This window comes from Equus caballus, chromosome 17 (assembly GCF_041296265.1).
Source record: "Equus caballus isolate H_3958 breed thoroughbred chromosome 17, TB-T2T, whole genome shotgun sequence".
Lineage (NCBI taxonomy): Eukaryota > Metazoa > Chordata > Mammalia > Perissodactyla > Equidae > Equus > Equus caballus.
This window is the reverse complement of record NC_091700.1, coordinates 27,976,295-28,048,383: the sequence shown is the minus strand read 5'-3', so window position 1 is coordinate 28,048,383 and position 72,089 is coordinate 27,976,295. Positions and strand designations below refer to the sequence as shown.

Genomic DNA, 72,089 nt, shown 5'->3' with positions numbered 1-72,089 from the left:
ACAGAGGCAGCTTAATTGTGGATTTAAATTCTATATTTGATTGAACAGAAGTAATACTTGTTATTCTGCCTCTATTTCAGGGTTTTCATTTTCTGCTTGGAGAATTCAGTCATTTTGGTGTCCAAAAAAACTATTGCGGAAAATGCGACTGGTCCAAAGCGTGTTTAACTGTCTAGAACAGATTGGGTAAAGGGGTATCGAACTAGGCAGCTTTTTCCAGATGCTTTAGAAAAGTTTAATATGTATCGCCTTCTACTCAAAAAGCATAGCTATATATTATCTTATGTAGAAAAATATCTTACTTGGAGAAAAATGAAAATAAACATGTGGTTATGTATAAACTATACCAATCCTTAGATTTATCCCTTATGCTCATTTTTGAAAACTGCCTGCCTACATCAGATCTTTACCATTATATTTCAGTGACATCCTCCTGGTTAGTACCTGTCTCTAGAGACCATCTGTTCCAATAGATATCTGTTCCCAAACACATTTGCCAAAATCTCCTTAATTTAAGGAGGTTAAAACCTTAACAACAATTTGTCATGTCATTCTCCTATTTCAAGAAATTTGCTCCAAACCTATAGTTCTTAACCGACTACTCAACACCTTTAATCAAATAAATTCACAACCAAATTTCAGATTTGGGGAACACTCTATTTCCCAGCAGAGGCAAAATAAGGTGCCCTCCATCAGCAAGTTAATCTTGGTTATTTGTCTCCGTCCATACTGACCTGTGCCATTTAACTGTGAATTCAATTTCTTTCTTTATTTCTTCTTCAGTGAGTTTTGGTAGTTTGTGTCTTCAGAGGAATTATTGCATTTCATCTAAGTTGCTGCGTGTATGTGCACAGAGTTTTCATCATATCCCTTTATTGTACTTTTAGTGTATGTTGGTTGTGTATTGATACCACCTTTTTTATTCTTGATATTGTAATTTGTTTCTATTCTCATATGTTCTTGATCAATCTGTATAGAGGTTTATCAGTTTTACTGATCTTTTCAAAGAACCAATTTCTGCTTTTATTGATTTCTCTATTGTTTTTCTGTTTTCGATTTTATGGATTGCTGCTCTTACATTATTGTTTCATTCTTTCTGATAACTTTGGTCTATTTTGCTCTTCTTTTTCTAGTTCCCTAAGGTGGGATCTTAGTATTAAACTGAGGCCTCTCTTCTTTCCTAATATACGCATTTAATGGCATATTTCCTCCTAAGCACTGCCTTAGCTTTACCTCACAAGTTTTGATATGTTGTATTTTCATTTTAACTCGGTTCAAAATGTTTTCTCATTTCCTTTGAGTCTTGCTCTTTGGCCCATGGATTATTTAGAAGCATGTTATCTAATTTCCAGGAATTCGGGGGGTTTTCCAGATAGTTTTCTGTTATCAATTTCTAGATTAATTCCATTAAGATCAGAGGATACACTTGAGATGATTTCAATACTTTTAAACGTGCTAGTGTTGTTCTATTGCCCGGTATACTGTCTGTCTTGCTAAGTGCACTAGAAAAGAATGTGTGTTCTGCTGTTCTTTAGTGAAGAGGTGTTGTTCAGGTCTCCCACGGCCTTGTGGACTTTTTGTCCGCTGGCTCCACTGCTGAAAGAGGAGACTTAAAGCCTCCAACTGTAATTGCGCGTTTGTTTATTTCTCCCTGCACTTCTTCCAGTTGTATCTTAACACTTTTTTTGGTTTTGGTTTTACTGTGTGTGCATACATATTAAAGATTGTGTGTCTTCTCAGTGTACTGACCCTCTTATCATTAAAAAGTGATTCCTCTTTGTTCCTTGTAATTTTCCTTGTTCTAAAGTCCACTTTGTCTAACATTAACAGAGACAATGCAGCTTTCCTTTGATAAGTGTTTGCATGGTATATATTTTTCCATCTTTTTCCTTTTTTGGTGAGGAAGATTGGTCTTAAGCTGACATCTGTTGCCAACCTTCCCCATTTTTTTCTCCCCAAAGCCCCAGTACATAGTTGTATATGATAGTTGTAAGTCCTTCTAGTTCTTCTATGTGGGATGGCTCCACAGCATGGGAGATAAACAGTGTGTACGTCTGTGCCCAGGATCTGAACTGGCGAACCCCTGGCCACCAAAGTGGAGCATGTGAACTTAACCACTACGCCACCAGGGCAGCCCTTATCTTTTTAATTTTAACTTATCTATATCAGGATATGTCAAGTGGATTTCTTAACAGTATATATTTGAGTCTTAGGGGTTTTTTTGTCTGATTTAATGATGACTGTTTTTTATTTGGAGTGCTTAGACCATTTATATTTAATTATTGATAAGGTGGTCTTTTGGTTTATGACTATTTTATTTGTTTTCTTTTTCTCCCCTCTATTTTGCATTCTTCTTTTCTCCTTTTGTGCATTCTTTTGAAATATTTGAATATATGTTTGTACTCTGTTTTAATGTATCTATCGGCTTTTTGTCTTTCTCTCTTTGTGTAGTTTTTTAGTGGTTGTTCTAGGCATTACTATATACATATGTCACTTTTTACAGTCTATTAAAATTAATATTTTACCTCTTCAAGTGAAATGTAGAAATTTTATCCTCTTCCTTTTCTGCTGTATTGTAGTTTTCATATGTATTACATCCACATACGTTAAAAACTCTACCATACAATTTTATAATTTTGGCTTTCCATCATCATACATATTTCAAAGAACTTTAGAGGAGAAAACAATTTGTCATATTTACCTAGCTATTTACCGTTTATGTTGCTCTTCTGTCAAAATTCCCAGTTTCCCTATAGTATAATCTTCTTTCTTCCTGCATTACTTTCTCTAACATTTCTTTTAAAGGCCTGCTTTTGATTCATTCTCTTAGTTTTCTTTCATCTGAGACTATTGTTATTTCTTCATTCTTGAAAGATATTCTTACTGGATAGAGAATCCTGGGTTGACATTTTTCTTTTTTTTAAGATTGGCACCTGAGCTAACAACTGTTGCCAAATTTCTTTTTTTTTTTCTGCTTTTTCTCATGAAATCCCCCAGTTCACGGTTGTGTATTTTAGTTGTGAGTCCTTCTAGCTGTGGCCTGTGGGATGCCGCCTCAGCATGGCCTGACAAGTGGTGCCGTGTCCGTGCCCGGGATCCGAACCAGCAAAACCCTGGGCCGCCAAAGTGGGGTGCATGAACCACTTGGCCATGGGACTGGCCCCGACAGTTTTTTTCTTATCCTACTTTTAAATTGTTGTACCACTCCCTTCTGGGCTCCATTGTTTCTCATGAGAAATCCACAATCATTCAAATGTAATGTGTCATTTTTTTTCCTATGGCAGCTTTCAAGATTTTTTAAAATATTGGTTTTCAGCAGTTTGACTAAGAAGTATCTGATCACGGTTTCCTTTGAGTTTATCTAGCTAGGGGTTCTCTAAGTTTCTTGAATCTGTAAATTTATCTTTTACCAAATTTGGTAAGTTTTCAGCCATTATTTCTTCAAATATTTATTCTGTACCAATCGCATTCCCCTCTCCTAGGACTCAACTGGCATGAATGCTATACATTTTTATACTATTCTGAAGGTCCCTGAGACTCCGTTAACTTTTTTTCCCCATATACATTTTCTCTGTTTTTCACACTGGATAATTTGTATTACTCTATTCAAGTTCATACTTCTTTCCTCTGTCATCAATAGTTTCTTTACTCTTTAGTTCTAAATGTCCATTTTGTTCTTTTTTATAGCTTCTTTTTCTCAACTGAGAACTATTATCTTTCCATTTGTTTCAAGAGCATTCAACCGTACTCCATGGAACATAGTTATTACAGTTGCTTTAATGTTTCATTGGATTTAGATCACCAAGATTCAGATCACCTCAGGGTAGGCAGCCATTGAGTGTCATTTTCCTTATAAGTTCTTGAGATTTTCCCTGTTCCTTGTATATCAAGTAAGTTTAAATTGTATCCTAGACTTTTTGAATATAATATTATGGGTCCTGTTAAAATCCTCTGGGAAGCGGGACTTCCAGTTCCAGCCAAGTTGGAGTAACAGAGACATGTCTCAGTATTCCTTTGAAACAGTTTAAAAAGTGGACAAAATATATACAACAATGGTTTGCAAGACACTGGATATTTGGCAATGAGGGACAGTAATCCATGAGGGATAGGAAACAAATGAGGCAAGCCCTATTAATCTCCCCCTTTTAATTCCTTGAGAGAGTTATCAGGCCATGATGTAGAGAGTGGGAGCCAGACAAAGTCCAGTGGATTCCCTGAGTTGAGATTAAGCTGAGCATCCAGAGATACCAAAGTGCCTAGAATTTACACTACAAATAACAGAGGTGAGAGAACTGCCCAAAGAAGAGACTCTGGAGATCTTCAGAAGACCCCCTTTGAGTATTATGATGAATACTGATCAGTGCAAGGGTGTGAGGGAACTATCTGATGCTAGAAAATAACCACCCTACAGGATGAGAGGAAACATTCTTTGGAGTTTACACAGGAACAGGAATAGGGCCTGTTCCCACCAGCCAGAGCAGACAACATCATAACCCTTGAAGCATCTAGTAGAATACTCAGAATACCTTATTTCAATAGTGGGAAATAATTAGCCTTAGGTTATTGCTGCTCTGATCGTGCTTAAACACATCTTAGAAGCAAGACACAAAAAGATCAAACTGTTTCCAAATATTTTAATTGCATTCCAGAAAAAAATTAAGAATGTTTACAGGAAAACAAAAGATGTTCAGCACCTAACAAGGTAAAATTCACAATACCTGGAATCCGATTTAAAAATCACCAGCCATGAAAAGAAGCAGGAAAATATGACCCATAGTGAGAATAAAAATCAATTGATTGAAACAATCCAGAACTGACACAGATGTTAGAATTAGCAAACAAGGGCATTTAAAGTTAATATAATCAGGGCCAGCCAGTGGTGCAGTAATTAAGTTCTCATATTCCACTTTGGTGGCCCGGGGTTCGCCAGTTCGGATCCCAGGTGCAGACATGGCACCACTTGGCAAGCCATGTTGTGGCAGGTGTCCCACATACAAAGTAGAGGAAGATGGGCAGGGATGTTAGCTCAGGGCCAGTCTTCCTCAACAAAAAGAGGAGGATTGGCAGCAGATGTTAGCTCAGGGCTAATCTTCCTCAAAACAAAAAAAAGAAAAGAAAAAGTTAATATAATCATATTACGTACATTCAAAAACTTAAGTAGAGACACAAGGAGATATAAAAAAGATCCAGATCAAATTTCTAGAGATGAAAACTACAATGTCTGAGATAAAGAAAAAAATACATTGGATGGGATTAACAGATTAGACATCACAGAAATAAATATTAATGAACTTGGAGACAGAGCAATAGAAGGTATCCAAACTGAAACACAGAGGAAAAAAGAATCCAAAAAATAAAAGAGCATCAGTTAACTGTGGGCCAACCTCAATGAGCCTAATATTAGTGCAATTGCGATCCCTAAACTAGAGGAGGCAGGAGGAAAATTAAAATATTTGAAATGATAGAAAAAAAGTCTCCCATATTTGATGAATGCTATAAATCCCCACAACCAAGCTCAATGAACATCAACTTGCTCAAAAACAATGATAAAGAGAAAAATCTTAAAACCTGTCAGAGAAAAAGATTCATTATGAATGGAAAAACTAAACTAAGGATGACAGCAGATTTCTTGTTGGAAACAAGGCAAGCGAGAAGACGGTGGACAATATGCTAAAAGTACTAAAAAATTATCATATAGAAATGTATACACACCAAGAAATATATACCTAATGAAAATATTTTTTTAAATTATGGCAAAATGAGCCATTTTTCAGACAGACAAAAGCTGAAATAATTCATCACCAGCATATGATAGAAATGTTAAAGGAAGTCCTCCAGGCACAAGTTAACTGATTATCAGATGAAATATATGTATTGAAAAAAGGAATAGAGGGGCGAGTGGTTAAGTTCGCGCACTCCACTGCGGCGGCCGAGGGTTCGGGTCCTGGGCGCAGACATGGCACTGCTCATCAGGCCACGTTGAGGCGGCGTCCCACTTCCCACAACTAGAAGGACCTGCAACTAAGATATACAACTGTATACAGGGGGGGTTGGGGGAGATAAAGCAGAAAAAAAAACAAAAAGAAGATTGGCAACAGTTGTTAGCCCAGGTGCCAATCCTTAAAAAAAAAAAAAAAGGAATAGAGAACATCAGGTAGATAAGATTTCTTTTATTATTTAAATATCTTTAAAAGATAATTGTTTATACATATTGGATAAGAAAGCAGGATCCAAGTGTATGCTGCTGCCATTCAGGACTATGTATGTGTGTATGAGGCTTTTATTTATACCTATAAATACACACATAACAGAAAAAGTTCTACCATGCTAATATGAGTTATGAGAAATCTGTTGTGATCATAGTAATATCATAAAAAGTATATTTCACAGCAAAGAATATTACCAGCAATTAAAAAGTTTAATAATGATAAAGGGATGAACTTATAAAGAGGACACAAAAATCCTATTTATGTACCTAATAATAGAGCTTCAAAACATATGAAGCAAAAATTAATAGAGTTAAAAGGAGAAATAGACAAAACCAAAATTATATTCAGAGATATCTATACTCTTTTTTCAAAAATTGGTAGAACATGTAGACAAAAAGTCTAAATGAACCTTTAGTAAAGTGAATCCAACAATATGTTAAAAGGAAAATACAACAAGGCCATGTAGGATTTATTCTAGGAATAAAGAGTTGGTTTAACATTAGAAAAATCAATGTGATTCATTGTATTAACAAACTATACATTAAAAAAACCATGTAGTCATCTCAATAGATGGAGAAAAAGCATTTAACAAAATGCAACATCCATTCCTGATAAAAACTTTCAACAATGAGGAATAAAAGAAAGTCTCCTCCATCTGATAAAGGACATCTACTAAAACCTGTAGCAAACATCATACACAATGGTGAAAGACTACATACTTCTCCCAAAGGCCAGGAAAAAGATAGGGATGTCTGCTCTCACTACTTCTATTCAGTGCTGTACAAGAGGTTCCAGTCAGTGCAATCAGCCAAGAAAAAGGAATACAAATAATCCAGATTGGAAAAGAAGAAGCAAAATTGTCTTTATTTGCAGATGACAATGCCATACAAACAACACCATATAATAATATCCCAAAATATGATATACTTAGGGAAAAATCTGACAAAAAGTGTGCATGCTGCAAGCTATAAAATGGTAATGAGAGAAATTAAAGAAGACCTAAATAGAGAGGTATGCTATGCTCCTGGCTCTAAAGACTCAATGTTGTTAAGATGTTGGTGCTTTCCAAATTGACCTATATATTGTGGGGGACTGGTCTTGGCCACGCCAAGATATGCCTCTTTGGCATGAGGATTATTTGAGGCTGATTGCTTTTGATAAACTGGGACAGAGAAGGAGGCTCTGAGGAGTGGAACTTGCTTGCCCTTTGTTGAGAGACACTTACATTGTAAAGGAACTCTCCATCTGTAAAGATATCTCCCTCTCTGCCAGGAAGAAGGGGAGATGACCTTGTCTCTAGAAACTCTTAATCAATGGGGAAGGCAAGGACTTAAATCTGCATTTGTTTATTGTACTTGTCTGGTAACCTCCTGTAAGTGACTTCCCTCCCGCTCCCAACATTGGCATTTCTTTAAGGATTAAGCATCTTTCCTTAGGGTAGGAACTGATTGCTGCGCTCACCTGTGACCACCCAGTTCAAGACAATAGACTTGCCTCCTGCTATGCCCTATGAGACAGAAGACCCACTATCTGCTGTGTCCATCAAGCGCTGTGCCGACAAGGCAATCTTGTGACTATTGTGGGAGGGACATTTCAATCATATGTGAAACATCCTGTTTGGGGGGTATATAACCACGCTGTGTATCCCAATTCTTCGGTGCCCTTTCTTCCTTCGGGAAGAAAGGCCCCGGACCATGGTCCTCATAAAGCTTTGTTTAATTTTCTCCTGTTATTCTGTCGCATGTGAATTTAATTCGTTCTCTGGCCAGACGAACCCAGGTAATGCAGAGGAAAGGTATTCCTTCCCTACAATATCCAATGCAATCCCAACTAAAATCCTAGTAGAAATTGACAAACTAATTCTAAAATTTATATTGAAATGCAAAAGATCTAAATTAGCCAAGACAACTTTAAAAAGAAAAACAAAGTTGGAGAATTAACTCTTCCTGACTTCAAGGCTATTATAAATGCAAAAGTAATCAAGACTCTGGAAATGGCACAAAGATAGATAAATAGAGCAATAGAACAGACAAAGATTCCAAAAATTACGGACAGACCAACACATATGGACAAGTGGTTTTTGACAAAGGTGCAAAGACAGTTCAGAGGAAAAAGAATATTCTTTTCAACAAATGGTTGGAAAAATGGATATCCATATGCAAAAAGAAAGAACTTCAATGCATATCTCATGCCATATACAAAAAATAACTCAAAATGATTTATAGACTTAAAGACAAAATCTAAAACTATTAAACTTCTGGAAGGAAATATAAGAAAAGGAAAAGACAAGCTACAGACTGGGAGAAAATACTTTGCCCATTCTTAATATTGAGTTGATGATTTCTTTATTATTGGGTTTCAAGAGTATTATAGATAAAAGTCCTGTATCAGATGTATGTTTTGGAAATGTTTTTATTCAGTTTTTTGTTTGTATTTTTATTCTTTAAACAGAGTCTTTTATAGATCGGGCATTTTTAAGTTTGATAAAGTCCATTTTATCAATTAGTTCCTTGATGGATCATGCTTTTGGTATCATATTGAAGAAATCTTTGTCTAACCCATAGTCACAAATGTTTTCTCCTAGAAGTTTTATAGTTCCAGGTTTTACATTTAGGATTATAATCCATTTTGAGTTACTATATAGTCCAAGGTTTAAATTAAAGTCAAAAAGATTTTTTTAAGTTTGAAAATATTTATAAGTCAATGAAGGATTTGTATCTAGAATGTATAAAGAATAAACTCCCAAAATGAGAAAACACACAACCCAGTGAAATAAGCAAAGTCAATAAACAGATGCTTCATCAAAGAAGATATCCAGATGGCAAGTAAGCATATGAAAAGATGCTCAATGTTATTAGTTACTAAGAAAATGCAAATTAAAACCACAGTGAAATACTACTACTCAACTATTAGAATGGCTGAAATTAAAAAGACTGGTCAAACTTTGGTCAAACAAAGTATTGGCAAGGATGTGGAGGAAATAGAATTTTCATAGGCCGCAGGTCAGATTTGTACAATTACTTTGAAAAACAGTTTGGTAGTTTCTTGAAAAAGTTAAGCATACACCTACTATGTGATCCATTCTTTCACTCCTAGATATTTACCCAAGACAAATGAAAACATATGTCCGTACAAAGCTGCTATGAATGTTCACAGCAGCTTTTGGTAATAGCCAAAAACTGGAAACAACCCAAGTGCTCATTAATAGATGAAGGGACAGACACATTTTGTATATCCATATATATTAGTTTCCTAGGGCTGCCATAACAAAATTGTGGCTTTAACAACAGATATTTATTGTCTCACAGTTCTGGAGGCTAGAAATCCAAAATCAAAGTGTTACCAGGACTGGTTCCTTCTGTGGGCTGTGAGGGAGATACACTCCATGCCTCTCTCCCAGCTGCTGGCAGCCTCAGACATTCCTGGACTTGTATGTGATGGTCTCCCTGTGTCTTTACATCATCTACCCTCTGTGCATTTTTCTGTGTCCAAATTTCTGTGTTTTAGAAAGACACCAGTCATCTTGGACTAGGAACCACGCTAATGACCTCATTTTAACTTGATTACCTCTATAACGACCCTATTTCCAAACAATGTCACATTCTGAAGCACTGGGGGGTTAGGACTTCAACGTGTCTTTTTTGGGGGGACACAATTCAATCCATAACACCATACAATGGTTACTATTCTGTAATAAAAAGCAAGCACATGAATGAATCTGAAAATATTTATGAGTAAAAGAAGCCAGACCAAAAAAGAAATAGCACATACTATATAGTTCCATTTATATAAAATTACAGAAAATGTAAACTAATCTATAAACTCTACTTTCTTTACAGAAGGCAGATCAGTGATTGCCTGAGGACGGGGGTATGTGGAAACTTTCAGAGGTGGTGAATATGTTTGCTATTTTTATTGTGATGATTGTGATGTCATCATGCAGACAAAATGATTTAGAGACAAAACAATCAAATTCAAAGTCGGTAGAATGAAACCACACAGAGAAATAACCCCATTACTGGCAATGTTGGGTATCATTACCCAGGAGAAAGGCACCAGTCGTTCTCCCCTCTAGCTGCATCATCATGTCAGTTGCGCTCTTTCTGTTAATGTAGTGGACTCCAAGCCCTCTCGGCCCCTTACCTAGTGGGAACCCTTCCATGTTTCCTGTTCCCTCTAGTTGCTGTTAGTAAGGCAGAGAGTGTCAGCAGAAGGGAGCAGCTGTATCAAATGCTTTGATCCAACTATGTAGCCAGGCACTGACCCACATTGTCAGGGCAGAAATAATGGAACCCCAACTCGTTTCCCTGCCTTTTTTTGTTGTTTTGGTGATTCATTTTTTTCTTAAATATTGGGGAAGTGAGAGAATAGATTTGCACGTTCCTCCTAGGCAGTGTTCTATATAAATAGATTTGTGTATCAGTTTTGCCCATTATTGGATCCTTAGGCAAGATATTTTATTTTTCTGGGTCTTAGCTTCTTTAACTGAAAGATAGAGGCAATCATATCTATTGCAATTTAACCAGATTTGATAACATCTACAGTTATTTCATGTGAACACACTTTAAGAAGAATTTTTTTTGTTTATGTAATAAACTTGGGCATTGTACTATTGCCAGCCATTGTTCTAAGCAATGTACAAATATGAATTCATTTAATTTTAATAACAATCATATGATATAGGTATTGTTTTCCTCATTTTTGAAGGTTGGATAACTTAACCAATGTCACAAAGCCATAATATGACAGAACTGGGATTCGAACCAAAGAGCACAGTCTGCCTACAGAGTCTGTGTTCTTAAACACTAGGCATTGCTGCCTTATATTTGGGATTAAGTGTAAAGTAGTTCTAAGAGGAAAAAAATTCATGTAACTCACTAAAAATGATAGTCACTTGTGTTGAGGCAACAGTTTGCATTATACAACATTAAATAATACTTGTGCTTAATTATTTTTACTACCTACCAAAGTTTCCAGCACACACTAGGCACATACACATTGATTAGTTGACTCATCACACAGTCTAGTCTCAATTAGCCAAACTGACAAAACACGGAGATCAAGCAAGTGATAGCAAAGCATTTATGTTTTGCCTGTGAATATCTAATATGCCAGAGCAAGACGGAGAGGATATTTGTCTGCAATCCCCCTTCCTAAACATACTGTCCCTAGCATATTTACTAAATTGTCCCTCAGACATTCTGCAAGATGTCAGTAAATTTTCTCTTTCTCTCCTTAAAAATATTATTTTCTCCAGTTCTGAAATCATTTTACTCTTTCAGAATTTATGAGTCTGTAACTCATTTTTATTCAGTAAGCTCTTTGAAACCAAAGCAGGGTCTACTCCAGGTTCTATAGACCGTCAGCTCAGGGATTCATCTAGACTGAGTTTCATCTGGAGTGTCAACTCTGGACAATTGTGTCTCTCTTGGAGCAACGGATAGAAGAGTTCTGAGGCTGGCATCTGGCTTCATCATGTGGAGCGTCATCTCCAGGGGACTAGGGGAGTCATGGCCATAGGGTCACACTTACTTCCATCCCAGTGGCCCAGCTCCTTACTCACTACTATGCGTCCAACAATCAAAGTACAATAATAATTGTGAGAGATGCACACATCATTGTTAAGGGGATCCTCAAATGGTGAGAAAGACACCTTCACTTTATTAAACTGAAGTCCAGTAAACATAAGAGCCAGCAAAGTCGATTTCTGCTTGTCACTCTTAAAAGTCAGCCAGGATTCTACTCTATACTTTCTCAACTTTAAATGACTGCCCTCTCAAGTAAGAGATTCAGGAAGAAAGGTCATTAGAAATCCCTTTAACCTCAAAGTTGAGAGGCTAGAGATGATGCAGGTCGATTCAAGGGTGGGAATGGGACCCGAGAACCTAGTGCTTTGTCAATTTAACGTAAGGACCCTGGTCTTCTGTGAGCACTGGTTTACCTGTCTATGAAATGTCACCTATTTCTCAAGGTTGAGTCACTGGAAATACAATAATGTATTTACAGGATAAAGGTAGGGAATATTTGAAAACAAGTAGAGTTCTTTTTCCTAATATTAACTTAGACAAAATCAATGTTTAATGAAGTAAATGACAGCACTAAAAAAAATAATAATTTATTTGAAATGCTCCCTACAGGAGGAAATGACTCACTTTTCTTCCACCAAGCAGCCTGCTTCCTAGGAACCTAAGGAGAGAGTGTCTATAGGAAGAAAAGGAAAAATTCAAAAAACCTTGGTGGACGATTGAAGAAACAAAGATTAGGTTAGCGCCTGCTTTGTACGGAAAAGGCTTGAGATCAGAGGGGCAGCGACTATCTCAGAACACAATGCTGTTCCCGTGTTTACTTTTCCTCTTACCGCTTTCCCCTGCACAAAGGCACAGGAAAGCATGCTCATTCTCTCTGCCTCAGAGACCTCTGGCAACATAAAATACCCACTGGTGCTTGGATGTCTTCTCCATTCATTGTGGCGGATCTCTTCAGGGCAAAGATTTCACAGGCACATACATATGGTTGAGCAGCCTGAGGCATCCATGAAAGCCTATAGCAGAAAAGGAAATTACAAAGCATGTAAGAATATTTCTGCCATTTTAACTTTAGAATATTAGAAATAGACTTTTCAAATTGAAAGTAGTCCAATGAGTTTAAATATCTAGTTATTAGTTTTCCTAATAAACTGCAGAAATGAAACTGGACCTTTAATCCCTCCAAAACAAAACCGATGGATAGAACTGTGTCATTTCACAAGGTGACTTTTTTCCAAAGCCTTTGACTATCAACGTTAAAAAGGATGACATTCAGTAAGAGCTAAAAGCCTCACATTATTCACTCCTATTTGAGCTTCTCTTGAATGTGGTCTCTGATCACGGTGTTTCTGGATAGACTCCCTTTGTAGCAGCTGCCCAGTGATCCATTAAAGTGACAAGCAAAGGGCCACATGGTGGGCTGAGAGCACTTAGTGTAACACTGACAGGAGAGATGACAAAAAGGTTTCCTCCAGCAAGTTACAAAGATGCCTCTACAACCGGGAGCAGAGGGAGTACTTTCAAGGTAAAGCACAGAATAATCTTTGAAACTCCAAGGATTGGAAATGGAATTGTGAAGCTATGAGGCCAAATGAATCAAAGCAATTTTAAATTAGTATTAGAAACCTAAGAACGCAAAGCTTGTAAGAGAATTTGCTACAATAACGCTCCAATTATTACCTCTTGCCAATGGGTTAAAGTGTCACCTTTATGATGTTCTCTGGACATCACTAAGTAGACGACACCATCCATCGTTGTCACTTTAATAGCCTAGATTATTTATGCTAACACAGAGTTAAGATGGATGACAGAGAACTGTAGGTAACCTCCCTGGGATTTTTGTTTTAGCCAACAGACATTAATACCCATGATTCTTACTATCTCAGAGGTCAAATTCTGTAGAGCAAAGTCTGAGAAAGGTGTGAAAACTGCTTCATTGACAGAGGCCTTGTAAGGAATTCCATTTCTAGTTAAGGTGAGCAACAATGAGATGGACTGAAAAGTACATGCTACATGCTCTCTATCTGTCTGACAAAAAATTGTAAAATAAATAAAAGTAGTAAACAACAGGCTCATATGTTTCCTTTTTAACTTCTTATTATGAAATAATTGTAGACTTACAAGAAGGTGCACAAAAGAATAGACTGGAACCCATCTTTCCCTAATGGTGGCGCCTTTTATAACTGTAGTACAAAATCAAAACCAGTAAATTCACATTGGCACAATACTATTAATGAGGTTACAGACCTTATTTAATTTTCACTCATTGTGTGTGTATAACCTACTATGGTTTTATGGGCAAGTTCTACCAAACTTTTAAGAAACAGATTATTCCAATCATATAATAGAGTGTACCACATGAAATGTCAATATTAGGTCAGTTGTAAATTTGTAAACTACAAAGTTGTAAATTGGCTGTAAATATGATTCCATTTGTGCTACTCAGAATTTACAATGGTACTGTGCTCCTTAATTTTGCTTGGTTATTGAGTTGATTTTTTACTTTACTTTTCCACAGAAGTAAACAATAACATCTGTGAAAGAAATGGAAATCATTTTTTATATCAGTTTACATTGGAACATCATACACCTGAAGCAAACAGAAGCATCATCAGGCCAATAGAAAAGCTCTCTAGTAAAAGGATTACTGAATGATAGTTCAAAAATTTTGTTCTGGGAATCTGATTTTCAAAATTGAATCTCAAGAGAGATTCAAATGTGTTTTAAATAAAAATCAATTAATTAAAAGCTAACCCAGAAACAATAATTCAAAGATTTGTAGCAAACTTAAGGATAGTAAGTATCTCAGTAGTATATCAACACTTGGCTACAACAGAAAATGTGAAAAAATTGGAGAAGTGGGCACACTGATGGGTGTTCAAAAACTGAGACCCATTTTGGAAAGGACCAAAGTCTTTGACAAAGAAAATAGAAACTGTACAACAGTCAAAAGCAATCTGGACAGGAGCTGGATACTGTTAAAGTACACAAATATGCACAGAACATCACTGCAACTAGAGAAGATTCTGGTGACTCATGTGGTCTGTAAAATCCAGGTAAAACAACTAACAACATCATTATGTTGCCCTTAGCATACTCATTGGAACTTTCTCCAGTGGACTACTACCACTTTCCTTATCTGGAGCTCTAAAAAACAAAACCTTTCCCAATTAAGAAATAGTAAGTTGGAGGACTTTGGAACAGTTTATGCTACATAAAACCATCCAATTTAAAAAAGTTGAATATAGTACTTAATATGTCAATGTAATGGTACATATGTATTGGCTAAAACTTATTTTTTCCCAAAGCTCCACAACTTTCATTATTATCTACAAGAACAGTAATTTCTTGTGGTTTATGGTATAAAATTTTCCAGAGAGCAGAAAAGTAGAAGGACACTCTTCAATTCATTTCTGAAGCCAGTACCACTGTAACACCAAAATCAGACAAGGACCATAAAATTAAAACAAATTATAGAACAATATCACTCATTTATCTACATGAAAAAGAAATCCTAGACATGATAAAAGCATACTAAATCCAGTAACATGTAAAGAACAAAAACTACACTCTGACCACATTGGGCTTATTCTAGACATGCAGGAGTGGTTACCATTAGAAAAATCTCTAAATGTAATTCATCACATTAATATAGAAGGAAAATGTACAAACACCTCAATAAGAGCACAAAGAGCATTGATAAAATTCCACACCCATTTATAATTTTAAAAAACCTCATGGCAAAGGCACAGTAAAAAATAGAAGGGAACTCTCTTAATATGATTAAGGTTATCTATCCAAAACCTACACCAAAAAACATAAAGGTGAAATATTGGAAGCATGCCCTTAAAAATAAAGTGTGAAAGAATGTTACCCACTACCACTGTGTCCGTTCCACATTGTTCTGGTGGTCCTGGACAGAGCACTAAATCAAGAAAAAGAAATAAAGAATATAACGATTAGAAAGGGGGAAATAAAATTGTCATTATTCACACCAGATTGTCTACATAGTAAACCCCAAATAACCTACAAATTATAATAATCAATAATAGAAGCAACCAAGTTTGAGATGTAAAATTACTATTCAAAAGTCATTTCCACACACAATTTCTATAAAACATGTTAGAAATTGTAGTTTCAAGAGAGAAACCAATTTAATGGCAAAGAAAGGGTAACTTGGAATAAATTTTGCAAACTATGTGCAAGACCTTCTTAGAGAACATTTTAAAATGTTATTGAAAGACATTAAAGATGAATTAAATAAACAGAAAGATACACCATTGTTAATGGATAGAAAGACTCAATGTTGTAAAGACAACAGTATTATTGAAAAGATTCTAAATTTGTAAATATTATAAAGATATCAATTTGCATCAATTTACCTATACATTATTTACAATGCTTGTCAAAATCCAAACTGGCATTTTCTTAGAGGAATTCGACAATTTAGTTAAAAATCTATATTGAAAGGAAAAAAAACAAGAAAATGGGCAGAAGAAGATGATGAGGGGACTTGAACTATCAAATCTCAAAACTTATTATAAGCCTTTAGTAATTAAAACATTCTTCAAGGGGCCAGCCCCATGGCCAAGTGCTTTAGTTCACATGCTCCACTTCAGTGGCATGGGGCTTGCCAGTTGGGATTCTGGGTGCGGACCTACACACTGCTCATCAAGCCATGCTGTGGTGGCATCCCACATAGAAGAACCAGAATGACTTACAAATAGGATACACAACTGTGTACTGGGGCTTTGGGAAGAAAAAAAAAGAGGAAGATTGGCAACAGATGTTAGCTCAGGGCCAATCTTCCTCACAAAAAGAAAAAAAAAGCAGATTGTTCAGTGGAGCTAAGAAGAGCGCATAGAAAGACACACATCTATACAGAAACTTAAGTAATAGAGGTGGCATTACACATCTGTAGGAAAAGACAGGCCAAATTGGATCCCTACCTCACATGATACGTGAAATAGAGTCTAGGTATTTTTAAAATTTAACTATGTAAAATAAAACTTTAAAACTTTTAGAAGAAAACAAAAGAGGATTTTTACAACCTTGGAGTAGGGGGATGCATCTTAAACAAGACAGTAAAGCTCTAAGTATAAAAGATTCAAAATTCTGATGTTAAAATTAAGAACTCATGGAGTTGACATCAGCATCATGGTGGAGTGAACTTCCCCTCCAACATACAACAAAAAGGGACATCCATACTCCAACAGAAGACATTCTAACAACACAAAACCCTCAGAGAAACACGCAGCCACACAATGGAGGGCGGAGAGGCTGGAGCCCCCCTCGGAGGAGCTGGAATGGGGTAAGAGAGAACTTCTCTCCCTCCCCTAAAAACTGCAGTCGCTGCTGCAGGAGACTCCATGAGGGAAGGAGCAGGGCAGGGGTCACTTGGTTGTGGGATCACCCAGGACTCCCATGGGCCCTTGCAGCCTAGAGGGAAGCCCTCTAACGGGGTGAAAGCTTTCATGGAGGGTGACCTCATCAAGCCAACACCCCAGGAGACAAGATAGTGAGAGCTGATCAAGAAACCCTGGAGTGTACACAGGAGAAACTGCCCCTCCCCCCACCCACCCCGCGCCATCTCGGCTGAAGGCAGAGGGCTCAGAATACGTGGCTCTTGACCCCCACCCAGTGGTGATAGCTGGCAACTGCAACTGAATAATATCACAGTGGGAAAGCCCCGTCCTTCCAGCATCAGACACTACATCAAACCTCCAGACTAGAAAGAAAATTCAAGCACCCAGAACTCAGTCCTGAGGATACAGAAATACGTAAATTAAATGACAATGAATTCAAAATAGCTATCACCAAAAAACTCAATGAGGTAAAAGAGAATGTAGAGAAACAATTCAACGAGTTCAGGAGCTACTTCACAAAAGACACTGAAACTACAAAGAAGAATCAGTCAGAAATATTAGAGATGAAAGAAACAATGGAAGAGATAAAACAAAGTACAGATTCCCTGGATGCTCGAGTGGACATCAGAGAGGAGTGTATCAGCATAGTCAAAGATAGAGATGTTGAAATGCTCCAGACAGAGGAGGAGAGAGAACTAAGACTAAAAAGAAATGAAGAAAGTCTCCAAGAAATATGCAACATAAGAATTATAGGTATTCAAGAAGGTGAAGAGAAGCAGAATGGAGCAGAAAATAGGTTCAAAGAAATAATAGCAGAGAACTTCACAAATCTAGGGAAAGAGAGGGAAATATGTGTGGAAGAAGCTTCCAGATCTCCTAGATTTGTCAATGTAAAAAGACCTACTGCAAGGCACATAGTAGTAAAACTGGTAAAAATTAATGACAAAGAAAGAATACTCAGGGCAGCAAGGCAGAAGAAAATAACCTACAAAGGAACCCCAATCAGGCTTTCAGCGGATTTCTCTGCAGAAACCTTACAAGCTAGGAGAGAATGGAATGACATATTCAAAACTTTAAAAGATAAGAATCTTCAGCCAAGAATACTCTATCCAGCAAAAAATATCCTTCAGATATGAGGGAGAAATTAAGTCTTTCCCAGACAAACAAAAGCTAAGGGACTCGTAGCCCCGAGAACCCCCCTACAAGTACTACTCAAGAAGACCCTCATACCTGAAAGAAGAAAAAAAGGGAGAAAGGGGACACAAAACATAAAGTAAGGAGATAAATAGATAGACAGAATCAGAATAGGATAGCAAATATGCAACTATAGCATTAGGCTAAAGGGAAGGAAAACACGAAAAACAAAGACAATCTTGTCACTTTAACCACCAACTCACAACACAAGTTGGAATAAGATGTGAGAAAAACAACTTAGGAGGGGAGGAGGAAAGGGACTGAATTGGTTTAGACTAAGGAAATAAGAGGCCATCAGTAAATAGACTATCTTATACAGAAGATTCTGAATACAAACCTCAGGGTAACCACTAAACAAAAAAGCAGAACAGAGACACAAAAAATGAATAAGGAAAAAACAAAGAAACACACCATAAAAAACTACATAACTCAATTGGTAGACCAAAACACACAGGACAAGAAACAAAGGAAATGCAGGAAAATCGGAAAATGAGTGATACAAGGACAGCATTAAGCCCTCATACATCAATAATCACCCTAAATGTAAATGGATTGAATTCTACAATGAAAAGACACAGGGTGGAGAGATGGATTAAAGACAAGACCCAACAATTTGCTGCCTCCAGGAAACACATCTCAGCTCCAGTGACAAACACAGGTTCAGAGTGAAGGGGTGGAAGATGATACTCTAAGTTAATGGCAAACAAAAGAAAGCAGGTGTTGTAATACTTATATCAGACAAAGTAGACTTCAAGATAAGACAGGCAAATAGAGACAAAGAGGGGCAGTATAAAATGATCAAAGCGACACTCCATCAAGGAGAAAATAATGCTTATAAACAGCTATTCACCCAACACAGGAGCACCAAAGTTCATAAAGCAATTATAAACAAACCTAAAAGAAGGTATTAAAAATAACACAATAACAGTAGGGGACCTCAACACCCCACTCACATAAAGGATAGATCATCCAGACAGAAAATCAAGAAGGAAACAGTGAATTAAATGAAAAGCTAAACCAGTTAGACTTAATAGGCATATTTAGAACACTCCATCCAAAAACAGCAGAGTACACATTCTTCTCAAGTGCACATGGAACATTCTCAAGGATAGACCATATGTTGGGAAACAAGGCAAGCCTCAGTACATTTTTAAAAATTGAAATAATAACAAGTATCTTTCCCTATCATAATGCTATGGAGCTAGAAATTAATTACAAGAAAAAAGCGGAGAAAGGGACAAAGATGTGGAGACTAAACAACATGCTATTGAACAAGAAATGGATCATTGAAAAAATTAAAGGAGAAATCAAAAAATATCTGGAGACAAATGAAAATGATAACATACCACATCAACTCATATGGGATGCAGCAAAAGCTGTATTAAGAGGGAAATTCATCACAATATAGGCACACCTTAACAAACAAGAAAAATCCCAAATAAGCAATCTCAAATTACACCTAACCCAATTAGAAAAATAAGAACAAACAAAGCCCAAAGTCAGAAGGAGAGAAATAATAAAAATCAGAGCAGAAATAAATGCTATTGAAACAAAAAAGGCAGTAGAAGGGATCAATGAAACAAACAGCTGGTTCTTTGAGAAGATAAAAAAAATTGACAAACCCCTAGCCAGACTTGAAAAGAAAAAAAAAAAAGAGAAAGCTCAGATAAAGAAAATCAGAAATGAAAGAGGAGAAATAACAACAGACTCTGCAGAAATACAATGGATTATAAGAGAATACTACAGAAAACTATATGCCAACAAAATGGATAACCTAGAGGAAATGGATAAATTCTTAGACTCTTACAACCTCCCAAAGCTGAGTCAAGAAGAAACAGACAATTTGAATAGATTCAGTAATTAACAGTAATCAAAAGCATCCCAAAGAATAAAACCCCAGGACCAGACGGCTTTCCTGGGGAATTTTACCAAACTTTCAGAGAGGAATTAATACTCATCCTTCTCAAGCTATTGCAAAAAATTAGGGAGGATAGAACACTTCCTAATACATTCTATGAAGCCAACATCACTCTGATACCAAAGCCTGAAAAGGACAGTACAAAAAAGGAGAACTACAGGCCAACATCGCTGATGAACGTAGACACAAAAATCCTCAACAAAATTTTGGCAACCTGAATTCAGCAATACATCAAAAGGATCATACATCATGATCAAGTGGGATTCATACCAGAGACACAGGGATGGTTCAATATCTGCAAATCAATCAACGTGATACACCACATCAACAAATTGAGGAATAAAAACCACATGATCATCTCAATAGATGCAGAGAAGGCATTTGACAAGATCCAACAGCCATTTATGATAAAAACTCTTAACAAAATGGGGATAGAAGGAAATTGCCTCAACATAATAAACACCATATATAACAAACCCACAGCCAACATCATACTCAATGGGCAAAAACTGAACGCCATCCCCCTGAGAACAGGAACAAGACTGGGTGCCCACTATCACCACTCTTATACAACACAGTACTGGAGGTTTTGGCCAGAGAAATTAGGCAAGAGAAAGGAATAAAACGAATCCAAGTAGGGAGTGAAGAAGTGAAACTCTCGCTGTTTGCAGATGACATGATCTTACATATAGAAAACCATAAAAAATCCACCAGAAAACTAACAGAAATAATTAACAACTACAGTAAAGTTTCAGGGTACAGAATCAACTTAGAAAAATCAGCTGCTTTTCTATACTTCAATAACGAACTTAAAGAAAGAGAACTCAAGAATACAATTCCATTTGCAATCACAACTAAAAGAATAAGAGGAATAAATTTAACCAAGGAAGTGAAGGACTTATCCAATGAAAACTATAAGACATTACTGAAAGAAATTGATAATGACATAAAGAGATGGAAAGAGATTCCTTTCTCATGGATTGGAAGAATAAACTTAGTTAAAATGTCCATACTACCCAAAGCAATCTACAGATCAGAATGCAATCCCAATCAGAATACCAACGACATTCTTCACGGAAATAGAGCAAAGAACCCTAAAATTCATATGGGGCAACCAAAGACCCCGGATTGCTAAGGCAATCCTGAGAAAAAAAGAACAAAGCGGGAGGTATCACAATCCCTGACTTCAAAATGTACTGAAAATCCATAGTGTTCAAAACAGCATGGTACTGGTACAAAAACAGGCACATAGATCAATGGAACAGAGCTGAAAGCCCATAAATAAAACCACACATCTGCAGACAGCTAATCTTCGACAAAGTTGCCAAGAACATACAATGGAGTAAAGAGAGTCTCTTCAAGAAATGGTGTTGGGAAAACTGGACAGCCACAGGCAAAAGAATGAAGGTAGACCACTATTTCAGGCCACACAGAAAAATAAACTCAAAATGGATCAAAGACTTGAAGATACATCCTGAAACTATAAAACTCCTGGAAGACAATATCGGTAGTACACTCTTTGATATCGAACTAAAAAGGATCTTTTCAAATACCATGTCCTCTCAGACAAGGGAAACAAAAGAAAAAATAAGCAAGTAGGAATTCATCAGACTAAAGAGCTTCTGCAAGGCAAAAGAAACCAGAATCAAAACAAAGAGACAACCCACCAACTCCGAGAAAATATTTGCAAATCATATATCTGACAAGAGGTTAATCTTCATAATATTTAAGGAACTCGCACAACTGACAGTAAAAAACTAACAACCCGGTCAAAAAATGGGCAGAGGAGATGAACAGACATTTTTCCAAAGAAGATATACAGATGGCCAACAAACACATGAAAAGATGTTCAACATCACTAATCATCAGGGCTATACAAATCAAAACTACACTAAGATACCACCTTACACATGTTAAAATGGCTATAATCACTAAGACTAAAAATAACAAATGTTGGAGAGGGTGTGGAGAGAAGGGAACCCTTGTGGAGTGCTAGTGGAAATGCAAACTGGTGCAGCCACTATGGGAAACAGTATGGAGATTTCTCAAAAACCTAAAAATAGAAACACCATATGACACAGTATCTACCCAAACAATTTGAAATTAACAATCCAGAGTAACGTATACACCCCTATGTTCATTGCAGCATGATTCACAATAGCCAAGACATGTAAACAATCCAAGTGCCCATTGACTGATGAATGGATAAAGATGTAGTATATACACATATACAATGGAATACTACTCAGCCAGAAAAAACAAAAAATTCATCCCATTTGCAATAACGTGGAAGGGAATTATGCTAAGTGAAATAGGCCAGTCTGAGAAAGACAAACCCCAGGTGATTTCACTCATATGTGGAATATAAACAAATACATGGACAAAGAAAACAGTTCAGTGGTTACCAGGGGAAGGGCAGTGAGGGGTGGGCACGGGGGGGGAAGGGGAGCACTTATGTGGTGACAGTCAAGAAACAATGTACAACTGAAATCTCACATTGATGTAAACTATTATGAGCTCAATAAAAAATTGAAAAAAAATTAAGAACTCATGTTAAACAAAAGACATCATAAAGTGAAAAGTCAGGCCAGAAAAGCAAAAAGATTATTTACAACACATATAATTGACAAATGGTCAGTATTCAGAATTTTATACAAAAATCTACAAACCTCCCAAAAATGAATAAAAGGGATAATCAATCCAATGGGGGGTGGAATGGACAAAAGATTTGAACGGGTATTTATTTCACTGAAAAGAAAATACTAACAGACAATAGATGCTCAACGTCATTATTGATCAAGGAAATGCAACTTAAGATCATAATGAAATATCATTTTACACCTGTTAAACTGATTGAAAAAATGAGACATCTGACAATAACAACTATTGTTGAGGATGTGAATTAATGGAAATTTTATCCCCTGCTGGTCAGTGTAAATTGATTTAATGACTCTGAAAAACAATTTGGCATTGCCTTGTAAAGCTGAACGTGTGAATACACCATATGTCAGTAACTGGCTGAGAATGGTCCTCCAGTGTCCATATGCCTATTCTTCCTTTTACTAATAAAACCTTCCCAAGTATTAGCTGGACACATGGCTACCCAGCTAGAGTAGATTTCCCTAGTCTTTGCAGATAGGTGTGTCTAGATGACTAAATTCTGGCAGCAGAATGTGAGATAAAGTGATTTGTGCAACTTCCAAGCCATCTCTTAAAAGACTTCAGATTCTCTTCCCCCTACGCCATGGCTGGGACACAGAAAACTGGAGCGGCTGCTTTGGACTTGATGAAGGAAGCGTCATGTTGAGAGGAGCAGAGCCAATGCCTCAGCGCGAAGATGAATGGACTCCAGGAGGAGCCTAGGCAATTTAAATGGTGTTAGTAATCTTATAGTTATCATCACACCATTATTCGTGCATGCATTTTTCTTCATAACTTACATATATTGTTTTGTACACTTCAAATATTGTATAATGCAAAGTTAATGACAAAATAAAGGAGAGGATTTCTCTTTGGCCGTCTAAGAATCTGCATTCTGTAGAGTACGTTGTCTTAACAATGAACAGTGTTTCTGCTGGACAGGTCAGAGACTCTTCAACTGCACCCTGAGGCTCAGGCCTCAACCAGACTCCTGGTGGCCCCGCTGGGAGAGCTGCCCCTCTTTGCCTTCATTTGTTCATGAGATTAAGAAAGATATTATTTATTAACAGTCTCACATACTCCAGCCTAAGGCATGGGTCAAATTTCTCTCCGTCTCACAGCTTCCTCTACCTCCACCCCACAGATCCAATCCCAGCATTACAGTTCTTAATGTCCCCTGTGGGCTGCCAGCCCCTCCCTGTCTTCCCTTGGTAGTTCCTAATCCCAATTTGACAACTTTTGGGCTGCCAAGCACCACCTGGCTCCATCTTTATTCTCTTCCCTCAATTCTTGTCCCCAATCTTCTCCGAGACCTTTCTTCACACCTGGACCAGAGTTCTCTTTCAGAAACCCATCTATCTCCCTTTTCTTTACTAAATTCTTTCCGCCTCTCACTTTCTCCATGAAACTCTTCCTGACTAGCTAGAAGGAGATTTAAAATCTCTTCACCTTAATTTTGCTGATCATCCCAAGGGTATATTAAAAACATTATGATTTTCAGTAACAAAACTTGGGAGATACAGTCTATAAAGTATTGCCAAGTTACTCTGCAGAAGAGAGGGTGGATTTTAAATCAAGGCTGCCCCCTAACATCTTGGACCAGTACCTGCTAGCACCCAACTAGGTCCCTCCATTTTAACCACCTACCTCCAGTCCAGTGGTGATAGTACCAAATCCCATGCAAGAGGAAGGGAAGTCCTTCTCCACTGAATCTCGGAGGCCATGAGATTGATTGCAACCAGTCCTTATCCTTATCCACATCGCATTCCATTTCCACTGACTCATACTGATCATCTTTCTTTCCCCAACCCACTCAGCTCTCTTTAGCTTCTTGGTAATCTTGGTTTAGTGACGTGTCGTGTCCTAGTTTTCTAGCTTCAACTGCCCTACCTTAATTTGTGACTTATCACCTCCCTTCTAGCAAAAGATTTCTGTGGACACTTGTTCCACAGACTAGCCTCTCCATCCAGCTACTGAGACTCTCTTTTCTTCCCTTTCTGTATCTCTTCCACAGACTGACCCAACAAATAGCCTGGGATCTGGCCCAGGGTCCTAGGCCAACAGCCACATGTACATGCACTATGAAGATATCCCTTCTTCTGGCATCTCATTTCTTTGTGATACTGAGATACTGTGTGGCCTCATTTGTGAACCTGGTGAGATGTGTCCAAAATCTGAACCAAGACTCATTCTTCTCCAGTTGAGTGTAATCCTTATTGTCCAAAGTAAAAACTGGCAGCCACCACTTCCTACATCCCAAACTATTGACCACCCTCCTAATGTTATGATAATAATCACAACAACAAATAGTTTTGTGGGTACATACTATGTATTTGGCACTAATTCTAAAGCACTTTATAAATATCATCCATTAAATTTACACAACCCAATGAGGAAAATACTAACATTATCTCTAGATAAGAAAACTGATGTTTAAAGAGGTTATCTTGCTACTATTTGGTGGAGCGTGGATTCTAATCCTGATAAACTGATGACAGAAGCCTTAAAATCTTGAATTCCACATTGAAAAAGAGATAAATCTGTATGGGGCCTCATTTTCTCGGAAGTGCTCAGTGAGTACAAAGTAAGCAATGAAAGTTGGTTGCCCATCAGTAGATGCCATCAAATTCTAGTCTCTATTAATCAATGACATGGGTTATAGTTTACGTGTCTTAGGAGACTTATTCTTATGGAGGGATGCCAGAGAAATAAGGTTTAAAAACTCATTTAAATATCAAAAAAAGACATGCTTGTCTCCCTCCACACTAACAAAAAAATTTATTTATATATATACACATATATAAATTTATATTATACACACACACACACATACACACTAAGACATAAACCATAAGGGCAATATCATAACCACTTCCTTGCACACAGTCTCAATCTCCCTATCTTCACCATCCTCACTTGGCAAAATCACGATCCTAGTTAAAACCAACTCTCTGCATCCTCCCTACCTGTATCTGTGCAGCTAATGGAGCTGGAGGAAAACAATTACACCGATTGATCCTACTTTAAATTCATGATCTAAAAAGTCAGGTGGACCATTACCTTATGACTGCCCAACAATCGTATTATACTTCCCCAGTTCACTCATTCTCCTATTCTTCTAGACAAGTACAGCTGACTCTTGTTATTTGCTGCAGTTATGTTCTATAAGGTTGGCACGAACAGTGAATTAATGAATTCTGAACCCATGCTCCTAGGGGAAATACAGAGTTAGGTTACCGGGAGCCTCTGGCCACAATATTTGCATCAACCAATCAGTATATAACCTTGTTTTATGTGTGTTTGTTTGAAGACGTCTTATTTAACACTTATTATGGATTCATTAGCATTGAATGCACAGACAATAGCACTATAACTCATGCCTGAATGAAACTTGTCTAACATACATATTTTCTCCACAAGGCACATAACAGTCTTCTTGCACTTAGGAACACTTGACAGCACTTTAGCGCTATGCTCAGGTGGCATTTTAAATGTCAAAATCACCAATAAAAAGCACAAAAATGAGGCACTAAATAGACCACAAAAAAGATACTTGTTTACAGTATGAGAGCTGAAACAGAAAAGAAGAGCATCACTTTGTTCTGCCTCAGCTGGGGACGTGCATGTTGGGCAACTCATATTTTTCACAGCTCTGAGCATTGCATGTCTGCCAATGACCATGCAAGCACTGAGAGCACTGGTTTAGGGGTTACCAATTAATTTTAGCAAGCAGATGAATTTACAAATATGAAATCCACAAATAAAGAGAATCAGTTATATTTTACATCTTCTCATCTCAAATCTTCAACGTCTTCTCCTCTACTCTCACTCAAACTCATGACCTCGTTTCCTACTTCTCTAAGAAAATTGAAGTAATCAGGAGAGAACTTCTGACTCTCACTACCACCCTACCAACCTTCCAGCATCTTCTCCCACATACTCCACCTTCCTGCTCACTACCAGAGATGGATTCTCCTTGTTCCTATTTAAAATCAGCCCCCCTTGCCTGTCTGCGCACTAAGATCCCATACCCTCCCACCTCTCAAGGATATTGCTGTCATTATTCTGCCCTTTCTACCAGACATCAGTTTTTCTCTCTCCTATGTCATTTCCATAAGCATAAAAATATCATTCTCCGGGTTGGTCCCATGGCCTAATGGCTAAGTTTGTCACACTCTGCTTCAGCAACCCAGGTTCAGTTGCCAGGCTCAGACCTACACCACTTGTCAGCATCCATGCTGTGGTGGCAACCCACATACAAAATAGAGGAAGATTGGCACATATGTTAGCTGAGGCTGAATCTTCCTCGAGCCAAAAAAAGAGGAAGATTGGCAACAGATGTTAGCTCAGGGCCAATCTTCCTCAGAAAAAGAAAAAAGAAAATATCATTCTTTCTCCTTTCTTGACAACCTACTGAAGGTTACTTTGCAGTTTTAAGTAAAACTCTTTAAAATATTCATACATTTTGGGAAATATTCCTTTGTCTGTCCTTAATACTAATGAAATAATCAGAAATAAGCACTAAGTAGTATCTAGGAGGTTATTAATTGCAGCAGTATTTATGAAAGCAAACAATTGAAATCAATCTAAATAAACAGTAGAGAGCTGGTTAAATACATACAATAAAATACTATGCAGACATCATAAACTGCAGATTAGTATTTAGTAATACAGAAATCTTCATTATAAAGCAAGTGAAAAGTGTAGATTACTAAACAAATTATGAAATACGGTGCTACTTTTATAAAAATAAAAAATGGATTAATTTTGCCTATGTGGGTTTGCACTCTGAAAAATAACCAGAAAGATATATACCAATATTTTACCCTGGTTAGCCTGACTCCAAAGCTCAGGGTCTTAGCCACTCTGCTAAACTACCAGGTATGGCTGCGCTCAGCTAGACTGAGATGGAAACCCATGGAAGTTACTCTAAATCTTGGCTCAGAAAGGCACTAAAACTATATATGTGTCACTAACTTGTTCCTAGAATGTAAAAAACAACAAGCTAGAGTTGCAATGTCTTCTTTTTCTTTTATAGATACTCCCTTTTTAATTGTGAAACTGGGAATATAATTAAGGGGCGTGTTAAACCCAACAAAATGGCTGCCAAAGAGGTGAGCTGGGATCTCCCTCCCTTCAGCTGAAGGCAGAGACCATGGAGACGCACATCCAAGACGGCTGGTGGGATAAGAACAAACAGCTCTTCAATAGCAAAACCAACCAAGTGTCTCACGACTGTGTTTAAAATAGAAACTGCCATGTTAGAGTAAGTGGAGCCCTTTCTAAAGCAAGCGAGGGGTGTGTTTGCAGTCTGTTGAAAAGTTCAAAGCCAGACTTCCGTCTCGACAGCTGTTTTGCCTCTCACGAATCACCACCACGGCTGCTCCCCAGCTAATACACACCAGATATTTGGAGAGGTGGACAAAATTTCCCCAAATCCATCCTAATTCCCCAAAAGAATTAAGACCTATTGCATTCTAAAAGTCAGCTTTATACAGCATTAAACAACAGTATATCACATAGGGAGAAAATAAGACTAAACAGTAGAATTTAAATTTAACACTACTTCCATTTTCAGAGAGCTTAAGCAAATTACATTTCTCGTTTTCCTACAGAATAGGAAGAGGCGCTACCGTTGCTCTGTTTTACAGGTGAAGAAAGCATGGCTCAAAGAGATTAAGTGCCTTATTCAGGCCCATTTCTGAGAAGATGCCAGGGCAGAAGGCCAGGTCTGCTGCTCCTTGTTTGCTCTTGGCAGCATGCCTTGCTGCTGAATGTCTTTTCTGGCCTTTGAAGACACGCACCCCAAAGCAATCGCAGCCCATCACCCCACCCCCTTTTCTCTGCCCACCCTAACCCCACACCACTGTTCATTCACATGTTCCAGAAACCCTTTCCACTCTGCCCTGCAAGCTCCACATCAGTCAAGTTCAAGACCTAGATTCTGCCTTTATAGAAAACACATGTTTAGGTTACACAGGTGTTTGTTTAATAATTATTATTTCAACCATACAGATGGTATTATGTATTTTGCATTGTATCTCTAAAAACAAAGTAAAAATAAAGATGATGAGGAAAATAGTTAACTGTTGGTATTTTTTAAAGTTATGTCCTCCATCAACAAAATGAAAAGGCAATCTACTGAATGGGAGAAAATATTTGAAATTATATATCTGATAAGTGGTTAACATCCAAAATATATATATAACTCATACAACTCAATAGCAAAAAAGATCTGATTAAAAAATGGGCAGAGGACCTGAGTAGATATTTTTCCAAAGAGGATATACAGATGGCCAGTGGGTACATGAAAAGGTGCTCAATAGCACTAATCATCAGGGAAATGCAAACAAAAACCACAATGAGATATCACCTCACACCTGTTACAATGGCTGTTTTCCAAAAGACAAGAGATAACAAGTGTTGGCAAGGATGTGGGAAAAAAAAGGAAACCCTTGTGTGCTGTTGAGAGGACTGTAAATTGGTGCAGCCACTACGGAAAACAGTATGGAATGTCCTCAAAAAAAGTAAAAATAGAACTACCATATGATCTAGCAATTCCACTTCTGAGTATTGACCCAAAGAAAACAGAAAACACTAACTTAAAAAGATACATGCTCCTCTGTGTTCGCTGCAACATTATTTACAATAGCCAAGGTACAGGTACCACCTAAGTGCCCATCAGTGGGTGAATGGATAAAGAAAATGAGGTGTATGTGTGTGTGTGTGTGTGTATATATATATATATATATATTTAGGAATATTATTCAGCCATAAAAAAGAATGAAATCTGCCTTTGTGACAACATGGATGGAATTTGAGGGCATTATGCTAAGTGAAATAAGTCAGACAGGGAAAGACAAATACTATATGCTCTCACTTATATGTGGAACCTAAAAACAAAAACAAAACAAAACAAAAAAACCCCAAGCTCATAGATACAGAGAATAGATTGGTAGTTGCTAGAGGTGGGGGTTGGGGAGTAAGTGAAAGGAATGAAATGGGTCAAAAGGTACAAACTTCCATTTATAAAATAAGTCCTGGAGATGTAATTTACAGCATGATGACTGTAGTTAATAGTACCGCGTTGCATATTTGAAAGTAGCTAAGAAAGTGAATCCTAAAATTTCTCATCACAAGAAAAAAAATTGTAACTGTGTGGTGATGGATGCTAACCACTTTGTTATGGTGATCATTTTGCAATATATACAAAGATCGAATTATTATGTTGTACACTTGAAACTAATATAATATGTCAATGATACCTCAATAAAATAACTAGACTAATAAATAAAAGCACAAACTACCAAATCTTGCCCAATATGAAATGGATAATTTGAATAGCCTTGTAACTAATAAAGAAATTGAATTTGTAATATTAAAAACTTCAGAAAAAAGAAATCTCCAAGCTTGATGATTTTACAGCAGAATTAAAACAAATGCTTGAAGAATTAACACCATTCTACACAATCTTTTCCAGAAAATGAAGATGAGGGAACACTTCCCAATTCATTTTATGACACTGATATTAACCTGATACCAAAACCAGGCAAAAATAGAACAAAAAGAAAACTATAGAGCAACGTTCCTTGTGAAAAAAATTTTTTAAATAAAATTACATCCTTTTCTGTCCCTTATCTGTTAGCGGGTCATGAATTTTGATTCCTTCATCACCCAAGTCTTTGCTCAGGTTCCTGAGCCATGTCCAGTCAGCCTCCCTCTCTGCCCATGACCTTTCCACCTGGCTCTGTATCAACATTCTACCCTCTGCAGAAATGAGGCTCTCTGGAGTGCTGCCCACTTGGGCTTGTAAACTCTGGGCACCTAGTCTTGACATCCACCCAATCTGACTACGGGCATAGAGAAATACATAGAATTCTTTCCTTTAGGATTTTATGTGAAAATAGTGAAACAATATACTTAAATATGATTGAACACGTACTGTGAAATGAAAACTATACGTAGTTTGTTACACACATGTGAAAGGGCATTTTCATCCAGGCCACAGCTGAGGAATCTTAGAACTCATGAACTCTGACCCAGAGGTCAGCTGGGATGCTTCAGGTAGACAGCTTCTTAACTGTCATAGAACACTGGGGACGTTCTTAACTGTCACCGACAGCACTGCCCAGTCATATCTCTTGGTGCACCTGATGGAGCAGGAACCCTGTAGGGACATTTGAAACTGATGTATTCAGGCATTTCTGCTAGACTGAGTGTCCCCAAAGGGAACCAGACTGAAGGGAAGAAGTCTAGGAGTCCTTAGAGAAAATCCCTGTGATTAAACATGTTTCGTCGATTGGATGTGACGGAGCGGCAGGAAACGTCAGCCAGATAGCAGAGATGTCCTCTGCATCCCTGAGCCAGCTTCTCTGCCCACCTACCCCTCCCCTTCTCCCCTTCCTCAGGGAAAGAGTAGGCTCCAGAGAGGGGAGGGCTGTGGTCCAGAGGAAGCTGAGCTCCAATACCAGTGGAGTGGTGATCCAGAGATGGGCAGCAGTGTGGGGAGTGGCCTCTGTGAGAGGAGACTGACTGGAGCGTGGAGATGGGGCAGAGGGAGTGCAAAGCCTGTGGGCTTTGCTTTTGGGATATAAGTCACCGAGTCTCCTTCCAGGTACTTTTGGAAGAAAAGTGAACATTCCTTCCTAGAAGTAGGAATATTCAGACTACAATGAAAGCATGTTTAGAAATCCTGAAGAACATTTTGGAAGAGGGATCATGAAAGGGGAAAAATAGAATTGTTGCTGGGAGGCCAGAGCAGGGAGAAGGGCGGGTCTACCACAAGCGGGGAGTGTGTGCGCTCAGTGGCTGTAAATCAAAAAGGGTATCTAATGGGCGGTGGTATGAATCTGGAACTCTTCCCCATTAAGGGATGGATGATAACCCCTAGCCCGGGGGGGTTATGAAACCATCCTGATCCAGTCTGGATCCTCCTCCTCGTGTCCTGCGTGTCTATGTGCTATGGATGAGATCCTCATTGAGTAGACCTCCTCGCTTTGGTGCCTTTATTTCTGAGACCTGAACTTGGCTTAGGCAGTTGCTCACAGAAAAGCTTGGAAGTATAATGCCCTTCCCATTTATTTCATGGCAGGCTCTGCTTCCCTGTGCTGTGCTCTGTGAGGTTTGCTGTGGCCAAGGGGGGCCCTCCCTCTCCAGCCTATGTTGGCTGTGTCTGTTTCTGTGTTCTCTTTGGCAACTGCATTCTCACTTTGGGACCCAGCTTCTTCCTACATGTTGTGGTAATCAGAGAGGTGTTTTAAATCCAGCTCAGCTGCTGAATATCAGCATAAAAGTGTTCCTATTGGATCAAACATGGGGATGGGGTTAAAATTTTAACATAAAAGGTCAGTTCCTGCTTGAAATTTGAGGTGAAAAGTGTTCCCCTCTAGTCCAAAACATGGAAACCAATCCATTCCTTATGCAGCCGTAGGCAGTAAACCCCTCTCTAGCCTCCCACCCCATCCCCTTGCCATAGTAACTGACAGCAAATATATTTCGCCAATTTTGTGCCTGTAGTTAATGCAAACCTCCACAGGGCAGGTCGTCAGACTTCCCTGCCCAGTTCTGGTCATTTTGCTTCTTTGTTTCTTAACTTGCCACCTGGTACGTTGATACCTAACCTGTGGGTAACCTGGTTACCAACCTTGTCTAGACTCTTGCTGCCCTTCCTTGTTGTTCCCTTCAGAGGAGCAGGAGGACCCAGATAACAGGAGTCTAGCTTCACAAGAGGAAGGGTCTGGAAGGTGGCATAGTCTAGACATTGAACTCTAGAAGTCTACATAGACACATTCAGAGTTTGGAAATCCAGGTTTCTGGAGCCATAGGGCCCTCTGGGGTGGAAGTTGACACCTTTGGCAAAGGCCCCATGTGCTTAAGAAAAGCACACAGCTTCCGGTTCTTATTCTGCCGGATTGGTTGGGTGAATTTGGGCAGGTCACTGACTTTCTAGCCTTGGTTATTTATCCAGAATTCGAGGAGGCTGGGGAAAAGCTGGAGAGGGGGATCACCTGGGAGCTGTGAGTCTGAAGATCCAAAGGCAGGGGTGAGAGGGACCGGCAGGAGGTGCTGAGACGGCTCAGGCTGAGGGCATCAGCTCTGTGCACCGTTTTACTCAATCTGCCACATCTGTGTGGCCGTTGAAAGCTCTTGATGCTGACATTTTTCTGTGTCTCTTGACTTCTGGAGCTCATTAAGCTGCTGGCTTCCAAGACTCTCGGGAGTCCTAAAAGAATCCTGAGGCTACTCTATCCAGCGAAGGGCACTTCTCCATATCTGTTTTCTTTACCTTCATCTCCCCTAGCATGTTGAACAGCATCGAGTAGAAACCTTCCCAGCTGTAGAAAAAAGATCTTAAAGTCTGAGGCAAGAGCAGCCTCATTTTGTTATTTTTCTCTCTTTTGATTATTTTTATTTTTAATTTAAAAAGCATTTTTAATTGAAAAAATGCATACTTTACGAGGTAAATGGCACTCTCCCACTTAAAACCTTAGATAATCCCTCATTGTCAACAAGTTAAACTAGGCATGAAATTCACGATTCTTCACGATCTGGCCCAAACTTTCCTTTCCAGTGTAATCTCCTGTCACTTTCTCCCACTCTAATTACTCTGGCTCCTTCAGAGAGCTTTGAACATGTGAAATACTCTCTTGCCTCTGTATTGTTGCTTATGTTGCTGCTTCTTCCCTCTCCTCTGCCTATAAAGCATGCCTCTACCATAATTTCTTCAATGTTACCTTGCTACCCCTCCTACCTCTTTCCTTCTTGAAAGGCACCTGTCCCCTCTGCTCCGCACTCCTGGAAGTCTACTTCACTTATTCTCATTTTTGTATACAATCTTATTTAACTTTTCTGTGTGTCTCATCTTCCCAACTATTAAAAGGTTTAGGGCAATAGAGATGGTTCTTACATTTCTTTTATACCCCCCATGTTGCTTGACACTGTAAACTTATGTAGCTGTTCCATAAATGTTGAAATACAGGAAAAGAAAGCATACCGACCAATCCATTTGAAGATGTGCCAACCTTAAGTTTTCTTTCTAAACCTGCCATATCTATATCTTGACGGAGTACTTTTCCATCCTTGCATGTCCTCTCTGCCTTTGGCAGTCAAGTCAGTTGATCAACACGGATGATATAATTACATGTCCACTTCATAGGCAGGAGGCAACTGAAGCCAGTTTTCCAGTTATAAACCAAGGAGAGCCAAAATCTTCTCAACATTGTTTTCAGGATGCCTGAATGTGTCACACTGAGGTTAGACTAAAACATCAAGAAAAGAAAAAACAAGGAGTGGCCTGAAACTATGCCTATAGAGAATGAGGTCAAGAATTAGCATCTATCCAGTTAATCTTATTTTAGATAGACAAATTGTATTATTCAAAGTTTAAAATAGAGTTTTTGAGAAAATTGACAAAGTAGATAACTTAATACAGCTCTTAATTCTCTGGATGTCTTTTAAGTGACAAATTAAATCTCAGACGTATTGGTTTATCTACCTTCTCAAAAGAAATCCAGCTGATCCCCTCTCAGTGATTTCCCTCAGGAGTAAGAGATGAGAAAGATTTATTATGGGTAATTGAAGGGTAATTGGAGAATTGAAAGCAGAATGATTTTTAAAGTACTAAGGAAGCTACTGATAGCATTTCAGATCATTCTTCCCGACTATTCCCAGAACATACATTTGCATAACGTAGGTACTAATGTGCATCAGAACACGAACACACAGTGTATGCCCTTAAATTGGAAAAAATAGACTTCAAATGAATGCTGTACTTTTCTTGACTTGAGAATACCTTCAATACCAAGCTACGAAATTCTGCAAAATCATTAACACTGTACTGGATGACGTCTACTCATATCCTTTCCTGCATTCTTCAAGCTTTCAAGATTAGACAAAAAAAAAAAAAACTACCTTAGTTAGGATAAATTCATCCTGCTGAGAAATACAAATTTTTCCAAAGTAAAACTAAGCCATGAGTTCAACCAGTCATCAAGGTCTGGGGATTATGAAGATTCCCGGCTCTTCGGCTATTGCTTATTTCCCAGAAACATCAAAAGACATCAGTTTTTGTTATCCTTAACATAATTAAACCTATTTGATTCAAGAACCCTGAAAGGTAGTCATGCACATGATAATCACATCCTAAATCTTTTTTATTCTAGACAGACACTGAAGAGCATTGCAGAAATGGTCCATGACCATGGGTTTTTAATGCTAAAGTCAAGTTCAACTGGATGAAATTTAAGTCACCAAGAAGACAATTTATAGTATCATCTGATTTTTCACCTTGTTAGTATATGGTTTCCAGAAATGAGGACATGGAAGGATAGCATATGTTTTCTTACATTTTTACCTGTAAAGCTCTGCTAACTCCTCTCCCTAACCCCCTGTCTCTTGCCCTCTAATCGATTCTCCACAATGCAAGCCAAAGCATCTCTCTCAAGTGCATATCTGATCACCTCACTTCCCTCTTTAGAATCCCTCAAAGGTCCCTCCATTGCTTCTAGGATGAAGTCCAAATTCCTTATCTTGGCTTACAGACCCTGCTGGATCCGGCCCTGGCTTCTCTCTCCAATTTTCTATCTTTACCACCTATCACTGCCTACCGTCACCACACATCTCCTCTGCTTTCCAACTACACTGAAAACCCTTTCTCCTCTATGGTCTCTTGTCTCCACGTCTTCAGCATCTTGTTCCCTCCTACTCCTGTTCTATCCTACATCCTCCTTTAATTTAGACTTGACTTCATATACATATGTTTGCACAGACACATGTAAGAATGAATGCATAGAGTGGTGTGAAGAATAAGATTTAACTCTTAACTACTACATACTACAAATTCTGTAGTGATTTTACAGGCCAACATGTAACTTGTAACTCTAAACACCGTCATTTTCTGTCTTGATTACCACCCCCACTCCACCAAGTCAGTTTGAATGTTTGACATATTATGAAATAAGCTGTGTTTCAAATTGAAAGCAACTCTAATATGTAGGCTGTTCTGGCCATCTCTCTTGAAGTCTTTAATTGTACACTGATGAGATTAGATGTGATAGCTCCATCTGTCTGTGTTTGATTTGGCTTGGTCTTGACTATGTAAAAGATTATACAGTAACATTAACAAGATATTTAATTCGCCAAAGAGGTCATTTAATTTTCTCACTTGCTAAATTAACAGGAAGATAATCCAGGGGGATAATGAAAAACAATTCACCTGCCCAATTTTTAGTAGATTTTACAATTCCCACATATCCTTAGAAAAAGTATCATAGTACTTTCTATAGTTCCATAGGAAAATAATTTTGCATCTGGACACAGTCTCTCTATCTTCTTCTAAGCTTTTGCGTTCAACTATTGAAATTCAGGATCTTACATAGTAAGAATTCAAAACTTTTGCAGTTAATGGTCTGAATTCTTCAAATTTTAGTTGTTTTAATGCCAAGAAAACATAGTCTTATATAACTCAACTTTAATCCAGTAAGCTTTTACTAAACATTTGCTGTATTTCAAGGCTTTGCTCCTTGAAAGTCCTTATTTATATGGACCTATCTGACTGATTATTAGGCGTGTCCAGGATATAGAGGAGTGAACGCTCAAACATTGACCTTGACTCCGGGACTCCCCTGGGTGACCAGGGCTCTAAAAGGCAAGCTTTCTCCATGCCTCCTCACGCTTTGTGTAATGCTGGCACTCCCTCCTGGTGCTTCCCTCAGAGCCTGCATGGTTGTGCCCAGAAAGCTGACATCATCTGCCTTGCAATGCTTTCACAGAAATACTACCAGGAAGGGTCATGAAAACAAGGAATTTGTGATATCAAGTTCTCAAGGTTACTTCTTAAAGAACTCCCTAAAGCAAGAATCGTATAACCAAGTTTATGATCCAGCCAGACATTACCCAGGATCCCAGTTTCCAGCAGCCCAAGAACTCCTGTAGTTGAGTTCAACAAGTGTTCATATAAGTGACTGCCCGGAGCAGCACACTGGGCCAGGGGCTGGGCTGGCCTTGAGAGATCACCCACCACCTTTGCCCCACCCAGAAAAGCTTACATCCAAATGGCAGAGACCGGGCCTCATGCCTCCTACTCAGCCCAGGTCTTCGCAGAGGCACTCCATTAATAGTGAATTAGAGAATGAAACAAGAAGTTTTTCAAATTAGACAAGTCTATCCCAATCAAACCAGTTCCTATTTAGTGCTTGAGAAGAAAGTCAAAAGTAAGATTAAACCAAACTCAAGAACAAATACACTGAGAAGAGTAAACAAGAGCATTAATATTTGATAGAAATAAAATTCTTACCAAACCTAATATCTAAAACTTAGGCAATCTGCCAAGACATGAGTCACCAATGTCTCTCTGGAAGTACCATGCTGCGACCACAGGGAAGAGCCTAGGGACGTTAGGAGAAAAAGAATCAAGAGAACTTGGTCTCTGATTAGGAAAGGTGGGCGGAAGACATAGAAATAAATAATTAGACTATGACTTCCCAAGCATGCTCATTACTCTCAGTGTGGGCAGTGGTCCCTTTGTCCTGAAAAGGAGCAGCAGGCTGTGGGGAGCTGACTCACCCACCACCTGTCTGGGATGTGGGGATGCGAGAGCCAGTAGGCTCAGCTGTTGGATCCTTTGTAATCCTCCAAAGCTCAGCATTTTGTGCCACAGGAGAGCTAGCGGCACTCTGCCAGAGGAGGTTTTATTTTGCAAGAATCACACCAGCTCTGTTTGGGAGCTGTGTGAAAGAAAGGCTGACCACTGGGAGGAAGGGCTCCTGTCAGGCAGGGGAGCTGCTGGCAGGGAAGGAAGGGGATGGGACCTACAAGATGGTCCTACGATATCATTTCTTTCCTTGACCTCAGCAGGGGTTACAGAAGTAGTGGTTTTACAAATATTGGTTAAACCACACAGATTTACGCCGTTTTCTGAATGTTGTTTTGTTTTACAACATTAAAAAAAAAAAAGAACAGAGTGCAAGAGCATAAGCAAAGCCCCTTCCTTGCATCTTAGCAACTGTAGGACTTCAGTCAGTAAAAATAAGAGTAAAAGCTATTGAATGCTGGCTGTGACCCTCAACTAAACTTGTATTATGCAACACTTCCATAGGTTAGGTATTATTCTGCCCATTCTACAGATGAAGAAACCGCCTTAGCAAGATGAAGGAGTCGGCCCCAAATCGCTCACCATTGAGAGGCAGGGCCAAGTTAGGACACAAGGTCCTCTCAGTTCTGCACCGAGCCTGCCATCCTACAGCAGCAAGAGGACATGCCCTCCAAAGCCAGCTGGCTACTGGCATGGCCACTCAAACAAAACTACACTGTCTTGCTATCCCTGGAGATGAGTTTAGAGAAAGGTCATTTTATAAGATTGTAATCTGAAGATGTGGTCTTGACAGTGCACTTTAAAGAATGTGCTGGCAAGATATGCATAATTAAATGGATGATTTTAATTGCTTATAAGAGTGTGTTTTGATTCAACGTAATTAATGTTTCTGCTGGGTCGTGTAAAGGAAAATACCTGAAAGACATTACTGACTCTCCCTGGGAGTTCCTGGTTTGGCCTCTGGCGCTAAGTAAGTGAACAGTCAATCCTTCAAGTCCCGGTACAATGGTCCCTCTGTCCCTAAGGAGCAGTAACTTGGACAGTCCCTAAGTTCTGGTTACCCTGGAGAGCCACAGCTGGCAGGGCGCAGCTTCTCCTGATCTGGAAAAATGACTCTGCACATGGGGACCGAGGATTGTTGAACCATTTCTCTAATCTCTGGCTCCTGCCACACACAAAAGCAGTACAGTTGTGCATGGAGTTGAGGTCCAGGACTTCAGGGATGTGGGTGACTGCCAGTGGCTCTGTGCTTGAAGCAAGTCCATGGGTCCTGCGGAATTTGTTACTACAAAGTGTCCCATCTGGTTCCCAAAAACCCCTATGCTCATAACCCTGGTACTATAATGCCATTCCCATGGTTCCCAAAAAAGAGGGTACTTAGGTCTGGATATAAGTGGCAGAAGGTTTGGGGGTACCCAATCTACTAGGTAAAATGTGTATGTTTTCCTGAAGTAGTCAATTAAATATTGTTAAAATTGCAGGCTTGTTCCTATAGCCTGCTTCTAAGAGACTCCTGGGTGTCTGAGCCTTGTTCGGATCACAGCTCCAAGATGGGGAAAGGTTTCAGGCAGTATTTGGGCTGAGGGAGATAAGTCGGGAGCATGTTCATGCCCATGTGTGCTGTGTTGGCCCCTCATATTATCTGGTGTAACACTGAGAGTGATGGCATGCACTTTGCACAGGGGAGGGTCCCCAGCACATGCTCCCAGGCTACAAGGCCAGGCTTGAGGGAAACGGTGTTGAAGTGCTCTGTATCTGCTGCTACACGCCTCCATTTGGGCCCTGGAAGCTCAGACCTCCATCTGTCACTGGTGGATGTAGCTGTTCTCTCTGCTGTCTGCCCCATTGGCCCAGACTTCTTTATCCCTCAGAGAAGCAGGTCCTGTTTGTTAGGCCCAGTCTATCAACCTGAACCTATTGCCACTTGTCAATATGGGGGGAGTACAAAAAGAAACACGGATATACTGTGTTACAAAATGGCCTGAATTTTAGGACAATACACAAAATTTCAAAAACAGAATGAATGCTTTGGGGCAGCTATGGGCTGGCCTAGAGTGAGATTTGGAAGAGTGTGGTTGGTACCAGGAATGGCAGGATGGTATAAATTCATTCTCCTCTGCCCTTAGGAAAATTCTGGTGCGAAAGCCTGAAGAGCAGATGCCCCCAGTCCAAGCTGACGGCTGCCTCTCAGGAATAAATGATCTTTGCAGACTCTAAGCTGCGCACAAACGAAAGGCATGGATGGTGCTGTCCTTGAGTTCAGACCAGGAACTACTGGCTCCCCCTGCCTGAGTGTGTGTCCCAGCTCTGCCACCTCCTGTGCCACCTCAGGCGAAGTGCTTTTCAGCATTTTATCTTCCTCATCTGAGAAAATGCAGATGATGATACTAGCACCTACCTCAGAGAGCTGTTGTGAAGATTAAACGGGTTAATTGACAGTGGCTGGCATAGAGCGAGCACTCAGTAAACGTTAGCTTGTCGCCGCGGCAGGAGGCATAGAGGCAGAAGAAGGAGAAGGAGGAGTGTGACGGAGGAAACGCAGCCATCCTTTCCAGAAACCTCAGCCTGGTCCTCGGGGAAGCCCCTCACTCTTCTGTTGGAAGTTCTCCTCTCTAATCTGTCCTCTGTTTGCCTTCAGTGGTCTGTGGCATTAGCATCCATGTTTTTAAATCCATGAGCAATTGCAGGGCCTTCCTGAGAGAAACGCTGATCGGCTCCCCTGGGCCGTAGGATGGTATAACTGCTGCTCCTTTCTCCTCCTCAGGGAAGGACATGACGTCCAAGTCTGTCAGCTGAAAGGGGAAAACCTGGCCTCTGGAGGTCCCTTGATCTTGTTTTCATTGCGTTCTGTTTCATCCAGATCTACACCTCAGAGACTTTTCAATAGGAAATAGGAAAAAGAGAGAGAAAGAGAGAAAACAGACCCCGCTTTTTGATTGGATCTTGAAATGGTTTCCTTAGATGCTGCAGGCTACACAGTCCTGGTTCAACAGCCTAACCAAACACTAAAGGGCAAGAGTAGAATATATCTTCCTCCCAAGATACGATTTTACAAGTGCTTTTCAAGCACACTCCTCATTTAATGTGTCAGTGTCAGCCTGCAGAAGCCTTAGAGGCCCAGGCCTCTGGGCAACACTGGCCTGCTGGGGCTTCCGGTGGGCAGTGTTGGGGCCCTCCCTCACCTCAGGCCGTTGGGCCGTTGCCTCCGCAGTGAGATTCGTGTGACCCAAAGCCCTCGGCAAATGGGAGTGACCACGGAGAGCTGAGGGGAAAAGAGTGTCTTCCTGCCTTTTGAGTTTCAAAAGCCTAGACCTTTATGGAAATAGAAAAGCCTTTGGCTTTAAAGGATTTGGGAGGAAGCCTGGTAGGTAAGAGCACGACACCCCACTCTCCTCCATACTATACCCCCAACAATAGAAGAAGACCCCTCTCGCCTGAGTGGAGGAGAGAGGAAGGGGTACAAGGGACGATGTTTGTGGGTCCCAGGAAGAGAGCCTACTCTCCAGGTCAAGCCCTGGGAGGTCTGTAGGGCCATACAAAGAGGGAACCTGTGCCCTATTTCCGAGGGAAATCACTAGAGAAGTGGCCGGACTCCAAAAAATAGATGGATAAAGGGCCTTTCTAGAAAGATGGGGCCTTAGATGGCCTCCAAAAACTTCCACACAGCTCAGACTAGTTGAAAATCCAAAACTGGTTCTTTTGAGCCTGAGACATGGTGTATCAGTAGAACTGAAACGGTACCAGAAGATGGGACCCAGGGACATCCCTGCAGTCCCCTGTGTGCTCCAACAACTGTGGGCCCAACGCAACAATGGACATCACAGTGGACACTATGCAGACAGGTGACACAGAGGACCCGTTAGCCCCCCTGACCCTTTTTAAAGCCCCTGGGACTTGACCAAGACCCTGAGCCAAAAGCATGAGAATCCCTGATGTGACTGGGATTATTTTCCCAGCGCCCTATCGGATTGACAGCTTCGAAGATAAATCGAAATTGAAAGATGTATTTCTGAGATGTGTGGCCATTTAGATACACATGCACCCTAAAAGGCTACAAAATAGTGTGCAAACCTTTGAGCCCGGTTAATCACTGCTGAAGACATCTCTTCAGATGAAAGGTTTGTAAGCCTACAGAAAATAAGCAAAATTTGTTGTGGGTTGATTATTCTGAGGGCTTGTTCCACATTTGGTGTGGCACTGCCCAGATGATGGTAGGAGCGTGGGGAGTAGCCACAGCTACCGCCAAGCTGAGACAGCTCACAAGGCCCACTGCTTCCCAGGGTGGTGGAGGAAGTTGACTAACATTCTCAGATCTTCAAAGAGATTTTGGAATTCTGAGAGGAAGAGTAACCTAGAGGGCATCCAAGGTCTGAAAGAAGGAGTTACAGAGGACAATGGTAAGGACTTTGGTCATTAGCAGGGGGCAGGAGAGCCATAACCTGATGGATCCCAGCATCAGACATTTGACGCCCAGGCCACTGAGCCATGCTCAGCAGTACTGCAGGGACAGAGGGCCAAGCCCAGTGGGGACCAGACACCCCTTTCCCAGTGCCGGAAAGTACATTAGTCCCCTTCCTCCCAGGCACTTGATGCCACCTCCAAAAAAGAAAGGCAGGTGAAAGTGGAGAGAAAAGCAACCCTGGGAAATAGAACATTTACCCCAGAATGATAAGCTTTGAACTTGACAGTGATTGAGAAAATAACATTTGAGTGTAGCTGAAAAAAAAATCCCTGGATTAGATTGAATATGCCCAAATGGGAAAGATTGAGTTTTCTGTTCTCAGAAGCAAAGTTGAGTTCAGTATCCAAAAATAATGTCACACTTGCTCACATTCAAGTTCATGATGGTCTGATATAGACTTGCAATACGTGCCTAGGGAGGGACAGGAAAAATAGTACTGCAGGAGAGTTCTAGAAAAAAAAAGTGGGAAAGCAGCAGGCAATTATAGTCATGGGAGTCCATAGGCAAGGAGATGTTGTCCCTGCAAGGAGGGATTTATAGTGGGGAAACATTGCACTTAGGCTAGAAAGCCCACTTAAAATAAATTTCACATTAGAAACTCACAAAGGTAGCAATAAAGATAGAACAGAGAATGATATTGGAGGTATGAAACCAAAAAGGAAGCTGGCTTTTACCAGTCCAGGAGATAGGAGTAGCAACGTTGAGAAGAAAGGATGGATTTCAGAGAGATTTAGGAAGTAAAAGCAAGAGAATTTACTGTTTGATGCTTGACTAAAGAGAGGGCAGTGGAGGATGAAGGATTCAGGGTAACTTGTAGCCAGCTCCTTTGGACAACTGAGTGCAAGGGACTGTCATTCACTAGTTTCACCAGGAAAGGCAGGGGCTGAGAGGACAGCAGTTTGGGTGCGTGGGAGGAAATTAAGGAGATGCTGGATTTGAGGCACCTGTCGCACATTCAGCTGGATAGTTCTGCCAGCCAGGAATTCAGAACAGAGATCTAGAAAGGAACAAATATTTGAGAGTCATCAACATACAGATGGTAGCTGAAGTCATACTGTGTGTGAGATTGCCCAGCAGCGGAGCATAGAATGAAGAGATGAATAAGGGCCCAGGGGCAGAGATGTGGGAAGGATGGACCCTGGGCAGAGTAAGAAGAGCCCATGATGAGCTGTGGTGATGAGCAGCCAGGGGGTTGGGAAGTGAACCGAGAGAGCAGGTTCAGGGATGTGAATGGAAGGTTTCAAGAGGAAGTGGGCCATTAGGTCCAGTTCCCAGCGGAGCCTGGCAAGCTGGCAATTTTGGAGTCAAAGGCTCTAAGTTAGAATGTTTCTGCATTTCTTTTCTCTTCTACGGTTGCATGAGTATAGTTAAGCTTGGGATGTCTGTAGATTGCCTGACTGAAACGCCGGCCAGGATGGGGTTTTGTTTTCGTTTTTCTCCCACTGCTCCCCTGATTTAGCTAAGAAAGAATACAAAGGCAAGAACTATGTTGGGGGCCACCTTCTGAGCAGACTCCAGCCCTGCAGTTCCTGTGAGACTTTCCCCTTTTTAGCGCCTCCCCGGAGAAACAGAAGCTGGAATCTCCAAGTCTCTAAAGCACTTTAGAGCAATATGGCCAACATACAAACTAAGTACCCTGAGGACTATGCCAGGGCCATAGCGTGCCCTTTCCTTATAGAGTGCCCCCCCACACAGGATGCATCCATGCTTTGAATTGCTTTCAAACGGTTTTCATGGCCATTTGTCTCCTTGGGAGTTGGATAGCACTCAGTGCCAACCTTATTTTGGTTTCTAGACCTGTTTAAATTTCTGCCCCCTTTTTATCCCACTACATGGGCCACTCTAAATATGCCCAATCACTTTGTTTTTCAGTCACAAATGGAAACAAAATGGGTTAATCAACTCTCCTCTGAGCAATCCTCCTCAGAGGGTGTGTGTGCAGAAGTGTCTCCAAGATTTCCGTCCTCCCTCCTGGTCTCCTCCAGCCCCACTCAGGTTTGGGACTAAAGACCCCTAAGCTGTCAGCTCAGCTCCATGCCATTCCTGATCTCTTCACCCCGCTAAGCATGGTATCGGATAGGTCTCCAGAGCATTCTGGGATACCCATTGGTCCACAGAATCTTTCTTGAATCCCAGCATTGTGACTAGTCTGAGTCTTATTTTCCTTATTGGGGTACAATTTGCCACACTAGGATGGAAACTCTTATCAACCAAACTCATACTCACTTTGTCCCAAGACCTCATCTATCCGTAGCCTCCCCCTTTTTATTCTCAAGACCCTCAAGTAGCATTGAACCCAGCATGCCTTTCCTATGTAGCATCTAACGGTTTATCCATTCCACAAATATTTTCATGCCAGGTACTGGGACATAAGGAGTTAAAACACAACCCTTGCCTCATGGGACTTGCAGCCTCATGATGTAGACAGACGAAAGAATAGACATAATGATGCTGTCATCAATGCTCCCAGGTAGTGGAAAAGGTGCATAACCAACACTGGAAGTCAAGAAAGGTTTCCTGAGGGACGTCTAAGTTGAATAGTGAAGAATGAGTAAGGTGGAAGGGGGAGAGGAAGCAGGGAGTGGAATTCCAAAAGGAATAGGCACCAGATAGAGGAAGTCAGTGTGATCCATCAGAAGTGCCTGAGTTCTAGGTCATGTGAGGTATTACAGGGTCAGAGCAGTGAGCAGGGGCGACCGTAAAAGGCTGGGTCTGTCAGGAGAAGGAGCTTGGACTTTATCCAGTAGGCAATGAGGAACTGTGGAAAGGATTTATCGGTGGAATAACAGGATAAGTTTTGTTTCAAAAGATCTTTGGAAGGCCCTGATATGCTTTCGTCCAGAGGCACGGGCAGGGAAGAGCATGCTGCAGAGGAGGACTGTGAAATCATCTCTGGGATGTCACAGCATTGACGCTATTTAAAAAAGAAATTTACCTGCACATTGAGAAGGGATTAGCTTTTGGATCCTACACTTGAAATTAAAAGAACTACTTTTCATTCTTCTAGTCCAAAAAGGCATGAGTTCTGGTTTATTTCTGCTAGTCACTTCATGCTCACTGTCCTTCATTTTGAAACATTTATGTGCATCACTCGAGAAACCCTCTGTACGTCCTCATTACTGAATCTAACATTCATTAATTTCTTACTTTGAAATTTTCAAGTTTTTGACTCGGACTCAGGCCTCAGATGGATTAGAATAAATCCATCTTACACTGCAGTAGGAGCAGTGCCCAGGAACAGAAGACTATTCATAAATCTCAATTCAACTTGAATTCCAGCTGTGTGCATTGGTGCATGTATGTGGTGGTCTGAAAAATGTCCCCTCAAAAGGACCACAAGATGGTAGGGCTGGATGCTGAACCTATGATGGACGGTATCATGCTGGAGACACTAGAGGTGCCAGCATGTAAGGGGCCACTGTCAAAGAACATATTCTTGTCAGAGCAGCAGAGGGGGCCTGTCCTCTGAATGTTCAAGTACGCACTTGGTTAGTCTCCCAAACAAACCTATTGTGTGAAGTGGAAGAAATGATTGCTTCAGCTGGAAGAGATGATACAGAAAGCTCCAAGCTCGAGCTAAAGTGGTTTTTGCAAAGAAACGGCATGTCCATATTCTGCTTTCATACCAGAAGATATTAATGACCATTTTTTTTTAAAGAATGATGTTTCAAACTTCTATTGTTTTTAAGAACAAAGCTTTAACCCTTACAAATGTTACAGAATAAGAAACAAAAATTCTCAATTTGATAAAAATAATAAAATGCAGCAAAATATTCCAGCTATCTGTGATATGTTCGGTGTACCCAAATCACTGATTTCTGACATTCCTCTCATGCTAAAACATGTGGAATCAAAGGTAAAGAGTTATCTCTCAAAAGTCCAAGAACGCTATTTGGAAAAACAATTGCAAAAAAAATTATTCAAATCCAAGACAGGTGAAACAAGTGGAGGAAATCAATGATTCTCTTTGTCTATGAAAATGAACACTATATTCAGATATTAACGAAACAATTAGATGTGACTGTACTGTCTTTTGGACCAGGGCAAGGTAAAAACAAATGGCGTGGAAAGAATTTCCCAGCCTAAGCTTTGCTAAGTAAGACACCTATTCTGCTGGCCCCTCTATGTGACAATCACTAGTTGATGTAGTGACACAAGCCAGAATTTCCAAGCACCATTAACAAAGAGTTAATAGGAAGCAGGCCTGACAGAGGAGGAAGGTGGAGTGACACTGATTCACCACCTGAGGAAATGTCCACATGGCAGGAAATGCAAGGGGCGGGTGGGGAGGAGGGGTGGAGCTGGGGAGAGATGGGGGTAGGAGAGTGCTTGATAATGGTGGCAGGAGTGGGGGAGGTGATGCGAAGGAAAAGTAGTGGCTTGGGAGGTGGGGAGAGGTGGAGGAGAGTGATAGGAAAGGATGAGATTTACAAGGAAGGGGAGGGTGTGGCAGAAGGAGCGATATGAGGGAAGAGGAGGCTATGGCGGAAGTGGGGATTATTATGGAGTTTCATGTGCAGGAGATGGAGGTGATGGTGGATATATAAGATAAATTCTAAAAATAACCTCATAAATTACATGAATATTCTTCATAGACAATTCAGCCCTAGCATTCTCAATAACATGCGTGAATATCATCTTTGAAGTAAGCTCCTGATGTTCTTGCATCTGGGTAATAGGGGAGAGTATTGCTTTATACTAACAGTTGCTTTCCTAGGAGAAGTAAAAATTTTTTTTCCGTATTTCACATAACCTGAGTATGGCAGGTCTTTTTGAACCAAAAAATAATATTTTAAACAAAACAATATTAATATTTTAAATGAAGTATTTACCACCAACAAAAATGAAAAATTGAAATTATGTTGTTGTCATAATTGAATTTAGACTGTTACCTATATTCAAGTTTGAGACATGTAAGTTACTGTACTTATAATGCAAAGGAACATGAACTGCTAACCTCATTAAAAAAAAAATCAGCCTGAATCAGTGTGATGTTTTTGAAAGTGGTTAAATAAATTAAAAATCCTAATCCTGTCAGCCCATAAGCAGGTTGATTAAGGTCTCCTCAGGAACTGAGTTTGGATTCCAGAGAGCAAATGGCTCTCCTGTAGCTAACAGCTTCTAGATAAACCCTTCCTGAGCAACAAGAGAAGGGAAGCATTTCTTTGATGCTGCAGCTGTAGCCACAGCAAAATTATGAAGTCAAGCGTCTTGCACTATCTGGTCTTTCTTCCTTTGTCAACCACACAGGGACCTCCAGCTCCCAGAACGCTGCCTAGCCTGTAGTCACACTCAATTAATTCAAGGAATTAATTAATGAGTGAATGCAAGGAATGAATGAATGAATGAAATGAATAGAAAAGTTACCAAGCATTACCAAGCTCTCGGAGCCCACAGGTCAACAGTGGAGACAGAATGGCATACAATAGAATAATAGAATAATAGAAATAATACAATAGAAAACATAGACTAGAATAGAAATAATAGAATAAAAATAATAGAATAATAGAATAGAAAATTATTCTATTTTCTGTTAAAATTGAAAATAAAGTACTGAAGGAAACGTGCTTTGGTAATAGTAAGTGCAGCATACTGGAGGCACATGAGGGATCTTCCCTGCTTTTCCCCTTCTTTCTAGAATCTTCTTCTTTTCTCCATGCCAGTTGCACCCCCATTTCATTCATTCAACAAGTACTTATTGGGCACCTACAGTACACACACCAGTAGGGAGTGGGATATGCCAGGCTCTGCCATCATAGAGTCTACATTCCCATAGGGAGGGACTGGAGACACACAGTGTTTGGGGCTTAAGACAATTTCCAGGATAATAAATGCTATTAGGGCCGTAACGTTGGATGGTATGACAGGTATGAGGATTGAACTAATTCAGATACAGCAGTCAAAGAAGACTTCTCTAATGAAGTGACATTGGCCTTCTGGCCACCACCAAAATGGAAATTGGCCTTGCCCAGGCAGTACCAACAAAGAGAATGAATTTCAAAGTGGAAAATCCCAGAGAAAGTAGTAAAGAAGATATTCAACTATGGAAGTGATAGAAGAACTCCTAGCAGCTAAATATTTTAAATCCCTGCTCAGAAGAGCCATCATGAGGAAATTTGTAGACATAATCCTGGAAACTGAGCGATCTTTGAGGAATTATGGAGGATAAGAGGAGAGCCACAAAAAAAAAAAAAAGAAAAGAAAAGATTATTTAGCACAAGGGAAGGAGATGAAGATTTTGGCCCAGAATGCTCAGTGTAGTGTGAATTCTCAGCAAAATGCAAGACTAACTTTCACAGAACTGATGTATGTGCCCGCAAGGTTTCAGTCTGTCCACTTAGCATGCCCATGGCTTGCCATTGAGCCTGCACTTCCCAAATGTCTCCTGCACAGGCTACTCGCCAGGATGTTCAGAGCATATGATGCCTATGTCCAAACCTGAGTTCATCGTACCCCAAACCATGTGTCCCTCTTTCCCTCATTTTAACTTACTTTCATTCATTCATTCATTTCACAAACACTTAGTGAGCACTAAATAGCAGTCAAGATACTACATGCTATAGGTACAAAGAATGCAGAGCACAGTATTTCCTGTAACAACTTTAGAGTTAGGCATTGGGAGCTCCAGCCCAGGGGCTTCCATTGAACTGGCTATGTGCATCTGGACAAACTGCTCATGCTTTCCATACCTCAGTTTCCTCATCTGTAAAATAGGCTCGGCACTAAAATACGTGTGGAAGGAAAGAAGGGCACAGGGAAGGAGGGAAGGGGGAGGAAGAGGAGAGAGGGGGAATCGAGAGGGAGAAAGGGAGGAAGAATTGGCACTTACCTCATTTGTGAGGATTAAGTGAAATACGAGCACTCAACACAGTGCCTGGCACATGGTAACATCTATAAATACTGTCCCTCATTTCAGGGAACTCAGCATCTAGTGAGAAAATAGGAGCACAGTTCAGACAATATCAATAGTTAACACTTAACTGAATGCTTATAAGTTGCCAGGCGCTATTCTAAACTTTACACGTGTGGACTCACTTCATCCTTAGCACTTCATGAGTTAGGTTCTGTTATGTTTTTCCCGACTGCACAGATGAGAACTACAGATGTGGAAGGGTAAAGTAACAGGCCCAATGTCACACAAGGATTCAAACTCCGGCACTTTGGCTCCAATCGCTACAATCTACTGCCTGGTACAAGTCTGAGCAAATGCAGTAACAGCGATGTGCACGTGCTATTACGGGGGACTTGCAGCTCAGTAAGGCAGCAGTATGGCTGAGGAGCCGTCCTGGAGAAGGAGGACGTGCATTTGGGAATTGCAGGATGACCAGGAGGAGTCAGTCAAGGGAAGAGGAGGTAAAGAGCATCACAGAGAAGACAACATGAGTAGGGCTCCATATTCCTGGAGCTGGGATGGGTGACGCACGTCATGCAGCATTGCACACCATGCTAGGGGTTTGGACTTTATCCTCTAAGCAATGGGGAGTCGTGGGAAGCAGCATGATCAGAATTGCACTTTAGAAAGATTACTCTGGGGGCTGAATGGATGTGAGGAAGATGATCATGGAGGAGGGACGTCAGTCAGAAGGCTGCTGCCAGGGTCCCCCAGGATAGTGGCCAAAGATAGGGCAGATTTATGGCATATTTAGAAGATATAATTGGGAAAAAATGGTGCTTGTTGACTGAAAAAGCTGAAAGAGAAAGAGAGGACAAGGAAGACTCTCAGACTCTGTCTTGGAGGCTTGGAGGACAGTGGTACCATCTCCTGGGTAGGAAATGTAGAAAGAAACGTTGGCTTAAAGCTCTCAGGAGCAAGAAGCTTCCTGTGTCCCAAAGTCAGGGAGTTCCCCATCCCCTTTTTTTAAAATTTTCCTTTATAATAAAAAAACGTTAAACACATAGAAAAGGAGAAGGAATAGTGCAATAAATACCGTCAACCAGATTCAACAATTGTTAGGAGTTTGCCGCATCTGGCTCATATATATATATATATAATATATGATATTTGTATGTTTTTGTACAGTTATATAATATTTTATTTTAATTTTTACCCCTGAAGGTCATTTTAAATAAACTACAGGCATCATTACATTATCCTTAAACACTTTAGCCCATATCACCAAAAAATATTTAGCACAACAATCGCAATACCATTGTCACACTTCAAAAAATTAATAATTAGCTAACATCATCTATTAATGAATCTATATTAGAATTTCCCTAACAACTTCCAGAATTATTTACAGGTTTTTTCAAAACAGGATTCAAGTAATGACCCCATATTTCTTTTATTATGTTTTCTAAGTTTCTCCAAATCTACAACACTCCTCCCCACATCCTTTACGACATTGACTTGTTAAAGAAACCAAGCCAGGTGTCAGTAGAATGCCTCATAGTCTGGATTTGCCTGCAGGCTTTGTCACCATGTCGTTTAACTTCTTCCTCTACTCCCTGCATTTCCAGTAGACTGGAAGAAAGTTCTAAAGGCTCGACCAGATTTGAGTTTAACATTTTAACACACGTGTTGTTGGTGATGCCATGTCACCTGTATCACATCCTATCAGTGTCAAGATTTTGGTTTCAAAATAACCATCCTACTGTCACGCTACTAAACAAAATTTGACTGATTCCGGGGCTGGGATGGGGAATAAAGGTAAGCCTAGTTCTAGAAAGCACAGAAGCACCCAGATACTAATGGGTCATGTCAAAAGAACACAATACCCAACTTAAGGGGCCCCCACTGGTCAAATTGGGACACTTTGAGCATCAAAAAGAATGACTGGAATTGCTCAAAACACAATGAATGTGTAAATCTATATTACTCAATAATAATACTCAAAAAATAAAAAATCCTAGATGGGGGCCGGTCCCGTGGCCGAGTGGTTAAGTTCATGCGCTTTGCTTCAGCGGCGCAGGGTTTTGCTGGTTCGGATCCTGGGCACAGACATGGCACCACTCATCAAGCCACACTGAGGCGGCATCCCACATGCCACAGCTAGAAGGACCCACAACTTAAATATACAACTATGTACCGGGGGGCTTTGGGGAGAAAAAGGAAAAATTAAAGTCTTTAAAAAAAAAATCCTAGATGACTTGAAGATGCGGAAGTGGCTCAGACACAGCTGAGGCGGTGTCTCTGACTAATGTCTCAATTTGAGCCACAATTCTGAGTGTTGAACCAGAATACTCTGGCCTTGACTTAAATTTGGACCATGACCCCAGCTATCCCTCATGTGTGCCCACAACGACTGTTAAATATGATGGGAACTGAAACTAGATTTTTCCCCCCAAAATCGTTTGTTACACCAAAAAAGATAACATACAGAAACATCACATTCTCATTTTAAGGTAAAACTGACAGCATCTATCTTCCCAAATTTCCTTAGCACTGCACAATTCTTGTCACTATTAAAAAAAAAAGCAAAGAAAAAAATCTAAATTTCAGAGTCCAATTAACAAATATACCTTGCCAGAAAGCGTTCTTCTTGCGATTCTGGCCCCACCCTAGTTATTTTTCAAGAGTTTGAATCTGTACCGTTTCATGAATAGGTAGCAATTTTTTCTTTAATATTTATGAGAACTAGACTCAATTTTCTTCATATTGACAACCACCACCAAAAAACACAAAACAAAATTCTACTCCAAAACTTAAAAAATGTAGACATTTGTTGATTAAAGTTCACCTCCTTTAGGTAACTTTGTTTTCTCTTCACACATTAACACAGTAAGCTAGCAGCTAGTGCAGGCTGCGGAAGTCAGACTAAATGAAACAGAAATATTAAACCATCACAAGGCTAAAGGAAGTAATTTTTGTAAAAATATATGCAAGAAGATAGAGTTCAGAAATGAACATTGAATATTCATTTTTTTGCAGAAAATAAGTATCACGTCAAATAAAGACTCCTGAAACAAGGTGTTTGGATCTTATTGGGATCTTAATTCTCCCCTATCTTTACCAACAATTTGAGAGCCTTGTTTCGAGGCCCTTCTTTCCTTCTCTTCATTGTACAGACCTTTGTCTGGAGGCCTGCCCAGCAATTCCTATTGATTCTATAGGAATAATATCAGATAGTTTAATATAAAACGCAACTTTTGTCATGTTTTCGAAAGCCAGCATCACAGCTTCTCCCCTAACTCTGGACAGACTCTTCATTTTTTTGTCTTGCCCTAGAATAAATTCTTTAGCTCAGAAACAACTGTGAAAGTTAATCCCGTTAAATGATGATCTTGAGTCAGGAGTTTTTCAAATGCACTTCAGAAAAATACAGTTTACATTCACCTCCAAATCTGGGATTAAGAAACCATTAGCTGCTTTACACCTGGTTTCAATACTGGTTTGAAGTTTGAATAGTTTTGCTGTGTAAACATTACATATTATATTTAAATATTAAATATGAAAGGTTTTCCTGACTAGGAAGACAGAAATAGAGAGAGCAAGGACATCGGGACAGGCTCGAAAACAGTGGAATTAATAGACTTGTGCCTCATCTACACTGTCTGCAACAAGGGAACAGATTTCAGCATGGGTTTCAAAAAGGCCTGGGGGATGATTACTAAAAATTTATCTTTACTTGGCATAAATCATTTTTTTCTGCACAAATATTTGATTCTCACTAAGGAGAAAAAATAGAACGAAAACATTGGGATGGTCTTCTGTTGTATGATACGAGGGCCAGCTGTGTACACTTTTCAAAGTAATAGTAGATATTCTGTAGCAGTAAAGGAATTGTCATTTCGCTTTCACTACAATTTCTTTCCACACAGAAGAGCACTTCCTGAGAAATTAAAAACTTCCATTCTGTATAGCCCTCAAGGACAGCTTTGAGTCTGGTGTAGGTACCCATGATGACTCCCCGCTAAGCGGGAAGCTACTCTCCGCTGATGTCTAAGCTTACCGCACAATATTTAAGCATCAGGAAAGTTAACTAGTTCAGTAAATCTCAATGCCACTTGCCAGGACATTCTCAGTCAAGAATCCATTCACCATTTTCTAAACTAACCCTCAACAAAAACTCAACTTGCTAATAGAGGTGTTACTTTTCATTACCTACCAAAGGTGTTCATGCTGCATTTGGGTGACCCAGGATTCACTGGGCTGCTGTCCCACAGCCAATCTGCACCTGATTTATCTCCCAATCTTTGTACCGATCACGCACCATTAACTTGTAAACACACTGAGGAGCTGGGCTTGTCAATTATGCAAGGGAAACTGACGGACAACACTAGATGAAGTAAAACACTGTGAAAAAAATATTTTCTTTGTATTTTCACCGCATCTTCAGAGATAAAGAGGTGAATCATATTCTACTGGCTATTTAATCAACAGAGCTATATTAATAGACAACTAATATACAACTATATTATAGATTACGGTCTTGATTTCTTCCCACCTTCTCATCAGTTACATTAATGGTCGCCACTGTAAACAGCGCCCCTGACTCTGAACTAAGCTGAGATTCAGTTGTCAGGCTACTGTTAGAGCAGGAGCAGGCTTCCTCCTCAGGACATCTCTTTAAAGAGAACATTCTCCACGAGTCTTGATGGTTTAGACAGTGTGGCCAGCAATGTCACTCATCCTTACACACAGTTTCTACACTTGCCATTGCAGAGGCCATAATCTAACATGTCTTTAATAAGCCCCCTAGAAAATGGCTTTCCTTTTGAGACAAGCTTTGTTGACAAGAAGTTGAATCCAATAAATTGATGGCCCCAAATGAGATGCCCACCCCAAATCACAGGCAGAGCTATTATCCCACCCTTTTCACAAAGCTCTCCAGTCCCTCTGTCATGCTAGTAGGCTCATGGCCACAGAAGCCATCTAAAATCTGACACCACTAGTTTGGAAACTAGTTTCTTGAGTTCCATCGCTTCTATGCTAGCAGTTCTCTGCAAACCATCGTGAAGGCATCCATCTTTGCTGAGGTTCCAGCAGCCGCGTGTTCACTGGGCTGTCGCCTATGGAGTTCTTAGCACTAGGTGACAGCTTTGGCTTATCAAAAATAAGTTCAGGGAAAAGTTCCCAGAATATAACTCCATGGAAGAACAGTTGACAGAATCAATCATTTCCTTTGCAAAGACTTCACCAAATTCCTTATTCAAAGCTGCTTTAGGACAAGTCTGGGGTATTAATACTCCTGTCAGCTTCAACTTTTTCATCTTCATCAATTACTCTGACTTCAACCTCCTGCAATCTCCTCTGGGCAGCCTCGCAAGCGACTCTCCAACCTCCTGATCCATTGCCTCACAAAGAAGATCTCTCGTGCCAAATGCAGAAAGGCCACCAGTGCACAGAGCCCTTACACTCTGATGTCCATCAGGAATGCTGCTGCTGTAACCCAGCACAGAGCACTGCTCGAATCAGGCTTTGCTTTCTTACTGGACAATCTCCATCACCATCCTGCTTTTGCTTGTGTTTCTTTCCTCGGTGAACTGAAACTCCTCTAACCTCTAGAATCTTGCCCGGGCAGCTCAAGGCAGCCTGACCCACAGCCATGAGGACATCTCAGCCCATCTGCCTCAGGAGGACACTCCGGCAAATGTATAGTCTGCACCCATCCCTGGCCCACGCATCCCCTAGTCTGTGAGCAGCAAGCAACAGTGACTGTCCAGTCTTGACCCCAAAATGCATGTTTTTATTTGATTATAATCCCCACCACTCAGGTTCTCCTACAGATGGGGCTGTCTCCCAACTGCATAATACTGCAAAAGAAATTTTTTCAACATTCATAATAGAATATAAACCCTATTCCCGTGCCTTCTGGCTTCCAGAACACACAAATGCATATTTAATCGTATGGAGTAGCCAACACACCAGATCCTTGTATAGGAGGATTATTATTATTTGTTATCCACTGCCATCAAATGCTCCACTCAGTGAGTTGACATTCAATATAGAGAAGATGGTGTAAGATCGTTATTCTTAATTCAGCTGTGTATAAGAACCACTTGAGAGAGTCCTAGTTAAATATAGGTTCCCTGCATGCCACCCTAGAAGTTTCTGATTTGGTAGGCAGAGAATTGGGGATCAGTTTAGCTGGCTTTTGGAACCACTGCCTAAGGAGCATATCTCTATCCGCATCTTTAGCTATGCTCTCCTATGGCAGGATAGTTATTGAAGTGATTATGCTTGTTTCCCTTTATTTTTTCTCCCACGCTGACCTCTCCAACTCCAAAAAATGTAAGAGATTTTACTGGCTTCCTTCACTGTAAGTTTCTACTGGGGTTGAAAGCAGAAGTGGCCTGAAGTCAAACTCTCTTCCTATCTTTTGTGAAAGCCTCAACCCACTGGGAGTGGCTACTCGAGAGTGAAGATGATGGAGCAGGGTGTGTAGTGGGATTTCTCTTAGACTAAGCAAGGGGCAGAAGTCACAGGTCCTAACATGGTAGAGAACTCTGTTGAACTGTATGGCACATCTCTGGAAGAGTGACAGGGCCTCAATGAAGAGAGGCTGCAGATATACACGTAGGCAGGCCCCATCCTAGACCCTGGGATTCCAGCCTTGACAAAGGCCTGTGCCTTCAGAGAGCAGCGTGGAAGTGTATTAGGGTCTGCTCAGAGATGCAGAACCAGCAGGAGATAGACACATATGGATTTATTAAAGGGAACTGGCTTAAGCATTCATAAGGGTTCACTAAGCAGTCTCTGCAAAGCTGTCTCCAAATCTAATGCTGGAGCCCAGAGCCCAGAGGCTGGTAGTCAGGATGGAAGGTCATGAGCAGGCTGGAATCCCACAAGCATGAGCTGGAACCCCATGAGGCCGGACTGACTCATGTCAGTTCTTGTTGCCTCTGATCTTGATAACTAGAGTATCCTGCAGAGGCCAAGACCCTTCATCAAGGACCTAAACACATCTGACCCAGGGGTCAGAGAAACGGAAAGAAGATCTAGAGGGAAGGGACAGCAATTGCAGGCCAAGTTCCTGCTTCACACCAGTGAGATGAATCAATAGACCAGAAACAATGCCTGTGTGCTACAAAATGGCTGCTGCCTTCCTTCCATCCTCGAACTGTCAAGAGAGGCTCTCCCTCTTAGCTCACACTAACAGGAAACATACAAGAAAAGGGAATTCTGGGAAATGTAGTTCAGCCTGGTCAAGTGAGCACATGGCAATGCCATCACAGGAAACAACAGAGGCTCTGGATATCTCAAGGAACCAGTGTGGTTTAAGATGGAGGCCCACCCTGAGCATTCTGTTCTATGTAAGGGAGTGGGAGAACACTTCCCCCATCCTGCAGGGAATCCCAATAATTATGAACTTTAAATTTTCTGTCAGCCCTATAGGAGAGGGCTAAATAAGAATCACTTTGATTTAAAGGAGATAAAGTAATATGATAAATGTTCTGAAACGTGATCCAGCCAGGCCTCCAGAAATTTACACATTTATACCATCTTAGATTAGCTCTCCTCCGAAACTGTCTTCTTTAAGGATTCATTTAATGTTATGACTTGTTATTATCAGTCATTAGAAGAAACAACAATATGAACACCACTAATATATTTGTTATTAAAAGTATACATCACTAATATCAAGGGCATTATTTAGTTTGTTGTCCCCTGTATAAGACCTATGTAGAAAACCAAAGTCAAAATAGCTCAAGGATGTCACAGACTGAAGTAGGCAAGTAGTTCATGGGCCATTTTGTTTCAGATACTTATTTCTGAGGATTTCTGAGCAGTCTCCTGATATTTGAGTTAGAATAGTGTGTTCTAACATCATTAGGACATCTTGGAGACCACGATCTCCATAATGCCCTAAAGGTGGTTAAGTTTCTTCCCTGGTCAGGACCACCCAACTGCCTTTCTATCAGTGGCTGGAACCCTTGGCCCATCCTGTCCAGAGAGTCTGTAACAGTGCCCTTAACCATCCAGGCAGCTTCCACACAAACCACTCAAACAACGTACTGAAACTCAATCTGTAGAACGGAATTTTTTAAAGGAGAACACCACTGGCCTAGATTCCAGGTCCTTTTGGAAAATGCTTTACTCTATGTCAAATTCTACAAAATTCCATTTCTCAAATCCCAAAAGAACTAGTGAGTTTATTTTTTCCCTCTGATAGTAACTGCTGTATTTCACTGCTGTCAGTACACCTTTCTCATAATCTGACAATGCAGTTTACCCATAATTGTCCGGAGTTAAGGCAGAGACCCAGCCCGTAAACCTAGGGTTTATTGTGTAGAGTCAACCTAAGTGTGCTTTGCAAACAGTGTCTTATGTCTCAGGGCCTTTCGTCCCCTCAGGTTTGAGAGCTAAAGAGCTAGCCACAGACCAGTGAGGAAGCTCAAGGATTTGGGACCTGACTAACCAGAGGTTGGATCTGAACTCTGCCACTGATCAACAGTGTAACCTTGAGCAAGCAATTGAGTTTACTGGAGAACAGTTTCTTCATCTGTAGAAGGGAAATATTGTTATCTATCTCATAGCGGGTGTATCCCAATTAAATAAAGTGCCTAGCGGGCACTCATTTCCTTCTGGCTGTGTTTAAGATGATTGGTGTTGACACAAGCACCACCAGTGCAGGTACACAAGGTTACAGATACCATTTTTTTAAAAGCATCATATATACATACTGTTTTACATAAAACAGTATTATATACATAATGTTTTATCATATAGTACATATATATCCTCTTATGGTGGGGATGTCTAAAGTCATAATCAAATATAATTCTTCAAGGAAAGCAATGAATAATCTCTCAAGAAATTCTATCAAGAATGTGAAAAAGAGAAAGAAAAGAGATAAGAAAGAAAATCTCATTGTTAGGCAAAAAAAAAATTATTTAGGGCCTGAAAGTGGGGTACCCACTTGAATGATTAATATTTTGCATGGCCTTTTCAACACTAGTATCACTTCTTCAAACAATTATTGATGAGTACTAACAAAAGTTTATTTTTGTATTTGGTCATTAGTTGGTTGTAATTTGGGAGTGGGGCTGGCAAGGAGGGGCTTGACAGAAAATAGAGACTGTACTAAATTTCCTTCCTGAAGATTCTTCCAACTTTGATGACTGGCACTCAAAGATAGAAATAGCCACTATCCTGCAGAGAATTACTGCCCTGAAAATCAGAAATATGCACCGCTTTGGCTGTGATGATGACTAGGGCACAGAAGCCACTGGCAGAACCAAGAGTGCTGCAGCCTGGAGCCAGCCTGGGTCCCTAAAGTGTGCTCATCACTGGATTCTGAGGAGCCAGGCTTTCCAAAGTACCCTGGGAGCTCAGTCCTACAGGTCCCAGTGCAAAGCCATAGAACCTTTCCTATGGGGAGAAAAAGGTAGGGCATAAAGTTTATACATGGGGAGAAGATATGCGAATTTGAATGTCATCCAGTCTCTGAGATTTAGGTTCTTTCCATCTAGGCACCACGTCTTGTGTCTAGGGTAGGCAGGGCAGAGGGAGAGGGTACAATCAAGAGCAAATGAAGACTAAAGATCTCTTACACTAAAAATCCCTATGAGGCATTGAGGACTCAGAAGTGTAGTCTTCTGAAACTTATGAATACAGAGAATAAAATATACAAGACTGACAGGTCCTTTTCTTACTAGGACCAAAAACAGACACAGTGACCTGAGAAATAAGCCATTTTTCAGCTTGAACCCAGACTAGAGAGAGAACAATAAGAACCAGTAAATATGAGTTGGCAACCTCCTTAAATATTGACGGCATTTAAATTTTTTTATTTAATAAATACAGGAATAGTACTTACCATTTACCAGGCCCTGTTTGTAGCACTTCACAAATATTTACTCATTTAACTGTCATAATGACTCTATGGAATGGATATTAATCTCCACTTTGGATGGGGACCTTCAGCCATTTCATAAAATCCATAATACCCATTTCATTGGGTATTAGTAGCTTCTGCAACACTGGGTCCTCCAGGTTGGAACAAAAGTGAGAGGAAAAGTGAATACCCCTCCACACCTCCAAAGGGATCCCAAGTATATCTGGGAAGAATTTTAAGGGGCTAGATTGGCCCATTCATTTATATTACTTTTTCTAGGGATTAAGAAACACAGATTTCGTAATGTTGCCTGAAAACACAATTAAAAATATTATCTTAGTATCGATTCCAACAATGTTTCAGAGCAAAGTCACCAGCTCAGATCTCTGCAAGGGCCAGGCAGGTAACATAAGGGGGTCAATCTACCCTGCTGTAGAAATACAGTGCCCACCGCTTGTAAGGGACCAATACAGCCAATTTGCTCAAACACTCTATTTTTTTTCAAGAGAAGCTAGAAATCCATATTTTATGCTAAGTCTCCCTGTTTTTAAATGTTGGCAGCTAACTAAATTTCTTATAACACTACTTAGGTTAAACAAAGCAAGTCTGCTAGTCTCCCCTGGATCTTGGGCGTCCGCTGTACAATCTCTGCTCCGTGGCCTTTGCACCAGGGCCACATGTGGAATCTTTATTAAAAACTGAGAAGCCTATGAAGGGCTCCAACCCATGTGTGAGTCATGCTCCTTCTGCTGAGCTGCAATGGACACAGAGATTTTTTTTTCTTCTCTGGAATTTCTTTCAAAACATTTTGAAAGTTCTTCTTTAAAGGTGCCAGGCTTATTTATTCTTGTGGAATCTGAGTGAGAGGAAATAAACAGTACACTGCATAATTTTTTCCCAGAATCCACCCCTTGAACCAATAATCAAAACGCAAGATTGCTCCGAGATTTCTCTAATTAGTTCAAGGGCATCCGATGTGCCTGGATCTCCCTCTTCACCAATTTCTCTGGCATTCTTCTTCTGTTTTGAGGACTATCATAAAAAACTCAGAACAACCTAATTTCCCACTAGCTTCTGCTCCACCATGCTCCGCCCCTGGAGCTCCAAGTGCTACTCAGCCCGGTGTCCGTCCACCTCAGCCTTGGCTGTCCACCTGGGTCTCTGTTTGCTGTGGGTACCCACAGTCCCTCCAATCCTTTTTGTCACAAGAGCTAGAACCGTGTCTGTCTTGTTCACTGCTGCTAAACTAACCTTGGCCAGGTGTCCAACACAAATCCCTAGTTGGGTGCCAATAATCAAAAAAAAAAGTTTTAGAATGGTTTGATGTAGGAGTGAACAAATTCTCTTTGACATTTTGTCATTTTCTGTAGTTGACCATACCATCTTTTTTTAATCTCTGAGACTCCTCGACCCCTGGGACACTGCACTTATCTCCTTGTTTCTCACAATGCTGGCTCCTCCCTCTCTAGCCTATTTGCTCTTAATTACCCCTCAGGTGGCTCCTAAGCAATCAAGGCTCTTCTCTCTCTGTCCCTGCTGAGCCCTCCCATGGCAGCTGAAGGACCTCCACAAGCTGGGCTCACCCCAAAGAGCAATGTCAATAGGGTTCTGTGGTGAAATAAGCTTGGAATATGCTGGGTTGACCTAAGTTCCACATCTCTTTACGGCAGGGCTTGCCAGGGCCTTAAGCATATTAACATGCTCTGAGAATTTCCAAGAGTTTTTAAAAATTACTTAACTTGAAAGTCTCCTTTTGAGAAGCATGTTAAAGGTCAAATATTCCGTGGATCACACCCTGGGAAACTCATTCTAAAGAAAAATAAGCCAACTGAAATAGTCCTAGATCAGGATGTTTTTGGGAGAAAAGTCTAAAAGGACTATAAGTGAAGAACCACACTTTTTGATCTTAAAATATATAAAAGCCTCAGAAGTTAGGGAGCAGTCAGGATCCCTTCAAAAAATCTCTACTAAGTCATTGGGATGTGCTGTGGCTGAGTCACTTAGCTCCAGTGAATAGAACACATGACATAATTCATGTCCTTGTGGAATTATTCCGTGTTGATCCAGTCTCTGACTGGGTCTGCCCCAAAGCCCCAGCACAAGGAGCTCAGTCAATCTATTCTTGTGCGTGTATGATTGCTTTGATGATATGTAGGGGAAGAGACAGAGGATGGAAATAAAGCGTGATGGAACAATCAGAATCCGACATAAAAGTTTGTTAGTGACAGAGGAGAAATAAGATGTGAAAAGATCCAAAACAATAACTTTTGGAAAAGCCAACGATTGGTGAGCTGAGAGAGAAAGAAGAACTTAAAAAAATATTACAGAGGAGAAGCCGGAGAAGAAAAAAGAAAATCAAGACACTGCACTATTAGTAAGAATACCAGTGGCTAACATTCAGTGAGCTCTTGCATTTATTCATCTCATTCATTCAGTGACCTTGACATTATCTTATTGAGTCCTCACAAGCACCCCTAAATGAGCTCAGTGAAGTTAAGAAATTGCCCAAGGTCGCACAGCTAGTAAGTGGTGGTGGAGTTGAAATATGAAAGCGTCTACCTCTAGAGCCCACGTGTGGAGGTGGAGGACGTTCTTTCCCCCAAAGTGGAGGAAGAGCTTCTGGAAGAAGAGTATAGTTAACAGTGTCAAATACCACAAGAACCCAAATAAAATGAGAACTGAGAAGTATTTTGGATTTGGCAGTTAAAAATTTTGGAAAAGTGCACTTCAGGTTGAGTCACAGAAACAGAAACCAGATTATTGGTCATGAGCCAGAGATTGGATGGAAAGAACTTAGAAGTAGTTGGATATGTAACATTTGTTGAAAATTTTGATCTCAAAAGAAACTGAACTTTCTGGAAGTACCTTACTAAACCCTTAATTTGTGTACTAGTCAAGGCCAGAGTACTAGTCAAGATACACTCCTTGCTTTAACAACCCCAAAATCTCAGTGGCTTAAAACCATAGAAGTTTATTTCTTGCTCTCATTAGAATCCAGTGGGGTTTGTGGAGGAGGAGCACTTGCTCCACATCGTCACTCAGTGACCAAGCCTCCTCCAAGCTTGAGGCTTATCCGTCTTCTAAGAGCTCAGAATCTTCTACTGAATCTGTGAGTCTTTGGGCAAAGAAAGAGATTATGAGTAGAAGACGGAGAGAAGGAGGGAAGAGTAAGGAGTAAAGGATAGGCTTAAAAGTAGTGTACATCAACGTGGAACATTCTCAAGGATAGACCATAAGTTGGGAAACAAGGCAAGCCTCTACAAATTAAAAAAAATTGAAATAATAACAAGCATCTTCTCCGATCATAGTGCTATAAGGCTAGAAATTAAATACAAGAAAAAAGCTGAGAAAGGAACAAAGATGTGGAGACTAAACAACACACTACTGAACAAGCAATGGATCATTGAAGAAATTAAAGAAGAAATAAAAAAAATACCTGGAAACAAATGAAAATGATAGCATGCCATACCAACTCATATGGGATACAGCAAAAGCTGTATTAAGAGGAAAATTCATCACAATACAGGCACATCTTAACAAACAAGAAAAATCCCAAATAAGCAACTTTAAAGTACACCTAACTCAACTAGAGAAAAAAGAACAAATGAAGCCCAAAGTCAGCAGAAGGAGAGAAATAATAAAAATCAGAGCAGAAATAAATACTATTGAAACGAAAAAGGCAGTAGAAAGGATCAATGAAACAAAGAGCTGGTTTTTTGAGAAGATAAATAAAATTGACAAACCACTAGCCAGACTTACAAAGAAAAAAAGGGAGAAAGCTCAAATGAACAAAATCAGAAACGAGCGAGGAGAAATAACAAGACTCTGCAGAAATACAACGGATTATAAGAGAATACTACAAAAAACTATATGCCAACAGAATGGATAACCTAGAGGAAATGGATAAATTCTTGAACTCCTACAATCTCCCAAAGCTCACTCAAGAAGAGGCAGACAATTTGAACAGACCAATCACAAGGAAAGAGATTGAAACAGCAATCAAAAACATCCCAAAGAATAAAACCCCAGGACCAGATGGCTTTCCTGGGGAATTCTACCAAACTTTCAGAGAAGATTTAATACCTATCCTTTTCAAGCTATTCCAAAAAATTAGGGAAGATGGAACACTTCCTAACACATTCTATGAGGCCAACATCACGCTGATACCAAAACCTGACAAGGACACCACGAAAAAAGAGAACTACAGGCCAATATCACTGATGAACATAGATGCAAAAATTCTAAACAAAATTTAGGCAACCAGAATTCAGCAATTCATCAAAAGGCTCATACATCATGATCAGGTGGGATTCATACCAGGGACACAGGGATGATTCAACATCCGCAAATCAATCAACGTGATACACCACATCAACAAACTGAGGAATAAAAACCACATGATCATCTCAATAGATGCAGAGAAGGCATTTGACAAGATCCAACAGTCATTTATGATAAAAACTCTGAACAAAATGGGCATAGAAGGAAACTACCTCAACATGATAAAGGCCATATATGACAAACCCATAGCCAACATCATACTCAATGGGCAAAAACCGAATGCCATCCCCCTGAAAACAGGAACGAGACAAGGATGCCCTCTATCATCACTCTTACTTAACATAGTACTGGAGGTCCTGGCCAGAGCAATCAGGCAAGAAAAAGGAATAAAAGGAATCCAAATAGGGAGGGAAGAAGTGAAACTCTCGCTGTTTGCAGACGACATGATCTTATATATAGAAAACCCCAAAGAATCCATTGGAAAACTGTTAGAAGTAATCAACAACTACAGCAAAGTTGCAGGGTATAAAATCAATTTGCATAAATCAGTAGCATTTCTATACTCCAGTAATGAACCAACAGAAAAAGAACTCAAGAACACAATACCATTCACAATCGCAACAAAAAGAATAAAATACCTTGGGGTAAATTTAACTAAGGAAGTGAAGGACCTATATAATGAAAATTACAAGGCCTTTCTGAGAGAATTGGATGACGACATAAGGAGATCGAAAGACAGTCCATGTACATGGATTGGAAGAATAAACATAGTTAAAATGTCCATTTTACCTAAAGCAATCTACAGATTCAACGCCATCCCAATCAGAATCCAATGACATTCTTTACAGAATTAGAACAAAGAATCCTAAAATTCATATGGGGCGACAAAAGACCCCGAATTTCTAAAGCAATCCTGAGAAAAAAGAACAAAATGGGAGTCATCACAATCCCTAACTTCAAAACATACTACAAAGCTACAGTAATCAAAACAGCATGGTACTGGTACAAAAACAGGTGCACGGATCAATGGAACAGAATTGAAAGGCCAGAAATAAAACCACACATCTACGGACAGCTTATCTTTGACAAAGGAGCTGAGGGCCTACAATGGAGAAAAGAAAGTCTTTTCAACAAATGGTGCTGGGAAAACTGGAAAGCCACATGTAAAAGAATGAAAATTGACCATTCTTTTTCACCATTCACCAAAATAAATTCAAAATGGATCAAAGACCTAAAGGTGAGACCTGAAACCATAAGGCTTCTGGAAGAAAATGTAGGCAGTACACTCTGTGACATCAGTATTAAAAGGATCTTTTTGGACACCATGCCTTCTCAGAGAAGGGAAACAATAGAAAGAATAAACAAATGGGACTTCATCAGATTAAAGAGCTTCTTCAAGGCAAATGAAAACAGGATTGAAACAAAAAAACAACCCACTAACTGGGAAAAAATATTTGCAAGTCATATATCTGACAAAGGCTTAATATCCATAATATATAAAGAACTCTCACAACTCAACAACAAAACATCAAACAGCCCAATCAAAAAATGGGCTGGAGACATGAACAGACATTTCTCCAAAGAAGATATACTGATGGCCAATAGGCACATGAAAAGATGCTCATCATCGCTGATCATCAGGGAAATGCAAATCAAAACTACACTAAGATATCACCTTACACCCATTAGAAGGACTAAAATATCTAAAACTAATAGTAACAAATGTTGGAGAGGTTGCAGAGAAAAAGGAACCCTCATACACTGCTGGTGGGAATGCAAACTGGTGCAGCCACTATGGAAAACAGTACGGAGATTCCTCAAAAAATTAAAAATAGAACTACCATACGATCCAGCCATCCCACTACTGGGTATTTATCCAAAGAGCTTGAAGTCAGCAATCCCAAAAGTCCTATGCACCCCAATGTTCATTGCAGCATTATTTACAATAACCAAGACACGGAGGCAACCTAAGTGCCCAGCAACAGACGAATGGATAAAGAAGATGTGGTACATATATACAATGGAATACTACTCAGCTGCAAAACAGAACAAAATCATTCCATTTGCAATAACATGGATGGACCTTGAGGGAATTATGTTAAGTGAAATAAGCCAGCGAGAGAAGGATAATCTGTGTATGACTCCACTCATATGAGGAATTTAAAATTATGGACTAAGAACAGTTTAGTAGATACCAGGGGAAAGGTGGGGTGGGGGTGGGCACAAAGAGTGAAGTGGTGCACCTACAACATGACTGACAAACATTAATGTACAGCTGAAATTTCACAAGATTGTAACCTATCATTAACTCAATAAAAAAAAAAAAGTAGTGTACATCACTTCCATCCACATGTGTCTGGCTATAACACATTCACATGACCCAGCTCTGACCAGAGGGCTATCTGGGAAATGTGGTTTTGGTGTGGGCCCAGGAAGAAAAGCAAGCAACACATCTTTAGCCTTTATCTTTGAGCCCCTCTGCCATGACTCGTTGTTCTTCCTTTGCTCACTAGGTATATGGTAGAGGGAAGAGATTCAGATGCTTGGTTCAGAGACCCTGGATTTTTTCCTACTTTTGTCTCAATGAATTTGAAGTCCAGTCTTGGTATAGGCTGCCATCTTACTCTGCTTCATCTCCACTGACTAGCCAAGAATTGGCCTCTACCTGCGTTGCTGGACTTCTGCTTCCAAGGAGACTGGTGGTCCTGAGCCAGCCCTGAAATAAAAGAAGTGATTGCGGGATCAAAGCAAATACACTGCAAAAGAAAATCCCATGTCCTCTGATGAGGCTTTTCCAATGACAATTCCAACTCCAGGGAAGGCTATTGCATAGTGAATGCCAATGAGTAGGGCAGGCAGCCATCAACAGGATCCCTGGAGGATACTCGCCCCTCCTAAACTTCTACCTGAGTATCAGTGCACAGGAATATGGGCCCCTTGTTGCCAGATCTTCACATTTTTCAAGAAAAGTCAGAAATCTGGATTTTTATTTGAAAACATAATTTTTAACGACTCAAAGTATCTGTGGGCCAAGTTCAACCAACAGGCTAACCATCTTCTATCTCTAGCTTAGATTCTGTAACATGACTCCAGGGACTCTGACCCCTGGCCATTACGCTCCTCATAGAGGTCAGAGGAGCTCAGGCTTTGGCACTTCCTGAATAGCCAACATTATAAGGATGGAGGGAACTGGGGCAGGGGGAAATGCACCCCAATAAGCACCTCTGATAAACCTGACCTTGAAACAAGTTACCAGATGCTGGATGATGCCCAAAAGTGCTAGAAACAAGATGCTTCTTCTAGCTGCCTGCAGTCTAGAGCATTCCAGGTTAGGCCGGAGATTGGGTATGAAGAATCTCTTCCTCAGGGGCACCGCTATGTCTCATTACCTCCTGGATCTCAGCATGCTATTGCCGAGCTCTGCCCCACATCCAAGTTCTAGCATACCCCACTTTATTCTGTAAAACAATGCAACTCTGAGTCATTGTGGTCTCAGTAAGTACTTACACTTAGAGAAGGCGACCTTTACAGAAACAAGTTACAGAAAGCCAATAATGATTTTTTTCCATGTGATATTTATTGCATCTCTGATATCCAAGCTTGCAATTTTGACTTTTCTACCTCCAGCTTAAATCTCAGTTGAAAACACCTTCTTATCAGATCTGAGAAGGGATTTACCAACATGGAAAAGGGAAAGACTTGAAATAACTTTAATATTGAACTGGCAATAAATGTATTGGTATTAACTCAGGAACTTTCACTACATGTATACACAGATAGATATAGAAATAGCTATAGATGTTGTATATGTGTGTATATTAATATTTTCAGCTCCATCTGTTGACGGAGCCTAGAAGCAATGACAGCCCAGTAGCAATGAGCATGCTGAGTACTCAAATCAAACTTGGTTTTTAAATGTCATCCTTCACTAAAAGGAACCAGAACTCCTCAGAGAAATAGCTGATTCCATCACTGGGTCAGGAAGGGCACAACTTTTTTTGCCAGAAAATACAAAAATGCTCAAAGAATTACAAGAACAAAAAGAATAAGACCAGCTTGAAGGGGCCCCCACTGGCCAAATCCAGAACAATTTGAGCATCTAAATATATAATGGGCATCACTGTCTAGCAGCTGCAGAGACCCCACACAAGTGCTGCCAATGCCCTGGTGGAGAAGTTGAGGCCAATACTGAATTTGTAAAGTAAACTAGGTGAAAAATACTTTAGCAATGCAAAGAATTGTGTTGTCTGTGAAAGAGCCATTGGTAGGAAGGGTCATCCAACAGTCTTTTCAACAAGTAAATTCCCTTCTGAATATGTGCCAGCCATACCCTACAGGTCTGCAGGCACAGTAAGTGTTGGTAGAGAGCCATATGCTCTCGGACTTTTTAATACTATGGGGCAAGATTATGAAATTACGACCTCTCACCAGTCCACAAACAGAAGCATCCCTAGTCTGTTTTTCAGTGCCCTCTGTCTTCATGCAAAAATATGAAAAGTGGGTACTTGTGACACCACTGTCCAAAGACTCCTTTCTTGCCTGTTGGGACCAACATGACCCCAGATGATCCCTCTACTACTGAGACACTTGCTAAAAACAAACAAAAACCTGTCATCCTGAAGACTGCTGAAAAGCAGGCCCATGGCCTAAAGGCTATCAAGAGTATGGAGTGCTTTGCACTCATCCAGCAAGGTCTGAAGAGTGCATTTGACAAAATGCTATTCATTAGTTGCCCTGTAGCCTCCAGAACAGAAGAGTGACAGGTGTACGCTGCCATGAACATCCCTCCAGAGCCCTTTCTGGTCCAACGGTGTTGGCATGCTACTAAAAGCAATGTGTACATCAAACTGAAGATTAAAAATTAAAACTCACTTTTGCAATGATGACAAATGTCCTGCACCCACCCATGTGTACTCTTGTTGAGACAAGGCCCCCTTCCCTTCTTACTTCAATTTAAATACTAGTTAATGTTGAGTAACTGTGCATTGTAAGAGAAGTGATCAGTACTGATTTTTGTTTTGTTTACTTTGAAATTTTGTTTGTTTAAAAGGAAGGCACACTTGTGGTGACTCCATGATAGATAAATTCTTGACTCAAATTGTTGAAAATGCTTCCTGGTTATACTACGGAGAGTAATTTGGGACATATTAGTGGGCTTTTTTTGTTTTTGCTTTTCCCTTTGAGGGGATGTATGAAGCATTTTTTATTTGGTCTTGTTTTTTAATTAACCAGTGGACAGCCCTTGGCAGAGGAGGCTGGATTGATTGCTCATTCCACTGCCTCGATCTAATTTGGAAACCATATTCCCCATCTGGTGCTATTAAGAAGCAGCATAGTCAATGTCTCATTTAATAACATATTCTTTTTTGAAAGTTGCCTTCTCTCTCCACTCTTCAGTGGGTCCAGTATTTGAGGAAACTTAGGAAAGTGGATGAAACTTTCATGCCCCTCTTTTCTAGGATGTACCAAAAATGTGACTACGACTTTCAAGGAAATTTGTTTGCCATTTGCTATTTTTTAAGTTATTTTCTAACTTCTTTCGCTGGTAAATGAAGAAAAGTACTGCACCTTTTCAAGTTGTCCAAATGGATTGAGTTCACAACTACCTCCCTGTTTTGAAATACGCACACAATATGGGATTACAACCCATTTAATAAAATAGGACCCCTAACTCCATATTAATATAAATAACAAATACAAAAGGGAGAAGGGAAACTTTTACTTAAAATAGAATGCCAACCAAAATGTGTAGAAGGAATGATGAAAATAATCACCACTTGGCAAGCATCACAGCAGCAAGTGATGCAGGAGTTGTCAACAGATGTGAGGTTTGGAGGATGGAGGTTTGAGCAACAGGATAATTTCTGAACATCTCTCAGCAAAACACTGATCAAATACAGAGTGGGAAATGCTGGCTTTACTTGGGGCTGGGAGACACTAACTTGCCCACGTGATCATGATTAATATCTTATTGGGACCAGTCAACGTCGTGTGCTTCCTGACACAATGCATTGAGAAGAGCATCACTTCTGTGCTCTTTCTGCCAAAAATACGTGGCTTGAGTCTGATCAGGAGGAAGCATAGGACCAACCCAGATTGGCGGTCATGCTACAGACAGCCTGTATTCTTTAAGCTTTGCAAGGACATGAGGATGGGAAAAGACTGATAAACTGTTCCAGATTGAAGGAAATTGATGTGACATGACCACTAAATACAACACATTTTCTTAGATAGGATGCTGGACTAGAAAGGAAAATAAGAGACTGGTGGGACAGTTGGTGAAATCTGAATGGGGTTATGGACTGGATGGTAATGTTGTACCATCTACCATGAAATCTACCGTGTAGATTTCCTGATGTTCAGAGGGTTGCACAGTTAGCAATGTAGGAGAGTATTCTTGTTTGGGAGAAGTACATGCCAAAATATCTCGTGGTAAGAAGGCATCTGGGTAAAAGGAATGAGGAAGTTCACTGTTTTGTTCTTGCAACTTTTCAGTAGGTTTGAAACCATTAAAAACAAAACAAAACGAAAGGCTTGAAGAAAGTAAAGCAAAATGATGTGAAGAGTAGGTGCCCTCTGAGTACTGGGATTATGCCTAATTTTTTTAATGTTTTGTTAAATTTTGCTACACTTTCCAGATATTCTACAATAAACACATATTTTCTAATTGAGGGACATCATAATAAAGTACACAAAGTGTACCACTTGATTTCTTACTTGCATATACTCGCTGGTCGAGACATTGAACATTTCCAACACCATAGCCAGTTCCTTTAGGTGGCTTCCCTGTTTATACTCCACTACCAGAAGTTTCCATTATTCTAACTTCTATCAATTGCTTTTACCAGTTCTTGAATTTCATGTAAATAGAACTATATAATATGTTCTCTTTTGTGTCTGGCTTCTTTTGCTCAAGGTACCTGTGAGAATCATTCATGTTACATCTACCAATAGTTTGCTCCTGTTAATTGCTGTGAAGTATTCCATTGTATGGATATATCACAATGTATCCATTTTCTTCCTGGTGGAAATTTAGATTTTTCCAGTGTGGGGCTATTACAATAAAAGTTCTCTGGACTCTCTTGAATATTTCATTTTGTGGAACTATGCATTTAGGAGAGGAGTTGCTAAGACATGGTGTAGACCAGTGGTCAGCAAACTTTTTCTGTAAAGGGCCGATAAATGCTTTAGGCTTTGCAAGCAACACATTCTGCCATAACTAATCAACTCTGCCATAGAAAATACATAAACAAATGGGTGTGCTTGTGAAACAAAATTTTACTTACAAAAAGAGATGGTGGGCTAGATTTGGCCCATGGCTATAGCTTGCTGAACCCTGGTGCAGATGTTTGGTTTGCTTTAGTAAAAATTGCTGAATCATTTTCCAAAGTGCCTGTCATTTAAAACTCTACGCAATACTTTACAAGAATTCAATAATTGCTTCACATCCTCATCAACACTCAGAATTGTCAGTCTTTTTAGTTTTAGCCATTGTTATAGGTGTGTGGTATATCTAATTGTAGTTGTAATTTGTGATTCCATGATATTAAGATATTGAACACTTAACTATACATGTATTTATTAGCCATTTGAATTTCTGTGAAGTACTCCTTCAAGTATTTTAGACATTTTTGATTGTGTTGTGTCTGTCTCAGATTTTTAGGAGACATCCTGGCTATGAATCTGTATTATCTATTCCTGCATAGCAATATTACCCCAAACCTAGTAGCATAAAACGACATCCATTCATTACCTGACAGTTTCTGTGGATCAAGAGTCTGAGCCTGGTTTAGCTGGGCCCTTCCACTTCAGAGTCTCCCACAATGCCACAGTCAAGGCGTTGGTCAGCACTATGGTCTCATTTGTGCTTCAAAGGGGGAGGATTTGCTTCCAAGCTTACAGTTGGTAGCATTCAAATCCTTGTGGGCTGTCAGCGTGTGGGCCTCAGCTTCTTGCTGGCTGTTTCCTCAAGGCTGCCCTTACCTCCTCGCCATGTGGGCTTTCTCAACATGACATCTTGTCTCCCAAAGCGAGGAGAGTGTCTCCTCAAGATGTATGTTATAGGACCATGCAACATGATCACATACACTAATCACATGCATCCCATCACCTTTGCTATAGTCCATTGGTTAGAAACAAGCCACAGGTCCCAACAAAACTCAAGGGGTGAGGATTACACAAGGGTGTGAATATCAGGGATTATGGGGACTATTTTAGAGTTTGCCCGCCAGAGTCCTTGTCAGACACATATATCACACGTATCTTCTCCCAGTCTGTAACTTGCCTCTTCCTTTTCTTTGTTAGAAAAAAATGGTTTTATTTCAAATAAAATCAAATATCCACTTATTATTATGGATAGTGCTTCTCATGATCTGTTTAGCAATTCATTGCCTACCTAAGATAATGAAGATACTCTCCTATGTTTTCTTCTAGACCAAGGTTTGTCATCGTTGGTAGTATTGACATTGGGGCTGGATAATTCTGTGTTGTGGGGGGCTCTCCTGTGCATTGTAACATGTTTAAAAGCATCCTGGCCTCTGGATTTCAGTAGCGCCTCCTCCCCAGTTCTTACAAGCAAACACCTTGTCAAATGTCTCCTGGGGCCAAAAAGCCCTCAACTGAGAACTAGTTTTTTAGATGCTTTATAGTTTAAGCTTTCAATGGTGTGCCCTCCACCCAAGTTTGTATGGCTGCTTCATATTGTTCCATATGGATATTTCTCTACAACATTGATTGAAAAGACCATCATTTTCCTCATGAATTGCATTTATTGATTCTGTCTTAAATGCCCATATATATATGAATCTACTTTTGGACTCTCTATTCTGTTCAATTTATCTTCATGATAATAAAACACATTATAGTAGGTTTATGGGAAATCTTGAAATCTGGTAAAGTAAATCATCAAACTTTCTCATTAAGATTGGCTTGGTTACTCTAGATCCGTTGCATTTCCATATATAGTTAGAAACAATTTGTCAATTTTTACACACAAAAAAATCTACTGAGATTTTGATTAGAACTGAATCTGCAGATCAATTTGAGATCATTGTACTCTTAACAATATTGAATATTGCAGTAAATGAATTAATAAATCTCTCATTTATTTAGTTTCTTTTTAATATCTCTCAACAAAATTTTATAGTTTTCAGTGTAGAGGTCTTGCAACTATTCATTAAATTT

General features: G+C 40.0%; 1 long non-coding RNA gene and 1 pseudogene across 1 annotated transcript; one reads left to right on the top strand and one right to left on the bottom strand.

Moving 5' to 3' along the window:
* Nucleotides 1-12,308: 12,308 nt before the first annotated feature.
* On the bottom strand, nt 12,309-51,529 carry LOC111768674 (uncharacterized). Its single transcript, XR_011427938.1, has 3 exons — nt 30,795-51,529; nt 15,613-15,659; nt 12,309-12,750 (listed from the first exon to the last, which is right to left on the bottom strand). It is a non-coding gene; the product is annotated as an uncharacterized lncRNA (long non-coding RNA).
* A 14,460-nt stretch (nt 51,530-65,989) lies between these two features.
* LOC111768536 (cell division control protein 42 homolog) lies at nt 65,990-67,685 on the top strand (annotated as a pseudogene).
* The last annotated feature ends 4,404 nt before the right edge of the window (nt 67,686-72,089 follow it).